A 72,089-nucleotide genomic window follows, 5' to 3' on the forward strand; every position below is an offset into this window, starting at 1 on the left:
AAAATTACTGAATCTTATTATGTTAGTATTTCTATTACGGATGCTTTCTTTACGTTTAGAATAATTTTTTTTTGTTGAGTTGCTATATTTATTACACTACAATTGATTGTGAGAATGATTCATGTTTTGAATTAATTTTTTTATTTCACTTGTAATATTGTACATGGGTATAGGAAGAATTACAAGTTTATTGTCAAATCTTAAGAGCAACCATTTTACTTTGAAACTATTCAGTTGGGGTGCTACTTAATTGTCAAATTGTTTTGTAAGTATTTTGTTTCAATTAAATGAGAGAGTTCTAACCGTTTGATTTATGAACGAAAGTTCTAGAAATTTTGTTTGGGTAACTTTTTGTGTTTGCATGCAAAAAACAAATGGAGGTGTAGTGAGTGAATTAGAGGTATAATGAGTAATTTATAGTTTTGTATGTGAATAATATAACTAAGGTTATTTTAGGAATTCAAAAGGAGGTCTAGTGAGCAAACATTGGGTATTTAAAAGCAAGAAGGAGGTGTAGAGAGTAGAGAGATCAGATGAGCAAATTTGGAGGTCTAAATAGAAACTCTTTTATATGTTAATGAACGGTAATGAGTATCCCTCTATATTTTTCCTTTAGGTAGATGATGAACTTGAGAACTTTAAATACAAAGGTCGAGAACATGATCTATTTACAACTTTGAAACTACCCCAGAAAATTCCAAGTAGTCTGCTGACAAGCATTCAGATTATTGAGATGACTGTGCGTGTGCTTCATGAGAAAGACGATGAAGTATACCAATATATTGTTGAAAATGGTGCAGTTGTAAACAACATGCTGGTTGTTGCCGCATTCAGTGGCAGACACAGGAATAAATATATGTGGGGGCAATAAAAATGAAATGGGACAGAAAATAAAAATATGACAATGAAAACAAATTTCAAATTTTCAGTAACGATAATATTTCTAATTATCTGCTTTGATCTTAAGTCAGCACCTGATAGATGGCAGTTATCTTTGATGTTTGAAGTTATGTGTCACATGTTTGATTGCTCAGGAAGTGAAAAAGTACTTAAACGGCCCGCATCCAAAGTTTATAAGGAAGTCTTGGAGAAGTTTGCAATGTTTAAGGTTGGTGAACATTGTGCAGTTGATGTTGTGGAAATACCCGACAAGGCTAAGAAAGTGACGCAGTTGGAAGTAACCTAAGTTTACAGGGTTATTATCACAAATGGTACCTGAACTTATCCTCTATTTTATCAATGGTACCTGAACTTCAATTTTGATCACAACCAGTACCTTAACTTTTCGATTTCATTTTAAATGGTACCTAAGGCCACCTTCGGTCACTATTCCGGCCAAAAAAACCAAATCTAAGAAAACCAAAAACAAAAAAACAAGTTCAAGACAAGTCTATTACCAAAAAATCATCACTATATATGATCGCAACCCTTGAAATCATCAAAAATCATCTCAATGATGGCCTCTCATGCCGTTTTTAGTCGGAATAGTGACCGGATGTGGCTCTAGGTACCATTTAAAATGAAATCGAAAAGTTTGGGTACTGGTTGTGATCAAAATTAAAGTTCAGGTACCATCGATAAGATTGATGTATAGTTCAGGTACCATTTGTGATAATAACCCAAGTTTACAAGCTATAAGTCTAAAAAGATAAATCTGGAGTCCACCAGAGAATTAGAGAAAAACTCTCATTTTTATTAACTTTGATATGATAAAACTGATCTTCATACATAGCATGATGGTGCTTATATAGGCATCCAAGTCATGATTATTAGATTATGCTTATAATCTAACAAGGAATCCTAGAGAATTCAAATTAAAAAGGAAACTAACAACCTAAAAATAAAAGAATCTTAACAAGAATGTAAAACTAGCCAAAAAAAATATTAAATCCCAAATCGGATAACTAAAACGATATATTTTGGCCTAAATCTGTTAGGGCTCACTAAAGTGACTCTTGAAGATCTCGTCATTCCCATTATGAAAATATATCATGCGTTTCAAACGAACATTTTGACCAAAAGTTGATCCCAATCTAATTCACAATTAAGACCTGACTTTTTGCACGAGTAACCCGAAAAGTCCAAAACCAAATCTTGAATATTCCACCAGCTAGTAACCTCATTACGCGTGAGTTATCTATTTTCCAATTACTCTTTTTCATTCTAGGCCACTTCTTTACTTTTATGGTTTTCAGGCTAAACTGGGCCCATTTTCATCCTACATAAGAAAGTACCAGAAGCTAAGGCTAAGAAAACACCAGACGACTTCTTTACTTTTATGGTTTTCCGGCTAAACTGGGTCCATTTTCATCCTACATAAGGAAGTACTAGAAGCTAAGGCTAAGAAAACACCAGACGACTTCTTTACTTTTATGGTTTTCCGGCTAAACTGGGTCCATTTTCATCCTACATAAGGAAGTACTAGAAGCTAAGGCTAAGAAAACACCAGACGACAAGGTTGGTTGAGTGCTATTGCGGTGAAGTATTTGTTCGCTGATATGTTTAAGCATTTTTTGAAGATTGTGATATTACCAATTTGTGAGTGCTGATTGGTGCTGGTGGAGAATTTCAGGAAGATTATAGAGGTTGTAAACGTTTAGAAGCTATCAGAGTTATGTAATTTTTTTTACATTGGAAGGCTTAACTGAGTAGATATATATGGGAATTATACATAACATCCATCTTGGGCTTGTTATAAAGACGGTGGATGTTTAGTTGAAGGTGTTTAACAAGCAAATGCATGTGGATTCAGTATCTTAAGTAGTTGTTGTGATTTTAACAGTTCGTATTGGTTTGATTTAGAATCTGATATTGCATCTTTTGATATAGTGGATGCTGCAGGCACTACTAGCAGGCCACCAAAATTTGATGTCTGGTCCTGTTTGAAATGCAAGCTGTCGTGGCCGGCTCCACCATCGGAAATCACCACGTTCTCGTCTAATAGCTTTGTGTATTTCAATTTTCAGGTGTGGGAGAACTTTGCAACTTGGTTTAAATTCTACAAAAGAAGAAATATCACTTTGGTCATCAAACTATGTTTCGTTCGACACTTTGGTCATCTAACTCTTAAAAACTTCACTTTGGTCACTAAACTATATCACCGTATATCACTTTGGTCTCTTCGTCTGTTTTCTCCGTTAACTCTAAGGGTATTTTGGAGATGAAAAGTTCTGCCAGCCATTTTAATAACTTAAACATAAAACTTCATCCACTTTTGCCAATTCATCCACTTTGGAGTAAAACAACATACCACTTTTAAGTGAAAAAAAGCCTTGATCAAAATCAGAAACCAATAAAATTTCAGTGAAAGAGTACAAGAATTCGCATACTTAGTTATGTATGTTGACTACTCGTTTGCAGTGGAACATTATGACCCTTTGGAACAACAAGTACTTTATTATCAAGAGGAATATCAACCATGGATACTCGGACCAAATGAAACTACCGGTCATTCCTGCCTTCCCATTTCTCAAACAGGGCAACAAGACCAAACAACTGAGAAAAAAATAAGCTCTGCAGATAAACAACAAGATAAATCATCAAACTTTATCCAAACAAATAGAGTCTGTGCAGATTATAATCCAAAGATATCAACTTTAATAGAAGAACAAACTGAAACGATACACAAAATTTAATTTGGGAACAAATTTTTGGTGGTGAATTATGAAGTGAGAACAAGTTGAGCTGGAAAGAAGAACAATCTTTCATCAAAATCGAATTGATTTATGTACCTGAAGATTGATTATAACTTTATGAGAGAGAGAGAGAGAGAGAGCCTTTTGGCTTGAAATCTGGTACACAGAGAAATTATACCCCTGCTTATTAGGCGCGTGAGATTCAATTGCTACATTTAAACTAAGAAAATAGACGGAGAGATTAAAGTGACATACGGTTTATAATTGAGTGACCAAAGTGAAGTTTTTAAAAGTAGGATAACCAAAGTGTCGAACGAAACATAGTTCGATGACCAGAGTGATATTTCTTCCTTCTATAAGATCAAATTTCCATAGAATGTTCCAACTTTTTCTTGTACAACAACGATTGTCAATAACTCTAGGAAACATAAAACTTTAAGCTTAAAAAAGTTTTAAAAATTGTTTAGAAAGAGTAAACACCATCAAGAAAAACATAAACAAACATATATAGGCCGGTGCCAACATTAAAGCAAAACCAAATTCAGCATACTGTCATAAATTACATCCAAAACTCAAGAGTCTTAAGATTTAGTTCAAGAAAGAAGTCAGCGGTTAAAACTTGGGGAAAACTTATGCCAAGAGCGAAGCCGAGTATCGAACTCTATTCCCAAGTGGTCTATCTCTCTCAAGGATTCTCTAATTCCTTTCCATCCAAACCACCCAAAAAATTAACTGCCAACACGCCCTCTTAATACTTTTCCTTTCTTCTTTCCTCCAAACAATTTACCTCTCACACAATAAGGCCCTACAAGAAGCTGGAGCAACCCATTTGACATTAGCCCTCACGTGAAAGATATTCCCTCCCACTTGATTTTGGTTCAATCAATTTGCCAAGACTTTTCAGAGAAATCAGGCCTCCAGTTACCTACTTCTGCTACTAATGCATTGCCATAATCTTTTAATGAAATCAAACTCCCAGGATAGCTAAAGATCCTCGTATACTCTGAACCTCCAAGTGATGCACGTTTCACAGAATCACATCTTGTATCCACAAAGAATGCGTTAGTAGCAACATAAAATTCTACGAAAAATATTCCAGGCTCCCACTCACCAATGCAAGTACCACACTGGTAAAGATGCCAAGGACGCTCTACATCAGGCAGTTCGAAATTCACGCTGTAATCTCGCACCCACTCTTTCTTCTCATAACTCTTCAAAACCCATATGTCAATATGTGTATGTGATGAAGTATCAACAATTGCCATAGATCCTCTCAAATTAACAAAGCGAAGGGACAAGAAAGAATATTATGGCTTTCTTAATGCGGGATGAGGCGTCAAATAGAACTCCTCCTTCTTGAAGTCAAAAGAAACTATGCAGATTTGTCCTCCAGTACTTGAGCGATTAATTAACCAATGCAGGTCTCCATATACATATATTTTTTCTGTGCTTAAATTACATGGAGCAACTGAGCTTATCCGTTTCCATGAGCTGGTGCCTAATACATAAACTTGGGCCACCAAACAGCATTGTGCCTTTCCAGAAACACGAAATCTTGTAGGTGCTGGTTATATCATCAAAACCCATGTCGTACCAACCTATGAATATCTTATTTCTACAAGAGGGTGGAACTTGGACCTTACTCGTTGGGAGCATGAGAACTTCTCCCCTGAGAGGGTTGAAAATGAAGCATGAACCTCGATCATACTTTTTGTCCTTAAAGAAGAACAAGTTGCAGAAAACAAAACCAACATTGTAATCATATCGGCAGGATGCAATCTTTGAGACAGTGGCATGTCTGGCTTTGGTCAAGACATTGCCATCATATATCTGTGATGGAGATATTGTTATTAAGCTTCCATTGTCACCATCTTGAGCAACATTAAGAAGCAAAGGTTGAGGCACTTCAACGGCTGCATCAGAAGCAATAGTAAGCAAGCGCAGCTGCGTAGATGCACTAGTGTTGCAACAGAACGAGCTTCAACTATGTGAAGCAGGGTTTTACAGACGCATTGTGTGCAGCAAAGTGATTTTACTGCAGTCTCAAAAGGATGTTGATGAGGATATCAATGGGTAGGTCCATCAACTTTACATTGTTGCTGCATCGGTTCATTCGTTTCGTTCTCAGCATCTCCAAATCCTAATGATATCACAAACAAAGAATTCAATAACAACTCTTGATTAAATCAAATATGAGTCCGGGAAAGTTACGAATGTATATATGCATATACAATCATACAACTCATCTAAAACCAATAATAAAAGGAGCAACTTAACAATTCACTGAATTGAACAGAGACTTCGTCTGAAATTAACATCACTAATCAAAGAGTGAAAGAAGAATACAATTGAATGTGTTCTAGCACAACCCTTAGCCTTTTGTATACGCAATCTGTTGTGCGGAAGCGGCAAATGAGTCCCACACACACCGATCCAATAATGCCGATACTCCCCTCCACTTTAGTCACTCGGTGCAGAACGGGGGGTTTTGATACAAAAGGCCTCGACAACAGTGTGTGTGGTACCATTCCTTATAACCCAAGGATGACTCTTCACCTTTTTTTTGTGGGATTCCAAAGGGCTCTAATCTAAGCCATACTTTTCCAACAATCTCCACCTTGGCGTGATTCGAGCCACCACAAATTGTCTCACGATCCGAATTCTAATAGCTCCACCTCAACCAAGAGCAACTAATTCCAAATCTTGTGATCCCAATCCAAAATTGTCTCACGATCCGAATTCTAATAGCTCCACCTCAACCAAGAGCAACTAATTCCAAATCTTGTGATCCCAATCCAAACGGGAGCTCCTCCAAATTGCAACTTGACCATATGAGACACCAAGTCCCAAGTGTAACTTGGACTCTGATACCAGTTTGTTGTGCGGAAGCGGCAAATGAGTCCCACACACACGGATCCAATAATGCCGATACTCCCCCCACTTTAGCCACCCGGTGCAGAACGGGTATGGAGTTTTAATACAAAAGGCCTCGGCAATAGTGTGTGTGGTACCATTCCTTATAACTCAAGGATGACTCTTCACCTTTCTGATGTGAGATTTCAAAGGGCTCTAATCTAAGCCACACTTTTCCACCACAATCCAATCCAAAACAATATCAAACTTGAATAAAGCTAAAAAGTCACAACAAATCAATGATACTTACTTTAATTACAGGCTGAAAGGTAAGAGCCGATGTTTGAAAATTTTTTCCGACCCAGAAACTATAAATTATTTCCTTTCTTTCAGTTTCAGTTTCAGTTTCAGTTTCAGTTTCAGTTTCGGTGCAAAGGCTTCTCCTTTTTCTTCATAGTCTTAAGGCTTTACAAGGAAAGAAATCCTACATATGCCGATTTCGGTTAGGGAATTCGGAACTTCTGTACTTCTGTTCCAAATAATTCTCCCAAAGAAAAAGAAAAAAAGAAGAAGGAGGAACTGGTTTTGGTGTGCAATACAAATCATGTTGTTTTGGCCTCTATTCATATATTTTGGCACTTACGGGCACTATGGTGAATATAATATCTAACTTTAGAAAGGACAAAATAAACTACAAGACCGATTGTTCAAATTTTTGTACTATAAACTAAACTCATGTAACACCCTGAACCCAAATTGAACTCACCACTACCCAGAATTCTTACCAAGTTTACCTTTGATCAGGAGAATTCAACAGAGTCACTTCTCTTGCATGTCGCCCTCGAGTTGAAAAGGAGGGAGTGTGTACCTCGATGGTTAACCCATGGCTTCGCTGACGAGTTCTTTACGAGAATCCGAGATGGTGATGCTAGTCTTAGCGTGATCTGTGTCAGCGACGAGAGAGAGAGAGAGCAAGTAAAGGAGAAAATCGCGTGGCTTCGCGAAATTAACGTGAAGCTTCCCTTCACAAAATTGGGATCAGAGTGATATTTGATATCGAATCCTATGCATTGCTATGTTATTTACTGGTGATGTAAAGAAAAGTAGAAAGCTCAAAGCTTCGTGCATTCGTGCAAGAGAAGAGAGAGATCTCGAGAGGGTTCCAGAGAAACCCACAGAGATGGGGACGAGGCTCCCCCCAAAGCTTCATGAGTCACCCATACATTTGTACTAATTTTCACAAAATGACAATTATAACCTCAACCGACCTAAATATTATAACCGTTGCCATACATATCTTTTGCTGACCCAATTGCTTTCCCCAAGCTCCAAAATATGAGCCCATGTTAAAAATGAAAACAAGCCCAACGAACAAAAAAAACATTAGTATATGAACTTTTAGTCCACACAAAAAAAAAAAAATATATATATATACACCATCCCAAATAAAGAGAATGTTTACAAAATTAAGGGTATTACAAACTCACCCCCTTAAAAAATTTCGTCCTCGAAATTTAAAGTAGGTCGATGATAATAACGGTCAAATAGGTACATAATATCTCATGTAGTTGTTCTTTGCAATAATCAAGAATTAACGCGCAATGTATTCGCATTTGTTTGGTATACTTCATTCGTTTTGGTATTTTATACACCTTTGTGTCAAAATTTCTTAATATTCTTTTGTTAAACTCTGCTTACTGATAATCACCTTGGTATCACATTTAAAGGGGATGAAATCTGTTTGAACAACTCAAAATCCTTTTGTTGATCTCACTAAGGTGGAAAAGTTTTCTCCCACAACAATCTTTATTTACTAAATTCCTATCCAAATAATGTCTATTAACTATTTCAAGGCAATCAAACTTGTCGTATTAGGCTACTTTTCGGAATGATCATGTTTATATATTTAATCGCTTCATCTATGAGTCTAATATTGATCCCTCTTGTACTCCACCTTTGGACCATTAGTTATTAGACATATTGTGGGTTCAATCCTAGTACAAATGAATATATGGTTACCCCAGCAACCCAAAAACATGTTGCAAATTTAGTATTTCACACCGGGTTCCATTCCACACACCCCAATTACCGTCTAGAAAAGTTTACATTCAAAGAGCAAGCCAGTTCCTTCTGGCGTCTTGCCAACATGAACCATCCTAAATGGGTCTATGCATTAGTTGGTTCAATTGGTTCCCTTTTTTTTATTTTTCTTTTTTATTTTAAAAGAGGATCAAAGGATTTCACTCCTACCGCCATGGTGATTCGAACCCATGACTTCGTCATTAGGTAGTGGGTGTTCAATTGGTTCCCTTGTTTATGGTTCTCATAATGCTTTGTAGGTACAAGTTTTGATCAACTTGGTGTGTTGCCATTCCATACAAAACGGGAAAGTATCTTTGGGGTTTAATGGGTTTAATATCTTTTATTCATTTAAAGATATTTTTCTGTGTGCCAAATTGTATTATTGATTTCCTAAGTATTTTAGGATTTGGTGTCCTTAATTGTTTATATTTTGTTAACACAAAAGGATTTGTTTTTCCTTGTAGAAGGGGATTAGGGTAAAAAGGTTATTTTGATTGTTTGGTTGGTGCGGCAGCTATTCTTAGAGCTTGGAAAAACATACGGCATATAAAGAGGACCTGGAACGCAAGAATGTTTGGTGATTCTTTCTTGCTTGCTTAAGATTGAGTCTTCACAAAAGTCAAAACACTTGGTCCATGTTTAAGTGTTCTTGATCATTGTTTCATATACATAACTTATCTTGAGATCAGTAGAGGAGCTGTGAAGGAAGAAGAGCGATATTTGGTGATCGTTCAAGTGAAGGAGTTCAAGACGGAAGACAAACTTTGTATTAGTTTTTGTCTAATCATTGTAGCCCTAGTGCTATTCAAGTTTGTAAAGATCATATCCTTCATCATAAGTTAATTCTGGGTCTCAAGAGTAAGAGCCCCTAGTGTTTTTAATCTCATATTTGAGGTTTTCACTGCATAACCAAAATCTAGTGTTCTGTTTGTTAATTTTGGTTTCTGCTGCCCAGTAAGGATTGATCCATAGCTTGCAATCCCCATTTTCCAAAAAACACATTATGTCCTTGTATTTTCACTTGGTATCAGAGCAGGTTCTAAAACTTTTTAGTTGATCCGTGGTCAAGGATGGAACGTGAATATAACAGAGCCTCCAGTTCGATAAATTGCCCCCCTTTGTTTGATGGTGAAGATTACTCATGATGGAAGATTATGATGAGGGCATTCATTTACTCTCAGAATGAAAATATGTGGAATATAGTTGAGACTGGATGGGAACACCCCACCAAGGCTGAAGACTCAAAGAAAGTAGAAGGGACATCTGCAAGAGTTCTTAAGCCTAGGAAGGAATGGACAGAAGAGGAGGTTCCGAATAGAAGTTGTGATTTCAAGGTACGGAATACCTTATACACAGGTTTATCCAAGAAGGAGAGGGTGAGAATCAGCCATTGTGACACGGCTAAACAAGCATGGGATCTTCTTCAGGTCACTTATTAAGGAAATCAAAAGGTTAGAGGTCAGAGGCTTCAAAGTCTTGTTTTGGAGTTTGAGAACATGCAAATGGGGGAGGATGAATCAATAGATGACTTTCATGCTCGTCTTATGAATGTGACAAGTCAGTGTCACAGTCTTGGCGATCCTTTTGAAGAGCATCGGATTGTCAAGAAAATTCTTAGGTCTCTTTCATCAAAGTTTCAATCCAAATAGACAGCTATAGAGGAGACTCAAGACCTAGACACCTATTCTCTTGACGAACTTATAGGTAATCTCAAAACTTTGAGATGAGGATCAAGCCCGAGAAAAAGGTAAAAAAATATTGTTTTCTCTTCTGTTAAAAAGAAAGATGATGTTGATGATGCTTATGTGGATTTATCGTTATTGACAAAAGAGTTAAAAAAATTCTTAAAAAAAAAAAAAAAAAATTCTTTTGGAAACTCTTCGAAAATTTTTCCTAACAAACCTAAATGCTTTAAGTGTGGTGGAATTGGACATCTTACTGCCAATTATGGCAACAAGAAGTATAATTCACGTGGTAACAAGGCTTTAAAGACCACATGGAGTGATAGTAATGAAGGGTCTCAATCAGATGGTGAAGAGGTAAATCTTGCTCTTACTTCCTCTCTTAATATTGATTTATCCGATGATTATGAAGATGATACTCTTGATGAAGAAACAAATGAAAAGTGTAAGCAATTGTATAATGCTTCAAAAAAATTTCTTCGAAAAAATTACAAACTTGAAAAAGAAGTTGAATCATTAAGAGTAAAAAGAAAAGATTGAGCAAAAATTTGAAACTTCTTTAAAAGAATGGGATGAAGAACGTTATGACCTTGTTTGTAAGATTAAAGTTTTGTAGGGTGATGTCAAGTCTAAGGATTGGGACAAGGAACATGGTGATCTTATTAACAAAATTAAAGTTTTGCAGGTTGAAGTCAAGGCTCAGTCCACTCTAAATGTTTCACTAACCCTTGAAAATGAGAAATTGCAGGATGAGCTACTCAAAGTCAAGGAAAGCTTCAACAAGTTTTCTATAGGGTCTGAAAAGGTCTCCAAGATGATGGGCTTTGGTAAGACTCATGTCAACAAAGAAGGGTTAGGTTATAAAGGTGAGTCTTGGAAGCCTTTAACCTTTGTTAAAGGTGTGGAATGTGAAAGTTCATTGGATCAGCCACAAGCTTCAAACAACAATGCTTCTGGTCCTAAGTTGCCCAAAAGATTAGAGGCAAATTTAGCCCTTCAAACCCATCAAAAAATGCTCAGGTAAGTTCTGACAGTCACAAGTCTGTGCGTCATCTCAGGTACATTCATAACACTAAAAGCTTCATTCCCACTTGTCATTATTGCGGAAAATTGGGACACATACGTCCTAGGTGTAATATACTTCACAGGGTCACTCAAAATCAGAGAAAAGCATCAAAAATTAGCCCAACTGCATCGCTGCAAGCTAAGCTGAAAGAGCATCTGGAGTTGATTAGTAGGATTGCAGAGCGTCACTACAACAAATTTGGGCTTATGCAACGAATCAAATGCAAAGATTGATATATTCCTTGCAATTGGTTGAATTATGCAAAGAATTATGTGAATCCTTGCATTTGGCTCTCTGTGTTTGCAAGGAATGCAACATGTCCTTGTACTTGGTCTTCCAAAATCTAAAAAATGATAAATTCCTTGTATATAGATTTGGAGTCCTTGCAATTATTGTTGGGCGGGATTTTTTAGCGCTCTACAAAATTACAAGAGCAAGGATTTGACTCGATTCCTTGTTTTTATTCGTGGACTCCACTGAGAGCCTTTATCATTCCACTGACTCTAGTTAGAAAACGAAGACCAATTCTCTCTGGTATGGGCACCTAGATGAAGAACACACCCAAAATACCAAAAACCCCAAATCCAATTGTGACTGGCGAATCTGCAACTCATGAACATTCGTACTCAAACCCAACCCCAAAAGTCAGCAACGCAAGGTTCTCCATCTCTCCTATCGTCATCGCCACCCATCTCTGCTTTCTCACTCGCACGCACTTAATTAGTTTGGTTATGCTTTCTTGCTCGCAAGGTTCTCCATCTCTGCCTCATATTCTGGTTCGTTAATAGATCTGGTTGTTTTACCTTGGTTTATGGACATAATTTGGTTTGTTTTCAATTTAGTTTGCTTTGGGTTTATATGATTCCATATGGGTTTCAAGACTAGGCTTTTTATCTAGGCATTGCCCTCTCTGTCGACCTCTCAAGCTTGTTAAAGCTTCAATTTTTTTGGGTTGTATGTTTCACTGCTCTGATATATGTTTTGGATTGTTTTTCTTTTCGTTTTTGCTTGGTTGTAGGTTGAATTGTTCCGGTGACGCCGATTGAAAGTACCGGTGAATATGTATTTGAGGTATTGTAACATTTTTAGATTCCCCCATTTAATTTGTTGCATTTTGAATTCTTTCGTATGTTTAGAATGTTAATAGTTATCAGTCTCTTAGTTGGGTTTGAAGTGCAGATGAGGTCAGATTATATAGTTTTGATCTGGACTGAGCAGAGCAATAGCCATTTGCCATTCAAAAGACAGACAAGTAGTAACTCCAGCAGGTATGCTCGTTTTGTGTCTGCCACCCTATTTTTATTGCTTATATTTTTGTGCATTTCATTGTTCCTTTAGCTGATCATGAAAGTTCAATTGTAGAGATAAAAACAACATTATGAAAAAATGTGCAGATGCCTCTTCTTTGAGTTGACCTAGTGAGCAGACAATTTAAAAAGTTTGGGGTTTCTGACTTTGTGGATATCAGTATTGATTTGTTTATTCATATGTAGAAAGCAATACTGATATCCCCATTTTGAGATTGCTTTGTTTTACCAGAATTTTGAGTTGTGCTTATACAGTTTAATAGTGTAGGCCTACTTAATTTATCATCCACCTTACTGAATTTCCTTAAAAATATGGCCAATTTAAATTCAAGGACAACCTGTCAATTGTAGTCACCTTATTGCTGAAGCTCTTGATCCTGATAGGAAAATTTGATCAACTCAAATTTCCAACAAGCTTAAACAGCTTGGACTCAAAGTTGCGCGAAGGAAAGGATTGCGCCATGCACAGGAAGCTGTTTCTGCTGAGTCTAGTTAAACTGATGGAGATGGAGAAGTACAGGAAATGGTTATTACTCATCATGAATCAAAATCTCACCCTTCGTAAGTACATTTTAAATTCTGAGTATTACAGTTTGATTACTTTTTACTCTAAAGTTTTAGATGCAGTAGTGAACTCACTGATGCCATATTTTAGTGTAAATTTTGTTATTCATTTACTCTTTCATTTGGGAACAAGTCTTCATGCTTGCTGTTGGTTAATTTTAACTTCATATTTTCATAGGCACACAAGAAAAAGAGTCAGTGGCTTAAGCGAAGAACAGGAAGCTCAAATTAGATCTCTTTATGGTTGTTGCTTTCTTGACATTTTTTAACTTCATCCCCATTCACTTGACAGGTGTTTAAAAAAAAAAAAAAAAAACCAATGTTGTAGTCTGTTATATACTAGTTTTTAGTTCTAAAGAAAAGAATTGTTCTTTGATCTACCCAGGTTTAAAGACCATAAAAGTTGCAACCACATGATTGCCACTGCAATGGATGGGGATGATACATTGATAGCTCCTCAAGTTTCTCTAAACTTAAGCAGCTTGGGTTATATATTCCTCGGAAGAAGAGGTCTGGAGCTAACATGCTGATGAGGGATCATGACCTAAATGATTCCAACAAAAACAATGTGAATCCCTCTGATGATGAAACATTGTTATCATTAATGAACAGGTTATTTCTGTTCCTGTCTGAATGCCAATCTTGTTTTCAACTATTAAGATTTTATTTCACTGCTACTAGTTTCTCTAGCTTATTTTGTCACTGTTGGGGCACTTGGACATCACCAGTACATGTCAAACTATAATTACTGTTCTTCTAAGTTAATTTTCCAACATAAGGGAAAACTCATCTGATCAGTTTGGTCTTTAGATCACCTCAGATTAGCCTTCAGCCATTCATTGCTGCTGACCTACCATATGGATATCAGTATTGCTTTCTAGACAAGACCCTTGTTGTTTCTTACACAGAGAACTGGTAAGATGGCTATTGCACTTAGAGTAGAATATTACATTCAAGTACATTTGTTGTTATTTGGTTGCTCGAATTATGGTTTAGGTGACTAAATTGCTAAGAGCCTATCAAATTGTTGTGGTTGCTTTTATCGATTTTGTGCTTATCTGTTTGGGCTTATTGTATGTCTTGGTTCTGTTGCCACAGAACACAACTTCATTACTATTATTAACCCAGTTGTGGAGTAAATATAGCTTGGAAAGACAAACTCCCAGACCGGTGTCTTGCAAAAGATGAACTTAATACGACTTTGAATAATGGACTGTGGAATAATTGCTGCTACAATAGTCAAGTTTCTGTTTTCAGATTACATGGTCTTTATTTTTATTTTTTTTTCTGAAATAGACTTGTAGAATTGGCATGCATTGGATTCCTCCTTTGGTTTTTGTTTATACCATTTTCATTTTGCAGTTTAGATATGTCAAATTGACAGCATGAAACAAAAGTTAGGCTCACATAAAATAGGCATCTGCACATTTTTTTATAAGAATGTTAGGCTCAAAAAATTTTCATTTGAGTTGATTGAGCAAGATTAGTTTAGTTTCTTAAAATTTTCTTACTTTTACTTCTATAATGCATAGTACATTAGAAGAGTAATAGCTACAAATGGTCTGCAAAATGTCATATTTCTTGAAGAACAAAGTTGCCACTGTCAAGAAGCCTTGCTATATATTCTACTTAAATTCTTGAACAAATACCTGCTGCAGGACAGTTACTAGGAAGTTGAGGCAGAGGATATGGAACCTAATTAGTACATTTGATTGACTGGTATGTGATTTTCGCTTTGCAGGTTTTCCTGTTTTTCCATTTGGTTTTGGAGCTCAAAAGTATATTTGTTTCTTTTTTTGCTGGGTTGTGATTTTCTTTACTGTGAGTGACATATTATGGGTTTTGCATCACTCCAACAAAAAGACTTCTAGAATACCCATACATGTCCAGTGGCTTCTGATCTCAAAGGTACTAAATCAAAGGAGAGAACCAACTCAATTAATCATTTAGAATGTTTGTTATGTTTGGCTAAATTTAAATCTTATCAATGCTTTTAACAGGGAAACCAGTATTAGATTGGGGAACTAGGGAAACGGATTGCCTTTTGGAGCTGCAAGAGGACTGTTATACCTTCATGAGTAGTGTGACATGTCAAAGTTATCCACAGGGATGTGAGGGCATCAAATGTACTTGATGACTACTGTGAAGCCGTAGTCGGAGATTTTGATTTGGCAAAGCTTTTGGATCAGCAAGATTCACATGTCACCACTGCAGTGAGGGGTACCATAGGGCACATAGCTCCAGTCCTCTGATAAGATGTCTTTGGATTCGGTATTCTTCTCCTTGAACTAATCAGAGGCCAGGCAGCTCTAGAATTTGCCTAGTCAACTAACCAAAAAGTAGCCATACTTGATTGGGTGAGCAAACAACACAAATCATGTATATTTATTACGAAAATAGTACTAAATAGTAACTGATTAGTCCAATTTTATATGATTTACATTGGAGATTTATTTGATCACAGGTTAAAAAGCTGCATCAGGAAAAGAAGCTTGAAATGCTAGTGGACAAGGATATTAATACTAATTGTGATCGCATTGAGCTCGAAGAAATGATTCAAGTTGCACTCGTGTACTCAATACCTTCCTGGTCATAGGCCCATAATGTCTAAAGTACGTGGTCAGAATGCTAGAAGGTGATGGACTTGTCTCAAGTTTCTGTTTCAAACGCCTCTAAGTGTTGTTTGTCTGCATCTGAAAGTAAAGTGTTCTGTGGTTAAGTGAAAGACTACTAAATCGCAATTTTTGATATACAAATGAACCAATTGTTTTTAATTCAAGCAATAAAAGAAAAGTTTGGAATGAAATTGGGGTATTTTATTTTATTCAGTTTTGTTTGTTTTTTAATTGTTTTTTTTTAAATAAATGCAAGGAATGATATGCAAGGAATTCTCCTTGTATATCAGTTAACCATAGTTAACCCCAAGTGTTTAATTCCTTGCATTTGAGATGAACAATTCCTTGCATTTGTGAACTCAAATGCAAGGAATTTTCAAGTCGTTGTATTTGCTCTTTTGCAAGGGCCTCTTTGCAAGGACCCAAATGCAAGGAATATTCCTTGCATTTGGGTTAATGAAAGGAATTTCCAGTTTTTTACAAGGAAAAAATTCCTTGCAAAAAGCCATTTTTCTTGTAGTGGGTATTGCAATCCCCAAAGAGCAGAAGTTGAAGCAGAAGCAAATCTGGATTTAAAAAGGTTCAAATAATCATTTTTCTGCTTATATGGATAATCTTGATAATATGCTTGAGCTTGCTTTCATTCCTACTGAACACAAATTGGCTAATTCATTTACTAGGCCTTTAAACCGAACTCAATTTGAATCACTTAGAAGCACTGTTGGTGGATGCTCTAAGTATTGATACTCTCATTTCGCTTGATCCATTTTTCATGCATTCATGTTGTATGTCTTCATGATAGTATAAGTGCATTTTCTTTATGTTTCTGCATTGTTAGGTTCAGTTTCTGGAAATTCAGGATTGAAATGGTGGTTTGTATCCCCGAGTGTCTGACATATTATTTTGAACTTAGATTGACAAGGGGCTATACTCCTTTCCTTAAATTTGTGTGCAATGAGGTGCCTAGCACGTTTTGATTTTGCCCTTGTATCACTCTGTAATTGTGAGCTTGAACAACATATTCTCTATCACCTTGAATCCTCACATGCACACATACTCTAAGTGATGGTAAGTCATATTTGTTGGTTGGCATGCTCTCAATACTCTTGTACGGAATATTTCCTTATTTTTGCTGCTCCTTGAAAAAAAAATAAAAAATGAATGATTTATGGAGCATGGCCAGGCTATTCCTAAAGTAAACAGGTCTCTATCGTGACGAATGATATGAGGATTGGGAAGAAACGGGAATGGTTTGGTCACCCCGGTGGATTGTGAAACTATTGACTCGAGTAGATGTGTTCTTTGGGATGTCCTTGTTACATCTAGTACCCTAAAGTCATCTGACTTAGGAGCTGCTAGCATAATACTCGTTACATGGGTCGTAGTCTTCTTGAGCAAAAATGTTACTTTGTGTGAAAGGCAAAAAGAAAAAATTCAAAATCATGCCCACACGGTGTTATAAGGGGAATAAAGATTATGTGCTTCAAACTGTTTCGTATGTGAGTTTTGCTCTTCAAGTTTCCACAAATATTACACACCCCATCTTGAGATATGTTCACTCTTACAACAAGAGGTATAGAATACTCGATCACCCTCTATCTTACCTTGTGATTGTCAAAATCAATTCACTCGTGTGAACTTATTTTGTTGCACTCTTGTTTATGGTTAAGTGGTATTGCTCTTGTTGGAAAAGCTATGCGAATTAAATCTGTTCTTAGCATTTGGATACAACCCACTCATTGTGTGTTTGCATTTCATTCTTGCATCTCTCATCACATGGTCACACTTAGGGGGAGTATTAATACTTGGACTATCTTCCTCTAATTGATTCGACTTGGGCTAGTGTCTACTGTGCACCATCTATTTGTGATCCTCCTTCTACATCGCTTCTGCTACGTAAGTTTCCTTTGTCATTCCTATTCAAAAAGGGGAAGAAATTAGCTGTGTGATTGGGGGATGTGTGACTGTGATAATGTTATTCTATCTTATGTATTTTACCAATGTGTGATAAGTGTTTCAGAAATGAATGGATGAAGAGTTGTGATGCTCTTTCTGTACTTGTTGAGGGGGAGAGTTTGTCCTAATTTATGTTTTGTATAGGAATGCCAAAGGGGGAGATTGTAGGTACAAGTTTTGATCAACTTGGTGTGTTGACATTCCATACAAAACGGGAAAGTATCTTTGGGGTTTAATGGGTTTAATATTTTTTATTCATTTAAAGATATTTTTATGTGTGCCAAATTGTATTATTGATTTCCTAAGTATTTTAGGATTTGGTGTCCTTAATTGTTTATATTTTGTTAACACAAAAAGATTTGTTTTTCCTTGTAGAAGGGGATTAGGGTAAAAAGGCTGTTTTGATTGTTTGGTTGTTGCGGCAGCTATTCTTAGAGCTTGGAAAAACAGACAGCATATAAAGAGGACCTGGAACGCAAGAATGTTTGGTGATTCTTGCTTGCTTGCTTAAGATTGAGTCTTCACAAAAGTCAAAACACTTGGTCCATGTTTAAGTGTTCTTGATCATTGTTTCATATATATAACTTCTCTTGAGATCAGTAGAGGAGCTGTGAAGGAAGAAGAGCGATATTTGGTGATCGTTCAAGTGAAGGAGTTCAAGACGGAAGACAAACTTTGTATTAGTTTTTGTCTAATCATTGTAGCCCTAGTGCTATTCAAGTTTGTAAAGATCATATCCTTCATCATAAGTTAATTCTTATTTTGGGTTCTCAAGAGTAAGAGCCCCGCAGTGTTTTTAATCTCATATTTGAGGTTTTCACTGCATAATCAAAATCTGGTGTTCTGTTTGTTAATTTTGGTTTCTGCTGCCTAGTAAGGATTGATCCATAACTTGCAATCCCCATTTTCCAGAAAACACATTTTGTCCTTGTATTTTCATGCTTGATTTTGCGTATGTTCCAAGTGTAGGCCTTGGTGTCTATTACAATCTGGACCTGATTCGATGTTCAAGCAAATTAATAAGTACCGCTATTTATTAGCACTTTCATCAGCTGCACTACATTCGTTCTGGGATGTTGTGGGGAAAATCTTACAAAACAGGAAAAGCTAAAAAGGAAGAAGAAGAAACTAACTGGATGTTGAGATGCACATCAGTTTGATTTGCGGACTGAATTTGAGTAATGAAGTTTCACTTTTAATGCTTGGATACAGGCTGACGATGGTTTCTTTGAGCTTATGTTGTCTGTTTGTCAGAGTTCACATGAATTTATGATTATTTACCCAACGAACAAAAAAAACATTAGTATATGAACTTTTAGTCCACAAAAAAAAAAAAAAAAAAATATATATATATATATATATATATATATATATATATATATACCATCCCAAATAAAGAGAATGTTTCCTTAATTTTTACAAAATTAAGGGTATTACAACTCATAACATTCAAAATACAGGGTTTCTATGGGTGGTTCATAATGTTTTTAGATTGGTGAATTGCCTCTCCCGATCTAAATATTCATTGCCAAAAAACGTACCAGCCACGTGGTACGTTTGTCCTACGTAATAATCTTTCCATGTCTATTCATATATTTTGACACTTACAGGGCACTATGGTGAATATAATATCTAATTTTAGAAAGGACAAAGTAAACTACAAGACCGATTGTTCAAATTTTTGTACTATAAACTAAACACATAACATTCAAAATTTAGTTTAAAAGTTTGAACTATTAGAAAATGAACAAACAATAACGATTCCTTTTAAAAATTCCAAACTTGGAGCTAGCATAAAAACAGACGGAATGCTTCGAAGGGCACTAATATAAATAGAACCACTAGATAGATCTATCCACTTAACACAAAATTGATCCCATCAGCCAAGAACAACCATGTCAACTTTAGTAGCAAAAAGTTCCATTCTTTTGGTCCTCACATTCATGTTGGTGTTCCCATCTGTTTTGGCAACCAAAAATCCATTCAAAGAGTCGAAACCATGCAAGAGGCTTGTGTTCTATTTCCACGACACCCTATTCAACGGCACGGATACGACCAATGCAACATCTGCTGCTGTAGCCAATATAACAGGGCTTGACAGAAAGCACAAATTTGGTTTGCTGGTTGTCTTCAACGATCCTCTGACCAAAGACCACCATCTTCTGTCTCCTCCCGTCGGAAGAGCTCAAGGCTTCTATTTCTTTGACATGAAGGACGACTACTCTGCTTGGCTTGCCTACACTTTGGTGTTCAACTCGAGCGAGCACAAGGGTACACTCAATATCATGGGGGCGGATTTGATTTATGAAAAAACTAGAGATCTTTCGGTTGTCGGAGGGACGGGAGATTTCTTCATGGCTCGAGGGATATGCACAATTCAAACTGACACTATTCAGGATGACTACTATTTTCGCCTCAAGATGGATATCAAGTTGTATGAATGTTATTAGACTGTAGTGATGTTGATGTTCCCATGCTACTGGTCGAAAACTCTTCCGAGTGTATTTCATAAAAACCACTAATCACTGTAAGTAATATGATTACTTATTGTGAGAAGAAAGTTGTATACACCCTGAGAAGAGTTGTAACACCCGTCGTATGTAGAATTTCTCTTAATAAGATTTCAAGGAGTTTCATTGATGGAAATTCCTATTTACGTTCTCAACGGAGGCCGGCATGCATGTACTGAGGCAGTGAGGTATAACACGATTGATACCCTGCTATTAGGAGCGTCACAAATATAATTATTTAGGGTCAAGCTACCAAACAGAAAAGAAGAATCATTAGAACCAACTAATCTGTAATGCCAAGCAAAGCATATATAGTTATATAATGTATAGGGTAAATTCCTCCTATGGTATTTGAGGTATTGTTACTTGGACAGTTTGATACCCGATGTATTAAAGGGGACAGTTTGGTACCTGAAGTTAGACTATGTTTGACACTTTGGTACTTCTGTTAATTTTTCTGTTAAATGTAAGGATAAAATTGACATTTAGAATATATGTATAAAAACATAATAAAAAAACATGAGTTTGTGGGTTGATTGCCGTTCTTCATAATTTTATAGGTATGAATTAATGTTTATGAGTTATGTTGAAGGTGAAATATTCGAATTTTATGTTAAAGAAATATAATAATTAGATTTTTTTTGATGTACTATTCTCTATGAATCCACTGATTTTTCCTCCTCTTCATAAACACAATGCGATGATATTATTTGGTATTATTTTAGGTCTTCATCATTTTTTGAGTCATTTAGGAGAAAATGAAAATGAATTAATGCTTTTGGGTTATGTTAAAGTTTAAAGTTGACATAATTGAATTTTATGTTTAAAAAAATTTAGTTGTACGAGACTAGTTTCAATGGAGTACTCTCATGGGTGTTCACTATATGATTACTATATTTCTTAAACATAAAATTCTAATATTTCACCTTCAACATAACCCATAAGCATTAATTCATACCTATAAAATTATGAAGAAAATCAACCCACAAACTCATGTTTTTTTATTATGTTTTTATACATATATTCTAAGTGTCAATTTTATCCTTACATTTAACAGAAAAATTAACAGAAGTACTAAAGTGTCAAACGGAGTCTAACTTCAAGTACCAAACTGTCCCCTTTAATACATCATGTATCAAACAGTCCAAGTAGCAATACCTCAGGTACCATAGGAGGAATTTACCCTAATTTATATTTGTTCTACAAGTATATAATTTGTGCTAGTTAATTACTTGGAATTGGCTAGTGATCGACTTGATGAGTCCTTCTCTTGTTTTTTCAGCTGTCGGTTCTACTATATTGTTAGCTTGTCACCTTTGCAAAATAAACAAAGTAATCGATATGAAGTAATTAACCCAGATATACTCTTGAGCTGCTCACAGCAGAGGCTATCAGCATCTTACCTAATCAATCAGCATAAGAAATTAGGAATCAAGATGTATGGGGGTAGATCGGAGCAGATAGGACATAACTCTTTTTTGGAAACTTACTTGGAAAAGTACAACTGTACAACGCAAGAGTTAAACCTATTAACAAAAAACACTGCCGCCACCACAAAAGTCACTAACAAAACCGCCAAATTGAAATTTATTGTCAAATTTACAAACCATTATTTGTAAGCCACGGAACATTCACTAACTTAAGTCACTACAACTCACTTTAGATAGTTCAACTTTCTATTTTGAAATAGAGTAGCTTAATGATCAAATAGGTATCTCTTGAAGTTAAAAACTTTTGTCTCTTTTTCTTTTCTCATTGAAATTATCCTCATTCCTCCATGCACAACTCGCCTAGCACTAAATTGTGATACACTTGTACTTTTTAGAGGCCGATATGAGGAAGTCATAGTTGGTCCAAAGCCTAACCAATACCTTAGAAACCGGGGCATCCAAACTAGTCTAGGCACCTGCTGAAATCGGGGTACCCAACGACCAACGAATTGATTCATGTATTTGATTCAGTCAATCAAGCTGATTTCTTTCTCTTTTTGACATTAATTGCCTAATTGACAGAGCTTATTAGATGTTGACACGTGTTGTCTCTGGTTGATTCCTTGTCTTGATGAGTCATATTTGTTGGTGCTCGTAACTGTTGTAAATTTGATTATGTCAAACATCAAATTAAATGTGTTACGTCGTGTTAGGTCAAGTACTATTTAATTTAGTAGCATGTATCTCTTATGTAATAAAAATATCGTATAGAAACACAAGTACTCAACCAGGCGAAAGCTGAGTAGAGGTCACCAGGAAACACATGACAGGATCTACTACGAATTTCTCCTCGAAATCTGAAATGGCATTGCAAAACTCACCTTAGGAGAAATTATACTGAAAATTTGGCAAAATAACTCCTAAAATGGGCTACCCAATCTTGCAAAACAAACTAAACACTTCTTATAGCACAAATCCAACATGCAATTCTTGGAGCCTTCCTGCTTCCCATAAGTTAATCATAAAGACTCAAATAGTAAAGAGTGTGTGTGTGTGTCAAATCGACAATCGTACAACCACCAATTCATCCCCTCTCTCCTGGTGCCTCATCTTCAACCATAGCCACAATACATCCCCTCTCTTCTGGTGCCACAAGTTGAGACCGCTAGTCCTTCCCCTTTCTTCTAGTGTCACCAATGAGTCCAATCACATAGCATATCAATCTAACACATTTAATAAAATCACAATTATTAACATAAACTCAACTAAGGATCATCAAACCACAATTCATAGCTAAAGTTCATAAATCGCGAAAAGCACAGAATTCGAAATATTCATAGAAAATTATAAATTAAATAAATAAAACACAAATCTGAAATATTCATCAAAATAGTAGATCAAATGTGAAATCAAATCCAAGCAATTGTAAATCATAAATAATGCTCAAATTCGATACTCTTGTCGGAAATAAAATGATAGTTAACTAAAATCAAATTGAAACGAAACCTCGAAACCCTCATTCAGTGATTCATTGAAAATCCCGAAATCCGAAAACACATCAAAATTGGCTTAAACTTCAAAGGTTTCGTCAACTCTATATTTCTAACAACCTAATGAAAAACCAAAACAATCTAACCGTGCAGGCTATGGATCCATAGAAGAGGAAGATGCACTCATTTTCCAACCCGTGCAGCGGTTTGGGGTGGCCGGACAGCGGAGAAATCATAGGATTCCTGTTTCAAGTCAGATCAGGAAAAACTTGCCAAACTCCCTTTCTCTCTATGTGTATGGCCCGAGAAATAAGGTCCCCTCCCTTAAATAGCTAGGGTTCCATATATTTATAGTCATGACAAGAAAAATTAATTTTTCCCTCTATAAAGTCTCCGAAAAACTCTGACATAGAAATTCAACTTCCGTAGACCTTAACTTACTCAAATGAACTCCGATTTTAGCGTGCCATATGTCCATGGACTCAGTTTAACGTGCTCTACATTTTTCATGAAAAATACTTTTCTTGAAAAATAAACAGAAGAAAAAGTCAACTTGGAGTTCCCCCCTAAATATTCGAAATGAAAGTAAAAAGCAAACATTTTGATCATTTACAGTCCAAATGACCAATGAACCGGTAAACTCAAATATGGGTAAGGTTCTAAAAAATGCTAGGTGCTAGTCGGGCAGTAATCCGGGGCCTAGTGCCTAGAGGCCTAGGCGGGGACTAGGCGTTTTTTATTATTACTTTATTTTATTTTTATTTTTATTACATATATATATATATAGTGTGTTAATGTGTGTGTATTTTTTCCGTTTTAAAATTTTTTTTTTCCCGTTTCTTTTGGTTTTAATCTCCACTCTCAGATAAAAGTGTTATGACTGTAATTATATTAATTAGTCTTAGGGTATAATTGTCATTTTCTAGTTGTATGTGCTTAGAAGAAAGTCAAGAAACGAAGTCCAGATGCTTCGTGAACTCTCAACTCTGCCATTTTTCTCTCTGCACTCTCCCAGTTCTTCCTCTCGCCAAAGTTGATCATCAAACACCAAAATCCTCGTTGTCTTCATCAAGGAAAGCTTCATTCATCTACCAATTGATAGTTTTGTTGATCAGAGATTCTGACGTAAGATTCAAATTTCAATCCCCGACTTTCTCTCTTATCAGGTTCATTGCCGAAACTCCACCACCACCGACTCATCCGAGCGCACTGGGTTGTTAGTTTTGATCAAGGGCTCTGTCAAGGATTGGGTTTCAGTTCAGAGAGAAGTCTTTGAAGACTATTAAGTTTGGGAGTTATCAATCTGGCTAGACGAATCGAAAAAAAATGCAGCGCCCAACGCCCAGGAATGTCCACGTAGGTCTCCTAGCCAGCCTAGAAGCCCGCCGCCTAGTGACTTCACCCAGCCCAAAATCAAAACGGTATGCCGACGCCTAGCGTCTAGGCGCTGCCCAGCCCGTTTTTTAGAACCTTGAAAATGGGACGTAACAACCTATGACACAACCCTACAAGGTGGGCCTAGAGCCCAGCGCATACATTGACAGGAACCGCCCCTAGGGACCGGTCTAGTGAAGGTTCTGGTCTCACATTACCAACTTTGGTATGTCACATTTATTCCCACATTGGAAATGAAAATATGAGACAAGTTATAACCCACACTATATATACATGCATTCACTTTCATTTATAGTAAGAAACTACTCTCTGTCTACTCTTATATTGTCAATATTGTTACAGATATCTGACTTAAGTATCGAAGAGTCGTAGGCCGACAACCCCGGTCTACCCTTTGACCTTTTTGACTAGTATCGAAGCTCAATGATAGTCTGCTCCTTCGGTGATTCTCAATTCTCCTCTCAGGATCTCTGCAGAAACACTTCTTCAAAAGGAAGCGAGCAAAACGTGACAACATGACAAAGATCCTTAGACCTCCAAAACAACAGTAAGAAGAAAACCGTGTAAATGCTTTCCCCACATGAAACTCTTCAGAGACACTTCTTAAAAAAGGAAGTGAGCATAACGTGACAACATGACATGATGACAAAGATCCTTTTTTTTTGTTTTTTTGAGAGTATATGACAAAGATCCTTAGACCTCCAAAACAATAGTAAGAAGAAAACCGAGTAAATGCTGTCCACATGAAAAAAAAAACAGAGGCGGCCCAGCGAGAGAAAATGATTTCTATACTACTATAGGTTTTTTTTTCGGTCGAGTTCTACGCTGCTATAGTTGGAAAATAAATGTTTTCTTTTTTTGGCCTTGGTGCCTTGAAAGAAAACAACTGAATACGAGAATAAATTTTAGTACAGGAAGGAATCAAAGAGGCCAGGGAAGATAATATTTGTCTCTCACATTCATGAATGAATATTTCACGAATCTAGGTATATATACAAACACTGGAAAATGGAAACAAACACCAACAGAGAACGGGTAACAATAGCAACAAACTCCTAAAAAACCAAGTAACAATAGTATCAATTTAACTCCTAAAAACCAAGTAACCATAGTAACAAATTAACTACACTAATACACTATCCTACTGCCATCCATACACCTGATGAGATATGCTTACATGGTGCAGTCAATCCTGATCTATATAGGCTAATAGTCATACATAGCTGAGGTAGAAATTAACCGTAGCTAGAATGAGAGATCGATGATGAATCCATTGGCTCCACCACCGGCGAGTTCCTCATCATCAACGATTTTGCTTTGTGATCCATGACCACCATTGGCATAGAAGTAAATGGTGGCACAGGTGTAACACATCAATAAGTTAACAAGACTTAAGATTGTTAAGAATCTGTAATACTTGTCGAGACGGCTTGTCTTCATGTCACCTTGAAACCAACTTTGTCTGCAGGCCAAAAGAATAAGGGCTGTAATTAGCTTTCCAATACCCAAGACGAAGTCAATAATGTGAGGTCGGTACCTAGTCAGTAGCTTATTACCTCAGCTACTCGATCAAGAACAAGTCCATTATTCAATCCCCCGACAGCTAGCCCTTCCATGAGGCCTGCTAGGCAGAACTGTGGAAGTAACCAAAAGACGCTAATACTATTGGAACCGTGTTTTACTGAACTCATCCTGTGGATCTCAACCTGCCAAGCAGCAATATACAACAAAACACACAACAAGTCAACCCACAGCCAATTTGCATCACTGTATCATCTCTGCACTTCTTTGGAACAAGTAACTGAAAAAGATATGGAATGATGAAATTTGAGAACGATTTGCTATTCATGATGAGAATAATTCCGGCAGCAGGAACTTTCCAGTTATCTGTTTGTTCTATATAAAACGTGTTGACTGATGCCTCTACCGCACTGTATACCAAAAAGGCTGGGCACCAAGGCAATAGCTTCATGAAAAACAGTTTTTCCTCCTTAAGTTTACTGAGTGTCCAAAACTTTTTTGCTCTTAATCTTTCTGCCGGACGGAGACACTCTTTGGGTTCTGTGAGATTCTCCCCTTCTTGTGCCTGTTCTGCTCGCCGATACGGGATCATCTCTGTGGCTGTGTAAAGCTCCAGTCTTGGTTCTTGCAATTGTTCTACTGGACAGAGGGTGGATATGTTTTCAAGAGAGTCAAGATGCAGTATCCTTATGTCTTCTTTATTTCTGGCTAGGTCTTTATTGCTTATGAAGTAAGAGGCACGGCCGAGCCTGAATATGAACGAGAAAAACCCGATCGCAGATGCTGAGATCATGAAGATTAAATACCATTCAAAACGAGACAAAAACAATGCCAGTACTGCACCCAAAAACCACCATTGGTGCCAGAGTGCTTCTGCAGTCCGGGTTTTCTCATCATCACTTATGTATGGTTTTTGTGTCCGCTCACTTATACATTGATCCTCATGAAATTCTTCCAAACTCCCAGATCGTCCAGCTTCGCCTAAGGCTATAAGTACAGCAGCTCCATAGAATACTCTAGCAGCTATATCCTGACTCAGAAACCGCCAATAGAACTAGTCCCTGAAAAACATGAATGTGATATATCAAAACGGTCAAAACGGAGATACAGGTCTTATTAATTAACTAAGATTTGAGAGCAAATTATTCAGTTAAGGATGTAACATCAAGTTTTATTTATATATAGCAAGTATGATGGAAATTAAATGCATGCAAGTAGCTTTCACTTTTTGGACAGATTAATGACTTATTCAATATGACTACAAGAATACTTACAAGAAAATATGCAATATTTGTGAAGACAATCATCCTAAAATGACCCCTGGATGTATCTGAGATATGAGCAAGCACAATTACAAGGATGTCTGATACACCATCTTGCACGTTTGTCACCACAGCAGCTAATCCAAAATGCGGGTGCCTCCAGTTTGTGGTGAGGTATGTTATCATGAGACCCGACCACTACCACACGGCTTACAGTGCTGTGGCTGACCACCAAACCTGTAATAAATGCATAATCCATATTATTAATTTCCAACATAGAAACAAAGAAAGGAAACTAAATAGAAGATGGATAGCTAGCCACCAAAGAAAAATCTGCTATTGTAATTAATTGTTTCTCTGAGAGAGACTGGAGATCATTCAGAAAATAAGTGCATATATAATTAATTACCCCCGATGAGCCGAGTAGCCCTTGAAGCTGGCGATGGAACCACTGCCTCACGGAATGATAGCATGTGCACAGAATGATGTTGTAGCGTCCCCATTTGATTCCCACCGGAATGAGCTTCGAGTAATATTGGAGGTCCATTCTCTTAACAAGGCCTTCCACTGTGTAAATTTTTCAGTAAAAGGGAGAGAAATTCAAAAAGACTCCAAGAAAGAGTAAATTTCGATATGAACCAAATCTGATCCACTGTACTGGTACTGTGAAACTGTGAGTTTGTTTGAGAAAGAGAAGACGAGGAAGAAGAAGAAGACGATGAGCTTAGGGCGGAGGCTAGAGAATTACATATATATTGTACTATAAAGAGACATGTTAACGTAGAAAGTTGCAATCAATTTCCTTCGTCTTTCTTCTCTTCTTCCTAGTAATATGGTCAAAATGCTGCACTTTTGTACCAAAAAGCATCTGCTCAACTCCTAGTCTCCAACTCACCCAAAACTCGCGACTTACACATACAATTTACACGCTCTCAACTTGAGAAAGTGAGTTTTCGCATAATTAGCATAAATTATGATTTTGAGGTGATCCTTTTGGAGTACGCGGTTGAATTTTTAAAAAATTATGCTGTTAAAATATGATGTTCAATTTGTTTCCTAACTTTAGTAAAATCTTTAGATAATAACATTTTGGGTTTTTGTCCATTTACCCCATTTTTAGAGATTCTTTTCCCACTTACCCCATTAACTTTTTTTAATTCCCCTTTACTCAAAACACTCTAAGGAAGTCTTCCATAATATCTCATTAAGTTTTTTTGTTTTTTTAAGACTTTTTTACCCTCACCCCTTTGTTACTTAGAGAGAGAGAGAAACCATCGGAAACTTCGCCGGAGTCCCATCACCAGCTGCTGGATTTCGGTCAACTTTCGTCGGAATCCGGTGACCGAATTTCGGCTAACTTTTGCCGGAATCTGGTCACCGGTCACCAGATTTTGGTTACCGGCCGCCGCTCACCAGACTTTTCTGAAAACCTCGCCGGAGGTCCCCAAAGAGGTCGTTGGAGATTTCATAGGTCGTCGGAAAGGTTTATTGCCCCCAATACACGACTATTGCCCCCCAATAGACGTTTATTGCCTCCCAATAGAGGAGCAATAAACCTCTATTGCCCCCTAATAGGCATTTATTGCCCCCCAATAGAACTTTCGGTTACTGGAATGGAAACTAATCTTCCTAAAATTAGACAAATAAAACTTTGATTAAAGAAAAAAAAACGAAGAGATTATATCAATTCGAAACATCTATTGCCCCCAATAGACATTCAAAACTTTTTTTTTCCTTTCCTTCTGTCCTGTTACTTAAACAAAAAAACAAAAACAAAAACAAACTGATTTGGGCACCCAGAAAATGCTCTAGGCACCCACATCAAGAGTGGTTTTCTCGCCAATGCTTTGGAGCTCCGACTCCGAATCGTCTACCATGGACTCCGGCGAGGTAGGTCCGACCAGAAGCTCGGGGCTGTAAACAGAGGCATTTGCGGCACGTGCCAAGGCCTGAGGAAGTTGGTAGCGGTCGCCTCCTGCCTGAGTCGACTCAGTGCTCCGTGCTCGTCGCCGTCTGATCTCAACAGGGTCCTCGATCTGCAGCGTCATCTCCAGCCTCTGCGACGCTCTCAACCTCCAAGGCACTATCGTCTCATGATTCGAAGCAACAAGTTGGCCGACGCGTCTGGTTCTGCAGCATCCGATTCGGATCCTCTCGGTTCGATTCCGATCAATGCCGGAGGTTGAACTTCTCTGAAAGTCACTAAACTATGCGGCCTCACCGCTTCGTCATCACAGCCACATTGTGCTGTCACCGCCGCCGGAGGAAGTCGAAACCAGAGTGGAATTTGAGAGAGAGAGAGAGAGAGAGAGAGAGAGAGTTTCGCAGATCGTAGTGGGATGAGAGAGAGAAAAGAAGGCATGAGGTAGTTTATTAATTAACCCGAGGGCAAAATTGTCATTTAGCTGTTAAATGAGTTAGTGGGAACAAAAAACTATTGTTGGGGTAACTGGGATAATTTTGGCTCATTTTGGTGCTTTGGGTCAAAGACGCTAACATTTTTACTGGGTTAAATTTAAAACATCATTAACTGAAATTCTCTTTCACAAATAATAATAATAATAATAATAATAATAATAATAATAATAATAATAATAATAATAATAATAATAAAACTATGTTTCTTGTGCATTGGTAATATTCAATATCGATCCTCAATAGGTCAAGAAAAAAGAAAACGCTCTGCTAGGGTTTTCTCCCCAACGCGGTAGCGCCGTCAAAGGCACGCAGCGGTGCCTAGACACCGAGACCAATGTCGAGCAAGAGCGCGGGCGGCGAGGAAGCCAAGGCTGATTGGTGTTGTGTGAGGAGGCTGGTGGAATCGGATCTGGCCTGAAGGGTAGCAAATCCAGTGGTGGGTCATCGTAGTGAGCGGCTATTTGCTTCTGCTAGAGCTGCGACCTCTGATGGAGGCGAAGCGTCTAACAGCAGCGACGTCTTTGATGGCGGCAACGTTTCTGATGATGGCTATTTGGTCGACGTCGAAGATGATGATGGCGGTAACTCATGTCTGGGTGCCTAGCGTTTGGGTGTCCAGATCAGAAAACTGGGTGATATGACTAGGCTACCTCTGGGTCTATTGTGGAGTCCATTTGGGCTTGAGTTCTCCAAGGATTTGGGACCCAGGAGGTATTTTGGGTATCTACTTGATCAATTGTGTTATCCGTATTAGTTCGGGTGTACCGTATTTATGGGTAGGTGGATTGTTCATCTCTACATTCTATAAGAAATCTCAGTATAATATTGCTGTGAGTACCACAATTGCGTGCCTGGCGAACAGTGCTACTTGTGCTGGGACGAATATAGTTTTGATTGGTCTATCAATCTCTTGTATACCTGGATTGCAGATTCTGATGGTTTCGTCTCTAAATCTCAAGGTCGTGGCAATGGTCTCATTGTTGGTAATTATCTTGAGGAGGCTGGGAATTTACCCTCAGTTGTTTGCTAGTTTCTCTATAAGTGATTCAAAGCAGTATTTTATTGTACATGAACAACATGTTGGTGTAGTACACCTTCTGGTTTGTTCTAGCTTAGCTCTAGCTTTAAGTCATTTGTGGCTTGTGTCTGCTCCCAAGATTTTTCAGGATGTCATTCTAAACGATTGTAATCGTTAAAGTTTCAATGAATTCACTTTTCAAAAAAAATATCGATCCTCAATCTTTAAATCTATCAATGTGATAGTTTCACATATATTACACAACCGACTACTAAACATTCAATGTAATATATATCCGCAACCGACTACTAATTCAATGTGATAATCACACACATGGAATTATCACACTATGTCAACCTACTACTAATTCAATGTGATAATCACATTGATAATTTGACATATATCATATATATGATAATCCCTCAATGTACTATATATCCTCAACCAAACCTGTAATATATGTCAAACTATCACAACCGACTACTAAACATTTCCTACGCTTGCATGTGTATTTTGACTATTTTCCAAGATACAGAGGACGGTTCTTTTCCCCTCCAGAGGAAGACAAATATTGAAGAGTCTATTCTCAGTCTTTTCAGGTCTTCGTCATTGCTTTCTCTCTCCCTTTACAGGAATCCAGGGTTCAAACATTGTTTCCCTTTACACGGTTTTTTCTCATCTTTTTCTCGGTCTCTCCCTCCCTCCCTCCAGGTACTTTCGATCTTTAATTAAATTGCTATAAAATATCCTGCAAACGCAGGTCGTGTAAATTGGATCAAACTGTCTATCCCTTTTGATTTACGAACCGCGGCCTAAAAGTAGTAATAAAGGCATTAAGGCAGAAGTGGATCTACTCACACGGCACCCAAATTTTTAGAATAATATAGATAGTATATATATACATTCGACTCAAATTTTATCTTTTGATATAAGGAGCAGACTTTTGAATAGGGCCAAAATGGCCGAAGAGTTTTTCTATAGGAACCTCCAAATTTACTCACTTGACCTCTATGCTTTTCACACCTCCTATTAAATTTTCAAATACTAAATTTACTCATTAAACCTCACTAAAGTTCCTCAAATAACCTCACTCATATAATTAATTTACAAACAAACTAAGATCTTTATAATAAAAAAAATTTAGTCATTTCAATGATTTAATTACTCTATAAATCTTAATTACATCTCCATTCCTTAATCAGATAACATAAATCTCTTATCCAATAAAAAAAAATCAAACACAAGGTATTGAGTTTTAAAAATTAACAAAAATAAAATAACATGAACTATTATGTGATTTTTTTTATTTACTTTTTCTTTTTTAGCTTTTAAAAAAAAACAAGATTATTCATTTTTTCTTAATGTTCTCTATTTTCTGTACCTCATGATTAATTATTTAAATATTTTTTTATTTATTTTTATTTGCTAGCTCTTTTTTTTTTCTTTTTCTTTTTACAAATATAATAGATAGATTTAGATTTAGGGCATAATACAATTTATTTTGTTCTCCCTGACCAATATGCGTTCAATATGAATATCATACATTTTTATCTTAATCATAGTTTTATTTCTTAATATATATATATATATATATATATATGAATGCTTTAATGAGTACGTAGTGAAATTGGAAAATGAAAATAGATAGGGAAAATAATAAAGAATGCAATCTAATATTATTGAATTGGAAAGTCTAGAGAAAATAAATATAACCATTTTTTTGGTATAATTATTGTCCCTAATAGTCATTTTATAGTAGGTTATATATGTCATTTAATAATTCATAACAGAGTGAGGTCAAGTGAGCAGATTTGGAGGTCCCAATAGAAACTCTCATGGCCGAAAATGGCCTTGTTTTGTTTAACAAAAAAAATTACATTATTTTTATCTTTTTTCTCTCAAAATGTGGCTCAATAGTTTTATAGGTAATACAAGACTCATTGTCTCATTGTTTTTTATTGATCATATTTAATATATATATATATATATATGAGTTTTTCTATTGGAACCTCTAAATTTACTCACTTGACCTCTTATGCTTTTTACACCTCTTGTCAAATTTTCATATACTAAATTTACTCACTAAACTTCACTAAAGTTCCTCAAATAACCTCACTCATATAATTTGCAAACTTTTCTCAAAAAAAAAATAATAATAAAAAAATAATTTGCAAACAAACTATTATCTTTAAAATAAAAAAACTTAGATATTTCCATGATTCAATTACTCTATAAATCTTAATTATATATCCATTTCTTAATTAGACAACATAATCTATTTTTCAATAAAATAGATCAAACACAAGGTTTGAGTTTTATAAATTAATTTCTAATCAACAAGAAAATAACATGAATTATCTAGTGGTTTTTTTTTTTAACTTTTTCTTCCTGTTTTAGTTGTGTAAAAAAATGAAAATTAATCATTTTTTCTTAATGTTTATTTTATTTTCTCTATTTTCTATACCTCATGATTAATTATTTAAATATTTTTTTAGTTTTTTTTTTAATTTGTTTTTTGCAAATATAGTGGATAGACTGTTAGTTAATAATATGATTTAATTTGTTTTCCCTCACCAATATATGTTCAACATGTAAATCATACATTTTTATGTCACATGATCTTAATTATAGTTTTGATTCTTAATATATATATATATATATATATATAACTTTGCTCAGGTGCGGATATCCGCACCTAAGAAAAAAGGTACAGATTTCCAGTTTTGACCCACTTTTCGATCATATTTTCACATCTTAACCGTTCAGTTTTTAGGTCATAATGTATAGATCATGTCTGCAAAATTTTAGCCAAATTGGTGATCGTTAAGGCATCAAAAATTGTAATTTACACGAACGAACCGAATCTGTCGAACCGGAACCATTCGTGTACATTGTTGTAAATTGCAGTTTTGGATGCCTTAACGATCACCAATTTGGCTGAAATTTTGCAGAGGTGATCTATACGTTAGGACCTAAAAACTGAACGGTTAAGATGTGAAAATATGATCGAAAAGTGGGTCAAAACCTAAAATCCGTATCTAAGAAAAACTGCGGACGTCCGCAGTGGAGATGTGTTGTATAAATATATATATATATATATATATATATATATATATGTGTGTGTGTGTGTGTGTGTGTGTCAGTGTGTGTGTGTGTGTGCGCGCGCCTTTAATGAGTGTGTAGTGATATTCGAAAATAAAAATAGATAAGGAAAATACTAAAGAATGCGATCTAATATTATTGAATTGGAAAGTGTAAAGAAAATCAATATAATATTTTTTGGGTATAATTATTGTCCTTAATAGTCATTTTTTAGTAGGTTATATATGTTATTTAATAATTCATAATAAAGTGAGGTCGAGTGAGCAAATTTGGAGGTCCCAATAAAAACACGATATTGGAATGGAAACTTCTATTCATACCTCCTAAATTGGTATTTTGACCTCCCGTTTTAAAATTTGCACAAAACTTCCAATCTTGACCCTTTTTTGTATCCTTACAATTTTTTGCAATACAAATCTAACTTACAACTCAGTTCATAGCCATGACTTGACGCCAATCACCTTGTAAGCTTGGATACTCTTATGAACCTCCTTATGTTTCTTAATAAATCATGCAATTTACAATACCGCAGGAGGACTATTATCAAAATCAATTTCTCTAAACCCAAATCAGCCTAGCAACATAGTCTACTCCAACAAAAAAAAAACATGAAAAGAGACCAAGATAACAATTAACGTCAACTCCATGAAGTGAAGCAATTAAGCCAAACTAGAAAGAACAAAAAGAATAGGCAATAGAAATTGCTTTTCGATTATTTTCTCAATTCTTCTTCTCTATATTTTTTGTCCTTTATTCCATTTTGCAATCTTTAACATTCTCCCTTAATCAAAGTTGCCCAATAATCCTCATGTATGGCTGTAAGAGAATAAGGGAGGGGGAAGGAGGCTAGGGAGAAATGAAGGTGCAAATTTTATTTAATTTTTTTTATCTTTCATTTTGTTCATTTTTCAGAAGGGCAAAGTTGGATTTAAAAACTTCCAAAAATTGTTGGAGGTCCAAATACCATTTTAGGAGGTATGAATAGAACTTCCCTATTGGAATTAACTTATAACATTTATAAATATTAGTTAAGGTTGTTATATTTAAGGATTAAATACTTGTTACTCCCTGTACTTTACTTCGAAAAACAGTTCAGTCCCTCACCTTTTGAATTAAACAATTTAGTTCTTATTCTCTCTAAATCTCACACAACATGTCCCAGAATGACTATTATACCCCTCACTTCCTTTATTATTATTTTTTTCTCTTTTTTTTCTTTTCCTGCTTCTCTCTCTCTCTCCCCCTCCCCCCCCCCAAAAAAAAACAAAACCCCTAATTCGTATTTTGGGTATTCAATTCATCATCTCAATTCAATTAGTACAATTCAAAGAAAGAAAAACAAATTATGTGTTGTACCATGGAAGAAGACAAGAGTGTGGCACATTCGGCATGCCAGAGGAGGCAGTTCTCACCTACTATGGCGCCGTTAGGTCTCTCCGTGGCAACAAGGCCAAGACTAACTTCCTGACGTCGTTGACCAGAGGAGATCTCTCCCTCGACCTTAACATCTCCTCCGCACAGTGGGCCTCCCACTTCTACCATCTAGTTGAGTACGTTTCTCCACACTAGCATCCTGAACGATGTCGTGAAGAGCAAGGAGGATGCAAGGACGTCGTTTGTTGTGTCCAGTGTTGTCTGAACCCGCTTGGATATTGAATTGCTCAAATCTAACACTCTGTGGTTGTTAAAATTAAATGGGTCGACAATGGCGGAGCGGCGATCAGAGTGGAGGTCGGAGAGGTTGATGGTGGGGATTGGTTGGGCGTCGGTTCGGGTCGTGGGCTAGAATTGGTGTGATGTTACAATTGGCTGGATAAAGATTCGAGGGATAGAGGAGAGACCCGAGTCGACGAGGCCTTTGACTTCGAGCATGGAGTCATCGAATTACTTTACTTCTTCAGCTCGATCATAACCATGTTCGTCGATCAAGGTACAATTTGCCGCCATTTCCTTTGTGACAGTTTTGAGTTCTCTTTTATCATTGTTTAATTAAGTACGTTTTATGTCAATGTTTTTTAGCTCTACCATTGGAGATTTTGGGTCAGAAAGGTTGGGGGTCCGATCAACCCTAAACCCTGACCAGAAAATGGGTCGCTGTCAATGTGGATGAAGTGGAGGTCAGAGACGAATTTGGGGAGGAAGGGAGTGGGTGGTCGCTGTCAAATGTGGATGAAGTCGAGGTCAAAGACAAATTTGGGGAGGGAGGGAGGGAGGGAGGGAGAGAGAGAGAGAGAGAGAGAGAGAGAGAGAGAGAGAGAGAGAGAGAGAGAGAGAGAGAGAGAATATTAAAAAAGAAGAAGTGAGGGGTATAATGGTCATTTTGGGACCTGTTGTGTAAGAATTAGAGAGAATAAGGACTAAATTATTTAATTTAAAATGTGAGGGACTCAACTGTTTTCCGGAACAAAGTACAGGGAGTAACAAGTATTTAATCCTATATTTAATTACTATCTCTCTAAATCTCTCAAAATTAATTGTTGTTTAACAAAGGAAACAAAAATTAAAGAAAATAAAGCTTATTATGAAATCAATTAAAAAGAAAGAGATAAGTTGTAATGTTGTATGTTACAGAAAAAAGAGAAACATATTTAAAAAATAGAAGAAAAAAAATAGGATTAAATTTTGCTTGCTACCTTGTACTTTCAAGGGTTTATCAGTTCAGTCCCTACACTTCTAATTTAATCAGAAAAGTCCTTGTACTCTCCAATTTCATGAAATCGATCCAATCCGTCACTATTCCGTCAATTTTCACTGTTAAAATCCTGACGTGGGACCTTCTCACAAGGAAAATTCTCAAACTACCCATCGTTAGGCAGCCCGCTGACTCATCAATGTTGTGAATGCAGATGGGTAATTTGGAAATTTTCCCCGAAAATTGATGGAATGGTGATGGATTGGATTGATTTGATGAAATTGGAGAGTGCAAGGACTTTTTTGATTAAACTAGAAGTGCAGGGACTGAACTGATGAACCCTTGAAAGTACAGGGTAGTAAGCAGAATTTAGTCCAAAAAAATATTATGGCTTAATTGGGCAATCTTAAAGGGTCAGGCCAGGCTTGGCCCTAACTTGATCAAATGGGTTGGGCCGAAGGCTAGGTTGGGTTTCATTTGCATGGCCCATACCCTACCTTATTTGAGAAAGGGTGGAGCCGGCTCGCTGTAATGCAAGGGCCAGGTCGAGCTTCGACCCTACCGGCAAGGCAGACTTAGGGTCGAAGGACCAAATGATGACCCCTACCTTTTGGCATGTTACTCCTTGAAACTTTACCTGTTGGGTTCCTGTTTTCTTTTACTTTTTATGTTTTCTTCCACAAACTCTATTTCCACTGTAATAATATTTTCAACCACTTTTTTCTTTTACAAGATTTTTTTTCTTCTCATACTGGAAAATCTCACAGCAAAAATACCTATTAGAGAGCTCCGCAAAAACAGGTACTAGAGTCTGGCAGTTAACACTATGGGTTCATTGCTTGTCTGGTGGTGCCTCTACGCCGGCGTTGGCTTCCGGCCCGTTGGTGTGGCTTGGGTGCTGCCAGACGGGATGGTTTCTTTTCTCGGTCAATGTATATGTAGGTTGGTGCATATGGTGGTTGCTTTCTTCTTATTCTCGAATCAGACTAGGTAGCGGTTGTGTTTTCGCAATCCGGTTCTCCGACAGAGTGCAAATGGATCAAGTTGCTTGAGATCTTCGACGGAGTTCTTCGAAATCTAGTTTTCTCTTGTCTTTGGCCGAAGATTATTTCTTTCCATCTGATGATCTAGAGTGGATTCCTCAGTGGCTAGGCTTAGGGTTTTGAAGGGATGAATATTCTATTTTTGGCAAGTGAAGGTCAAGGGCAGTGTTTCAAAGTGGATCGATGGATTTCTCATGTGGTAGTGGAATGGGGCTGCATATGGTCTCGGTGTGTTTATAGGAATGGTGGTGTCAAAAACAAATTCTTGATGTCCTTAAGGCACTGGCACTGGCACTGACTCTAGTTTCTAGTGATCGTTGTTCACCATCCAACGTCACTCTTCCGGCAAGCGAGCTGGTTCGTGGCGACTTGTTTTTCATTTTTATTAGGGTTTCTAGGAGCATGGATTTTTCCATGTGTATACACTCAATTGATGGGACAGGATACTTGTAGAAGGTTACCTAAGACCATATAGGGTCGTAAACCATCCAAGACTCGGGAAAGGCCCACACCAAAGAATACCCCCTTAATAGGTCTTAATGGAGGCCCTTACTGATAAATATCCTTTCATTAATAAGCCCATAAGGAGGCCCACGGCCAAGATACTGTGATTAATATAATATCTCTTATAGTATCCACATAAGGAAGGTAATCATTACAGGATACACGACCCCAGCGGAGTATCTAGCATGATATAATCAGTTATACCTTAATTACTACATATTAATACCCCAAAGGGCATCTCCTAAATAAGGATGGGTTGGAACTACATATGGCCAATATCACGGCCTGTGGTATTTGAGTTAACCTCGAATAGCCGAAATAAGGAAACATAATCCTTCTCTGATTCGTCTACCTGAAAGACAAGTAACCACCTTAAGGTAATGTTACAATTAGACCATTATATCTTGACTCTTGTTCTCTTATAAAAAGAGGCACTATCAATCATCTCTGATCACAAATTTTACCTAGCTTATGCCTACTGCTTGAGCTTTGATCACTGACTTGAGAGTCGGAGGTATAAATCTGGTACCATACCAAGCTTGGCGTCTATATTGCAGGTTGCAGCTGACAGGATACTGTAAAGCGAGTTACGATCTCCTACAAGTTGGTGCTTTCATTGAGAGCTGAACTCAAAGGCTAACTCTCATTGTGGAGGCTACCAACAATAATCAAACGCTTTCAATTGAGTCTCAAGGAAACAATCAGGTGGCAGGGACTCCCGAAGTAGTGCAGTCTGGGTTGGAGCCAAACCTGGATCTTCCCATCGTACCCCCAACTCATCAAACTGAATGCTGTACCAATCCGGCAACGGGCATAGCTCTGAACCTTAACCTAAAACTTGATTTGGAGGACTTAGGTGCGGAAGTTGACTAGAATCAACTTCAGCAACTGAAGAAGAATCGAGACCGACTCCAAGATTGCACTTTGTCTCTGAGTCACGACGTGGAAGGGCTGAAGAAGTCTATCGACCATATTCAAACTGTCTTGGAAGCACCAGTAGCCCACGCCACTATCAAAGTACCCAGAATATTAGGAGGTAGGACGAGATCCATTGTAACCCAGGATACCCAAAATCAGGACGATGCACCTACGAAATGCAGAAGGTCCCCTACCCTAGAGTATTCTAAAGAGCATGATCACTAAGTGTGGGGCAAGCGCGAATAGATGTCTCTAATGTAGATTGATGACTAACCCAATGACTAGAAGAAGGAGCATGTAGCCTTGGTGAAGGAGATGCAGAAGCTGAAGGAAACCCAATAGGATCCCGAGAAAAGGAAAATCAATAAGCGGGTTACTAAGATGTCAAGGAATCCTCTTTATAAGAGGATACTAGCGACGAACCCTCCAGAGACGTTCAGTATGTGAAGGTTTGCAAGATACAATGAGGGATCTTGTCCTTATGCACACGTTCGAAGCGACAAAGGATCCACAATGGCATGGATCAAGGATGGTGATTGGTTGTATCGCATGTTCCATGTGAGCCTCTCTGGTCAAGCTCTTAAATGGTACGAAGACCTTCCAAAGGAATTCATTGATGATTGGACATTCCTGTGTCTTTGATAGGTACGCCAACAGTGGAATGTCCATGAAGGACATGGATTACCTAAGCACGTTATGGCTTAGGAAGGGAGAATCCATCAGGGACTATGTGGCGAGATTCAAGGACGAAGCAGCGGATGTGGACTTGTGGAGGACTTAGACAATGGTGCAGCGGCAACGGCATTCTGGAACGGGATACCCAAGAATCATGGCCTTTATCACAACTATATTTGAAGGATAAGCCTAACTATAGGAGTCGTATACTGTGGCCATGAAATTTTCCAAGTATGATGACATGCTATGAGCACACAAGGATAAGGCTTGCTCTAAAGAAGCAAGGCTGGGAACAGATTGGGAAAACTTTAACATGATAATTGACGAGGATGGCGGAGGATCCTACACTCTAAAAATGTCGGAAAGATCCCAAGAGGACGAGAGGTGGAATGATCTTCACCTCAACTATATCCCTGAATAAAGGTAACCGTGGTAGGAGTGTAACATGCATTCCCCTGAATAAGGGCTACTTTTGTAATCTGAAGTGGGTAGGCATTCTTCCTAACTAAACTAGTTTTCCCAAATGATTTACAGCCTAGCAGGTTTAACGAGGCCACCATATACACTTTCATGCTAGTTATAACTTTCCCAAATTATAATGAAAATACTCTTGATCTGGTACATGAGTTTTGTTTTGCTTTCATTTGCAAACACTAAACCCTATTTAATGGAGGCATAGGACTATACATGAGTCACTACATGCCTTACCTTAAAAAAAATTAAAAAAATAAAAAAATAGTTGACTCTGAAGAAGCATGCACAACATTATTATATCATCTATTTTAGAAGGACTGAAAAAGAATTAACCTTCATTGACAATAGACGCTTGCGGATATCCTAGATAATCCTCAAGCAAAAACCATAACAAAAAATCAGCATAACAAGCAAAGCCTAGCTTCGCCCTTCCCGCTCATGAATACCTCCAAGATACGAAGCATAAACAGGCCTGCATTCTTGCGTTTACAAAGTCCTTAACAATGGACATTGTAGGACTGATCATCTAGAATCAACTAAGGCAGAAGTCGCAGTATGCCAGTATACTGTGTGCTACATTGGCTGATTCGACGCCAAAGGCTACTGCGCCTAAGTCCAAACTTACTCCGGCACATGGAACGTGGTACCATGACAAGTGTTATACATTAGTCTGTGAGCTTTGAAATTCATAGCACGTTTGGATGTAACGTACTCCAAGTGTGACATTCTGAAGTTACTCAAATTTTACCCCTAAGAGCCCTTAAGTTATGTTTTTATTTTGTTTGGTTGAAGTGTTTTTTACCTTTCTTTATGGTTTAAATTACGTGGAATTGTTTAAGCTATAACTCTCCAAAGAAAAGGGTGTGCATGAAGCCAAATGCTAGAAATTATAAATTTTGCTATTTCTGAGAAAAAAACCCTAGGCGGCCTCTCTTGCCGCACTAAAACCCTAGCCTAACGCCGACCCTTTTGTCGCCATTATCCATCATTTTTCCGATCCCTTCCTACACAGTTTTGATCCCGTATCACAATTTCAAGATCTCCCCTCCAACTTTGTCATGTCAAATATTCTGTTACCAAAAGCTTTGCTACCTCACTAGTTATTGCTACTAATGAGGTTGTGGACATCTCTTCCATGTTAGATGGGGGAGCACAAGGAAACTCCTAGTCGTATCTTCTAGCAAGGCCTCTGACACCAAAGCCAACAAATGCTACAGACTTGAAAAAAGGCATTTTCGTCAAATTTGGGTGCTGAATAAAGGGCTTTAATGTTTAGCAACGAACTCCTGATCAATTTCTTTTCTCTTTTGATCTTCGAGGAGATAGAAACAAGGTATTAATGGGTGGCTCGTGGAGTTTCAATCGTTTGGTTGTTATACAGCCATATGATAGAGTATCGTCTCTGCGATCTGTAGAGATGGAGGATTTATTTTTTTGGGTTCGCATCACAAATATGCTGTCGACATATGAGCAAAGGAACACTATTGCAAACGTTGCTTCTGTTGCAGGTAAATTCTTTGATCTAGATCAAAAGCTTTTTGATGCAATTGGAGAGATTAGGGTTAACGTTTCACATGCAATTTCGAAACCTTTCTTCCTGCAAAAACCCTAAAGTTTGCCAAAGGGGTTGAGCAAGAGGTTCACTTCTTCTTTGAAAATCTCATGGGCAAATGCAAGACATGCCATCGTGTGTATCATGATGGGGATGCATGTAATGTTGAAGCTGCAGTGGCGACGGTCATTGCTGCTCCATCATCGACTGCAAGAAAGCTAGAGCTTAATGGCTCCTTTTTAGGGTTTCAGGGAAATCAGTTCAAGGATGGAATGTTTCACTTACAAGGTCTTAAGACCCCCATTCTTCCGCCTGTTGGAAGGTCTCTATTTGGAGGAGCTGAGACAAGTAAGGTACGCAAACCTATTGTTATTCGTAGTGCAGAAAAAAGACAAGGTAGTGAAGACAATGTGTTGGCTTTGGTACCTATGGACACCGAGCAACAAGCAAAGAGGGACCAGCCCTTCCCTTCTCCAACAAAGCTTCAATTTTTTATGTGGGATTTACTGGAGGGCAAGACAAGCGCTATTGCTCCCTCCAAGAAGGTAAAAATGCATGAGTTCCCTATCAAGTTTAGTGCAAAATCTCTGGGATTAGTAGAGACACCAGGTGGTATGTTAGTGCTTGCTGAGGTAATGATGCCTAAACCTGTACAAGTAGAGCTTCCTGGTGGAAAGAAGAAGAGAGAGGCCGGCCGTTGGGAGCCAAGAACAAAAATCCTCCTAAAGTAAAGAAAGTTCATGCTGAAGATGTCCTGAGTGTTCTATATTCAGCTAAGCCTCCGAGCCCTAGTTTAAAGGGCAAGGAGAATATATAGGTTTTTCTTTTATGTTTAGCCTATAAACTATGTAAATCTCTGGCATAAATAAGTTCAAATATAGTTGGTTTATCCTATGTACCACCACTGTGGCTCCTCCATGAATTCTAGTTCTGGCCATTATTATGTGTCAGCGTGTGGGTATGTAATGGTTTTTTTAGCTTGCTCTTTTTATTAATGAAATTTTCATTAGTTACTAAAAAAAAAAAATGTGTTCATGGTTGTGATTTTGCAAGTTCAAGTCATTTGGCCCAAACAAAACACAATGGACTAGCCACGTGAGATCCACAGGAAGCCAATCCTATCCCTTCGAAATGGCAGATGCTGCAATCCTAGAATATTACACGTGGCCGAAACCCATTGCCCTTCCCAAATTTCTTGGGCCATTTCTTGGTTGATTTTTGTTCCAGACTTGGAGAACTCACAATGAAGCTATGAACAAGAAAAGAGACAGAGAGACAAAGTTGTAGCTTATAGAAACTACTACGATGGCAGGGATTGCGTTTGGTAGTTGCTGTTCAACTATCTCTTCCACCAGGTAACTAAAAACTATTTCCTGCCTGGTTTAACTTGGCAAAATTCTTCAACTCCTCAACATTTCCAGTAAGACTTCATGAATCTTCATCTGTCTCAAAAAACCCTTGCTGGATATCTTGTTTGGTTGCTGACAATGTAGAGAAAATTAATTACAACTCTAACTATAGAGTCAACAATCCCATTTAAACTCAACTTTGTTTTAGTTCATAAACATTGGATATTGGTAGAGACATTGTTTGCATATACTATATTTGTGCTCTCAATATATTCTACTGTTACATGAAATGGAAGTAAGCAGGGGTAGGAATTTGTTTACAGCAATTTCCGCACTTCTTGGTTGAAACTTGAGACTCGTACTCTTCGTGGAGGAACCATCTTAGGGAAGCCAAACAGTGTTAGAACTCTGGCAATTAGAGCAGAAGTGAACTTTGTAAGTGCAGACGAAGCTAAAGAACTAATTGCAGAAGGATATACGGTTATTGATGTTCGGGACAAATCTCAATATGATAGAGCTCATATCAAATCATGTTATCATGTGCCTCTTTTCATCGAAAATCAAGACAATGACATCGGTAAGTTCATTCCTTTGTATCAAATAGACTCCACTGATTTTGAAATCCAGAACAATAGGATTTTTATTCTTGTTAATGATTAATGATCTACAGGCACAATTGTAAAGAGGACTCTGCACAACAATTTCTCGGGTCTGTTCTTCGGGTTACCTTTCACTAAACCCAACCCTGAGTTTGTACAATCTGTTAAAGGCCAGTTTTCACCTCAGAGTAAACTGTTACTGGTGTGCCAGGAAGGATTGAGGTTAGTTTTTGCTATGCTGCATTGCTGTTAATTTTTTGACAGTAATCCTAAACACCACATTAACATGTTGTGAGAGGAAGGTCGCATAGTATATGATGAGCTGATACAAAATGTCCTCGATGGGAGTCACAGGTTCTGGTCAATCAAAATGATATAGATTTTGACATGATTACACTTCCTTATAATGTGAAGGTCTGCTGCTGCTGCTAGTAAGTTGGAGCAGGCTGGTTTCCAAGACATAGCATGTATAACATCAGGGCTGCAAAAAGTAAAACCAGGTTAGAATATACAATTTCAATTCCAATGTTATTTTTTGGCTTTCTCTTGATCATTTTATATGCAAAATCAGTAGGTGCCATTGCTAATTTTTCCTAATTCAGGAGCATTTGATGCTGTTGGATCCACTGAGTTGCAAGATGCTGGCAAAGCAGGTTTGATCACAGTACAAGGAAAGATCTCAGCTGTACTTGGAACTGTACTAGTCTGTAAGTTCTCTTGTCCAACGTTAGACAACTCAAGCTGTAGTAGTTCTTATATCTGTGAACTTACTCATGCTTGAACAAATTCCAGGTGCATATTTGTTCATCACCTTCTTCCCTGATCAAGCAGAGAAGCTACTTCAATTGGCTCCTACAGGCTAGCTGGCTTTCAGAAGTTAAATCTTACAATACAGTTTTGCAGCTCTATCCTAACCCCACGAAGTGATTTGGGTAAATTGAGGTTTTTGAGGCGTCTGCTACATGACATCAAAGGCAAAAGAGGAAGGAAAGCTAGCTTGTATTTGCGTGCATAGAGCTGTACATTTTTTCAGTGTAAAATGCCATCTCTGAACCGGGACGTGTTTGTTTATGATTTGAATCTTTCTTTCCTTAAACCATAAGCATTATGAGCAAGCTATACATGGAATGATGGAAAGAAGACAGGAAAAATTACATTTAAATCAGGCTGCAATTATGCTTCTTCAAACGAAACATAATCAGCATTTTTTTCCATAGATCTTTCCAACTCAAAGATGCTGAAAATTTTTGTTGGATATGAACAGATAGATCCTTTAATCCTTTATCTACGCCAAAAGTTTACTTACTAATAATTCCAAACAATAGTTCACTAGTCTAATTGAAATGTAAATAAAATTACTGCACAAGTGGCCAGTGAGGGATGCATGGAAGATCTTGACGAAACTCAGTGTATATAAGAAAGGTTTATTAATTATTCAACAAGCCCTGCTACCTTAAAACAGTATCACAGGACCATTTCAGAGGACAGGAAGGATCATATTCCAAGTAAATTTTAATAAAATAACTAAATCACTCTAAAGACAAGCTATGAATACCTCGCAGCGAAAACAAAAACTCAACGGTTAGAGATCCAGTATTTTAGACCCACAAGAAAATAAAAAGGAAAATTCACAAGGCTGTGAACCTAGGTTAACAAAATATTACAGTAAGATTATTTTTTCCCAAAAAAATATTACAATGAGATTAGCAAATGTAATTCTAATTCCATCCTGTGCACCGTATCACTGCATAATTCTGCCATGTATCACTCCAACGTACAGAGGGTTGATTCTGAGCTGCCTGTAGCACCATCACAGATGGCAAGATGATTATGATAAAGGGATCTTAGTAGTTCCACAGCATATGAAGCAAATATTACTCTCCTTGTAGGCAGTAAAGCTGTCGTATGTTTCCAGAAGCTGTCACATGTATGAACAAATGGTTTGTTAAACCAAATCACACACATCTTTTCAACAAGAAAAGCTCATGGAATTGCATTAAAATAACCTGCTTTCACAAATTTATAACTCTACAAAGGTGATGGTGATGTGAGGATCTAACTAAGTGTGAATGTGAAAGTCTGTAGATCCCCTTCTTTTGCAAATGAATCTAACAACTGAGAATATCGAAATCCATTGCATGAATAAACTTCCCAAGACATTTTTCTTTCAAGAAAATCTCCACAACCGTCTCAATTTGCATTATCATGTTTCCCAAAATATAGAAAATTTAGCACATTCATCCAGAAAAGATGGTCTCACAGTTATACAGTAAAACTCACATAAACAAACCAGGGATTTGATAAAATGTAATATGATCCAAGACGTTAAATAGAAAACTTCCACAAGGCGCAGGCGTCATTTGAAAATGTAGGCAGAAAACAGTTCTTGCTATATATCCAAAGTATAGAGACTTGGAAAGTGCATTCAAAATAGTGTCCAAGATGCTCCAAATAAATATGATTTTCTAGAATGTCTGAAGAAACTATTATATAGCAAAGATCATTACCATACAACCAGTCTTTAAAATATACGTGAAGAGCAGTTGATAATTCCCGTTTTCTATTGTCCTCAAGGGGTGCTTCTCTCAATAATTGCTTTACCTCCCCTAAATTCTTCTGCTGGAGAAAATAACAAAAAAGACAAAAACACTTTATTACATCATCAATGATCAGGAAAATTTCAGTATAACCACAAGAAAATTATGTAATGGCTGAACATAGAAACAAATTAAAATAAATCTCACTATTGATTGACATACATTTCTGTCTTGAGATTCCACATAAGCCTCTGGTAATGGAAATGGGTTGACCTTTGTGGAGCCATGTGGTTCACCTCCACACCAGTTTGGAATCTGCCATCAACAAAATATAGGTTTGGACTATTGATACTTCAGAAAGAAACCAAGCAACATACTTCCAATTAGAAAACCCTCTTAATTCCCAGAACTGAGGTCAACATTCTGAAAACTTTTTAAACTAAAATATCAAGAAAAAATTACCAAAAAGGTTGTGAACTGGTCAGGGTCTACGCGAGTAGCAGACTCAGCCTGAGCATCAGAGACACCTGCTGGATGAGATAGTGAATCATGTGGATCAACCGCTCCGAGAGGCAGGGGTTCATTCCATCTATTGATAGTAGCATCAATGCCAACTTCACTCAAGTGCTCCTCCAACTGACTGTAAAATGTATTATATGGTGCCACCTGATAAAGTTTGGAAGAACAAAGGAAAGTTTCAAAAACATTAAAACATTTATTATTAAAAAATGAAGAATGAAATACAGAAAACTTAATATTGCTACGTTTCTGTAAAAACTATCCAACTTTTCATAAGCACATGCCTGCGCACACTTTTCAGAATTAAACTGTAGCTAAATGTAATAAGAAATCCAGTTGCTGCCAAGGATAATAAATTGATCTACTGGCAAGGAGTAAACTATCAAATAAATTAAAAGAAATCCTACCATGCATTGTTGATGATATAAACCTCAACAAAACAAGCAGTGACTAATAACAAGTCAACTGAAACATCATTAAATAAGTTGGATGCAACAGGACATGAAGAATACTTTGCACACCTAGATCCAACAATATATACAAAAGAAAAGACACAAGAAGAAAAATGCATGCAGATGCCAGTGTTTTATATACAATAACACAGTCAAATAAGAGAATGAAATTTAAACTTCCTAATTTGCAATCCACTCCTTTCCTTTTTTTGGTTGAAATTCTTAAAAAGACAAAATTTAAGTTGCTGAAAAAAGAAACATGGACCGTGGATTGTGGATTGTAATATGGGGAGTGTAAATTTCACTCCCTACAATAAATAGACCAAAAAATTTCCAGCTTACATAAGTTCCAAGGGACCCAAAAAAAAAAGGACAGGCACACATTACAATGGTGCAATTAACTATATGGTGAAACTCACCTGCAGCTTATGGTTATCCCCAACAATAAGTGGTCGTTGGTTTACCCCGAGAAAAAACATGCATTCGCGGCAGTTAGCAATGCAGATTCGATTTGCTGCTGTGATCACATGAACTCGCTCACAGTGTTCAATTCTTACGGCCTGTAGAAGAGATTAGATTATCGAAGAAATACTTCACCACCAAAAAATTAAAAATTAAAAATTAAAAAACAAATAAAATATCTAAGAGATAAGAATATAAGATGTGCTCAAGTCAACAACAACCCACACTCATTATATTTAAAACAGTAATTACCAGGTTCATTAGATAAGGGCTTACAGAACTAAGATCATCTTCTAGAATGATCAAACAGAACAAGAAAATGTTCAAAGAGAAGGAGGGAGAGTGGATGCATTTTGTGATAGATATAGGCTGCATGCTTCTTAGTTAGGCTAAGCAACCTGATCACAACCAAAATTAAAGATGCTTCAACCCGTATTGTTACATTTTCATTTTACTGACTTCAATACCTATGACGATAAGGCCAGCAGGTCATCTTGGCATACTACTACTACAATTTACAGTTAAATAAGATAAGGAAGTTGATAATAAACTTGGTATCCTCAATATAAAAGAGAGAAATATGTGTACCAAGCGAGTAGTAGATCAAGCAGCCATAAGCTTAGGGGGAACAAAAATGCAACATGTCAATAGCACTTAAGGTATCAAATATGAACATTATCCAATAAGCTTTGGACGATCATTTTTTTTTATTTAAGGTAGGAACCTTTGGTCTTAAATCTGGTAACGAAAGAGGAACCACTTCTACAACGATGATGTCATAGCTTTGATACCAAGGCAACGAGACGCAGCAGTTAGCTAAACTCGATTGGGCCGTAACTTCTCCACTTGAGATTAAGGATCCAAGATGATTATTTTATAACCGGCGATGATGTTATTGATACATATACATGTAGTTAACACTAAAAGTAATTTAAGATAAGGAAGCCAATCTAGACCAATTCTTTATGCCTTAGAAATCCACAGATTCTCCACAATAAGTCATACTGAAACAATGTCTATAACTTACTTAGAGATAACTATTTTCTAAACTTCAGTACCTCTAAAACTATGTTTTAGTATCCATCTGTTTATCAGGTAGTGCATAAAGCACATAGCTGCTAATTAGCACTAAATACAACACAAATTCCTTCACCATTACCTTTCCAACAGCTCCAAGGACAATTGTAGCATCAGAGCATCCATAGACTGTGGCATATCTCAGAGGTGCTAATATATAGATCACTGAATCATGGCAGTTTAAAACCTGAAATTGCAAACAAGTTAAGAGCAATATAACATACCTCTGGCATAGCACAATCCAATTTCACTCAAATGTTATATGCATGAAGGAGAGCATATTGAGATAATAACAGCAAGAATGCTGATACTGTATTTCTAATTCAGACTATAAAAAGATGCATTATCTGCCTGCTGATAAAACTCATGAGACTCAACATCATTTCACGGAGCTGTATAACTAAAATTATGATCAACTTGCATGCAAACCTACCTCATATCCCATAAAGCACAGAAGACTTGCTGAAGGACTCCCAAAAATGAATAAATGAAGTAAAATATAGAAACCGAGCGTATCTAAACTAGGATAATAGTAGTTCAGAAATATTCAGAATATGCAATTGCACAGCACCCAACCATGGCAGCTTGCTTAACTAAAGACAACTCAGCTTGGTAATCCTTTGGTGTCTATAAGATGTAATTAATATATTACTCACATTGAAGCAGACAAAATTTATGATTAAATTATGAGTTATTTTTATCATTTTGTTCATTCTGATTCTATAGCTCTTTTGAGCTCCTATAAATGTTTGAATTAAAAGATGCAAGTCGGACAAACAAAAGGAAACACATTTACACATTAGTAACAAGCGAAAGTAAAAGGGGTTTACAAACATACCTTTACAGAAGGACCTTTAAGATCAGATGCATGCCTTACAAGTGATGATTTAGAGATTCCTTCGATAAAACTTGAACCTCTAACACATGTCGAGCCCTTGGTAGAACTCGTGCAGGCATCAGCCATGGGAACATCTTGATCTGAGGAACTGGGCAGGCCATTTTCTTTAGGAGAAATTCTTTCAGAAATATTTTCCAGAGCAGAAGCTATATTATTTAAAATCCACTCGTGAACTTGTGCGGCAGGAACAGGAACAGCAGGCATATCAGGATCTGAATTTGCAAAGAAAGGAGCATATTGGCTCAAGTGACCACTTTCAGATCCTTTATCGCCAAATTGAATCAGAAACCCAAGGTGCTCTAACCTTTCCATGGTTAAAACCTAAGACAATATGTTCAAATTAATAAAATTACAAATAGGCCCAGTAGATATTGACAAGAATGAAAAATTACAAATGCCATAATAATAGCAACAGGAACTCGTTACTGAAATTAGCTGAAAATGATTACGGTGCCTCCAAAGGTTTCCTCATTCTAACTAAAATACTAACAATGCTTGGTCGATCGGTACAAAAAGTCGTCCTGCCATGACTCACGACACAAACAAAAGGTTGGTCTGTCCTAAAATACTGATTCATTCCAATGTTATGAACTCACATCAGTAGTGCCAGATAGGAGAGTAGTGCTTATGGCCCAACTTATTCTACCACAGTTCACTGTTCTGATGGTAACAACTCAACCAGGTGCAAATGAGAAAAAATGGAGCACCACAGCATGGAATAGGAGTGTTGGACTAACTTAATTACATTCCATTTCCAATAAATTTGTCATGCCCTTTAGTTAGACGAATGATAAGCAATATTCATGCATAGCGTGGAATAGGAATCTAAGTGGGACATTCATTCTCCAAGATATAGCATGGACAAATCACCTTCCCATATACAGTGCATAAGTGACAATAATTACGGAGGCACCCATGGCACAACCAAAACATGAATTAAGGGATGGGTAGATGCTCATGGGTTAATAAATTTTTCCTACCAAATTGGAGAAAAGGACCGATGGGGTAAAATAAGAAACTTTACCATTAATGTCTAATATATACAACTACCAAAGTGATAGCTAGAATAAAACATGGTAAAGAATGCATTAAAAATAAGAAGAGCAAGTAGTGATTTCACAAACCAGAGATTCTTCGCCTTCCCCCTCCACAGGTTCAGCTAACAGTGAGACCAGGTTACCCAAATGCTTTTGCAGATATGATAACTGATGGGCCTCTTCATCAGCCTGTGATGGCACAAACCGACGGCTATTGCTCCGCACAAGCTGCAATGTGTGTTGGATTCCAAGATTAATGTAAGTTTAGTTCAACAAAAACAAAATGTCTCAATCAAAGTTTCAAGTAACTATGAAGTATGAACAAAACAGAAAACCTTCAACTCCAAAAGCCCCGGATACCAAAATAGCTAATCCTCTGTACTACAGAGATTCATCCAATTGAAACCGATTAAACAAAACCTCCTCCCAACAATTATAATAACCTTTTAAGTCCAATTTTTCAACAGTGTGAGCACAATAAACCAATAAATCCTACATGACTAAACAAGGAGGACCCTACACAGCAGGTGACATTTACTTAAAGTGCAGTCCAGGCCAACACAATGATGTTGGTAGTTAAGGCAACTAATTGTTATAACTCCTATCATTACTTTTATTTTAAGACCCTATGCACACAATAGATCATAAACTCCACAAACCAGAACAAAAGGGAAAGTTAGAAAAACAAACAGATCAAACCCGATTCAACTTCAACACTCCCACATTGCATTCCAACCTCAACAAAATTTCCAAACCTACTAATCAAATAATCCAAATAAATCCACTTCAAATGCAATAACCCGAAACTACTACCTTTGGGCCCTAATTAACAAAATTTCACCCTACATTCCAAGCCAACCGCCAAAAAAAAAAAAACTACTAATCTCAGCAAACGCAATTCAATTTGCCTAAAACCTATCTTCCCAAAATTTCACCAGTCCAATTAAACACAGCAACATTGCACAATCCACCACCCCACACAAAAAAGCAATCAATTCCGGCACAAATCATCACCTGCAACGGCGACAAAGCCGACAAGTATCCGTCGAAAGCCGACGTCGACGGCCAAACATCGGCAACGGCGGCGGAATCCTTGTGCGTTCTGGGCAGCAATTTCTTGTAGGACTGAATATAGAGGAACAAAACCAGATCATGCACATCGGCTCCGACCTCATCCACCCCGTCGGGCTTGGCCTGGACGAGCGGGTCCGACTCCAAATGAAGCACCGAGGCTAGGGTATCGAGCACGAGCCTGGCGAGATCAATGGAGATCTGCAGGGACTCGGAGATCGCTGCGGCGTTGACCCGGTGGCTCGGCGATTGCTCGATTAGCTTGTGCTTGAGAGGGACTAGGGTTTGCGTGGGGTCGGCGAAGATGAGCTTGGGGATGGAGAGCAAGCCATGCTCGAATGGCTCGCGCCGAGGGTGAATCAGAAAGGCGGGGTCTTTGGTCGAAGACGACGACGACGTTGAGGGCTCAATTGGCTCGCTCATCGCGCTTTTTTTGCTTTTCTAAAGACTCAGATTTGTGGGAGTTGCAGATCTTCCAGAAATGAATAATGAGAGAGAGAGGTTGGGGAAAGAGTGAGGGGGAGAGATCCGGTGTGAATGGGCGCTTGGGCGTTACACTTCGTGGAGGGGTTTGATTGGGTTAGGTTGGAGTATGTTTTGGTCACATGTTGCTTTGTGTCCAACTATAAAGGGGGTAAAGGTCCTGTGAATATATAGTTAGGACAAGGCTGACTAACTTGGACCATTTTTATTTTTAGTTCAATATACTCATGTACTAAAGATTATAGAATTTGCACAAATTTAAAATTAAATTAGATCACGACAATACATATGTTAACTCTCTAAAGTTATATGAAAATCTGAGATGAGCACTGATTCTAAACAAACTTACTGTTAGACAGCCCAGTACCATTTGTCAAGTGGCATATGTCTCCCCTTTGTAAGTGGGGGGTTGTGAGATCGACTCGCAATAGACTAGTTGTTGTATATGAGTTGTTTATTTGATCACAAAAAAAAAAAACTTACAGTTAGCCAAATAGCCAACTTCAGTAAAGTGTACAAGTGATGATATAAAAATGTAAGAAACGTTGTCCAATCCATGAGGATTGGATTTTCTTCACTAGTTAAGATGTAAAATTAAGGAGAGCTAGAATATGCAAATGATAATTACAAATCTAATTCAGAAGGAAATTTAGGCTTATGATTAGGAGAGCTAGAATATGCAAATGATAATCACAAACCTAATTCACAAGGAAATTTAGGCTCATGATGAGTATGCATACCTAATTCACAAGGAAATTTAGGCTCATGATGAGTATGTCCATTGTGGTGGTAGTGAAATAGTTTGTTTGATTGAGTGGTGAATTTAATTAAACTAAATGCTTCAAACGCAAACTAACATAAACTAAACTAAACTACTGATCAAATGGACGAAAGTTAAGGTTTGAATTGGCTACCACTAACCTCCCTTACAAGTATTGATATATTCCAACATAGATATAAAGTGTGTGTGTGTGTGTGTGTCAATACTAACACATAATTAATCAATTTCTCTCATTGCATCGCTATTGGGTATGACAAGAGACATGTTCCTTTTGTGGTATCAAGCAACTTTTCTTGGGTGTAGTACTTAACTACTTAAGTCATGTATTTCAATATGATTAGGTATCTATTATATTACCCTAAGTGTATAAATCTTGGAGATGAAGAAATCATGCAAACCAACTAGGCTTATATCTAAGTGATTGCAATTCACTACCCTACATGCACACATCTTTTGCTTTCATGCTTTAACATTTAAATGTTACCAATTTCTAAACATTATAGTATGACATAGTAATACACATACTCAAAGTAGTAAAGTCTAAGCATATGCATTCAATTCTTGAATTAGCATGTAGGCATGTTAAATAAAATTGTATCACATCATATTACTAGATCGATGGATAAAAGATTAGCTAGGGTTTTTAACCATAACCCCAACAAAGTAACTATCACTCATAATCATACCAATAAGCATCAAATTTATATGTGCATCAAGGTAAATTAAAGAGTTTGAGGAAAGAATGAACTAATCGAAACTTGACAAATTGATGATTGACTTCTCCTTGATCTTCCTCTTTCAATGTTCATTGGATCCTCCTTGATGGTGTAATGGGTGGATTATAAACTTCTTGAAGATGATGAATGAAATAGTGATGAAGATATAATACTCCTTTGGCTAACTTTTGAGTGGTAGATGATGAAGTAGTGGTGGTGGTGATGGAGTTTATGGCATCAGAGATTTATTGAGCAAAAATAAATTTTTCAAACCAAGTCTTCCCTTAAGGATGGGCAAGCAACATTGATTCCATGTTTTTAACAGACTGCCCTTTTTCAAGGGATCTCTATATCAAAATAAATTCTTTGTCTAGGCTTGGACTTTCTTTAACAATGAACTAGGCCATTCATCACTTGGAAGCCATAAATGAGCAAGCTTTAAACAACTAAAGATATTAATTTAAGCTTGGCCGCCTAAGACAACTGAAGTCCTTTTCAAGATGAGAGTTTGTAATGCACCTTATTAGCTAGAGCCCAAAAATAATATGGTTTTGGGCATTCTTGAAAGATCGACACTCCCAAATAATTAGTAAAAATGAGCGAATTTCTTGAATACCAAATATACAGTTGCTCCTACGAACAACACATCTTCCCAAAAATAAGGAGAACTTGCATTTGTTGATCACTTGATCCAAGTTACAAGCATACTCATTCATGAACTTCATAAAGCCTTCAAACCTCGGGTATTACTTTGCACAAATACCATTATGTCATCTGCAAATAATACATGAGATATGTAGATAGCTTCTTAGGAGCTGCAATGCACGAGATCTTAATTTTTTAGAGAAAATGAGCAGACCTTGACTTAGCGCTTCTTCAGCCAAACAAGAATAACAACAGTGACAATAGGTTGCCCTATTTGACACTATGCGAGCATTCAAAGAAGCAACATGATTGATTATTTACTAATACTGAGAGCTTAGCTTATCTAAGCACCATATGAATCCAATTGATATAAGTCTCACTCAATCTGAAAGAGTGAAGTACTCTTAACAGAAAGTTCCAATCTTCTAACTTAAGGATGAGAATGATAGTGCTAACATTGAAATTTAAAAGTATAAATCTCGTTGTAAAGAAACTGACTACTGCAGCAAGCACATCAAGGGCCACCTTATTTAGCAAATATGAAAAAAACGAACAACCAAACCTATCAAGGCCAGGAGCACTAAACTCGTCCAAGCTCATAACTACGTTGCTAATCTCTTTAGGGGATGGTATTGCCGTAAGGGCCAGGTTTTCTTCCTCAGTCACCAAGACAAGTATAATTTTTCTACGAGTCCTGTGTCAACAATTTTTGAACCTTTAGTAAATAGAAATTTAAAATGATCAACCACATCTTTCACAATTTGTTCATGAGTATTGATAACATGTGAGTCTGCCTTTAGAGATACCATTGAGTTATGAATCCGTCAAATTTTCACCATGTTATGCAATAAAGAAGTATTTCTATGGCCTTCTACGAGACAACATATTCTAGAATTATCTCAAAGAAAAGTGTCTTGTATTGCGATTGCACATTGATATTAAGTGTGAGCAGCATCTTCATGCTTAAAACGTTCATCAGAGTGCTCCAAAAGAGTTATTTCCTGCTGAATATTGTCACAATATGCCTTCGCAACACTAAAATGAATATTAATATCTCCAAAGTGCACTGCATTCCATTGCCTCAACATAATCTTGATAGCCTTGAGCTTGGCAAAAAGAACATACGCCGGACAGCAGTAGTAATTCAAATTGTTCCAAAAATTATGCACCATTAGGAAGAAGCCTAGATGCTGCAACCACATGTTTTAGAATGTTTTAGAATCTGAAAGGAGGACAGATTGAGTGGGTGACTCTGTGGTAGGAAACCATAATTAATGGGGTGATGGTCTGAAGTTGCTAAAGTACGACACTCGAAATTCGCCCAGCCATCAAACCATTCCTCATTACCAAGTGCTCTATCCAACCATACTAATGTTCGACAGTTGGACCAAGTGAAGAAAGCACCATTTGTATCAATGTTTAAAAGCTCACAACTAGTGCACATCTGTTGGAATTCATGATAAGAATTTGCATTAGAAATGTTGCATCCCCTTTTTTCATAAGCTCTAAGTACACAACTAAAGCCACCAAACACAAACCAAGGCTTGGGTTCATAAGCAAGGTGAATGTCATCAAGTTCATGGCAAAGGTGTCTACAACCTACCATTAAAAATTTTGCATAGACTGCTGTGATCAAACAAAGAATACCATCAAAGCTGCAGAAGACTATGATTTACTTATCAGTACGTGGATGAAACAACTAGATGCTTGAGATTCCTATTACACAGAAATCACATATTGGGGCCCTGGACACCCCTATTATTTGTAGTAGATAAAGAAAGATTCGTAGAATGCCAATAGAAAATTGGAATAACATAATGAGTTACAAAAGGCTCCGAAATACATACTAGTAAAGGTTTATTACTCAGTACCAAATTTGGTAAAGCACGTTCGGTGTCCTCATTGCCAAGGCCACAGGTATTCTAGGAGATCGAGTATATCCATCAAAACAATTTGTTATTGGCTCCTTTATGTAAGGTGGCTCAGACGGGTATCTTACGAAGAAAATACTTAATCTTGACATTTGTTGCCTACTATTGGAGCTTCTTAGTCTTTTTGAAAACGTTCGGAGTGAACTCTCTCTCTCTCCCCTCTCTTTTAGTCTTTAAAAGAGACACAAAGGCCAAATGACTTGCAGCTTGGTTATTACTTATATCAGAGGCAATTGAGCTACTAGCGACATGACTCGGTATGAACTCTGTTTTCTAGCCACCATTTGCAACTATACAAGTTAGATTTTAGAGCTCTCCCAACGTACTTTAAACCCTTCAAATGGCATAGCTCGAATTGATCGGAGGTGGATGAATCGAGAATTTAAAGTTTTTGGTACCCTAAGCTTTGAGGTAAAATTCCAGCATATTTACTTGTTTTCAACTGATGTGGTACTTAGGAAAATGGTTGGGGATGTTGAGAGGAAGAATTTGGTATAGGTCTTACTGCCCAATTCAGGTCGAAGGTGCAGCGCGTGGGGCCTACCGTGTAGCCACATATAGCTGCACATGGGGGCCTGTCTAGCCACTTTAGGTCTTCTGTTATGGAGAGCTCATTGTTACGAGCATGTGGATATACTGTGGTAGCCATATGATAAACTTTGGGATCGATAGGAATTTCCTAAAGTTTCAGAAATTGGGTTTCAATTCGGAAAAATCCGACCGTTGGATCAACCCCATTTTTCAATAGGTTGTTATAGTTTTTGAATTAACATAACCTATGAAATATGAGCTCGTTCCGATATGACTTGGAGCTTTTGACAAATTATCGTTTACGGATTTTGGTTTTGTCACCGCTAATTTATCTTCGATTCTCGAAATCAATTGTTCATGATTATCAATTTATTTAGGACGACGTGGAGATCGAACTCGAGGAAGAATTCGTCGGACGACCGTCATAGCCGTAATTCAGTGAGTGGACAGTTGTTTTTTAATTAATATGCATGCAGTACTATATTTTAGATATTGATTTATATTATGACATTTGAGTATTGCTGATTTATAGGAATTGCTTTAGTTATGTTTTCGATGACTTGGATGAGATTGGAGTATTGATTTGATAATAGTCGAGATTTGATATCGATTTTACGATTTACTTATGATTTATCGAAAATTATGCTTTCGATGAAATGGAAATTTAAATATTATGAGTTGGTGAGTTAAATGTGAAACGAGAAAATAATGAGTTTGAGTTCAGAGTTATGTAATTGAGGAGGTAAATTATGAAAGATGATAATGTTCGTGCATGCATGCATTACCTGGTCGGCAATACCCTCTTAGTAATAGTCTGGTCAGGAATACCCTCTAGACAATATTCTGGTCGGCAGTACCCTTCGATGCGTCATCTGGCATGAGATAGTTAGTCGGTAGTACCTTCTAGGACTAAATTCAGTTTAGTCCCTCGAACTTTAGGGCTAAAATAACTTTGGTCCCTGACTTTTTTTTTTAATCACGATGGTCCTTAATCTTCCAAATTGCATCAATCGCGTCCAAAATTTGAAATTGGCTTGAAAGATGACGTCACTTGCTGAGTTGGAACCAACATCGGGCCCCATTTTTCAGCCTTTGACCCTCTGAGAAGGGTAAAATGGACATTTCCCTTTCCATTCCCAATTCTGATCACACTCCCACCCTTCCATCTCAACAAGCTCCAATTCCAACCGACCACCCAATGTCGAGCACCGCCACTGCCGCCCCACTCCAAACCCCCCCCCCCTCTCTCTCTCTCCCCCCCTAGCACCTTCTCCGGTGCAAAACGACCACAACATCTCCCTTCAATCTGGACTGGAGCTTCACTAGCAGCAAGCTCAAACTGAAATGGTCAGCCCCAAATCTTCTCTCTACACCCAGAACCTCTTCGACTTCGCAATAAACCAAGAAGCCCAGAAAAGCCGCCGAGGATGGCGATTCCGATGGTACCCATAAACACCCAAAAACACAATACGTCAAAACTCGATCGAATTCAAAAACCAGTGATACCATCATGTAGAGCTTGGAGAGGAGATCGATTTTCATACCTTACACAACCCCAAAGATCGCCGAAAATTGCAGATACACCTCCGCAATCAGAATTCCAGAACCTCAGTCGCGGTGGTAGAATCCTCAGGCATGGCAAAATCCGACGGCTGAGATTAATTGCTGGAAGTACTTTCTAGCAACCTCCTCTTTGAGCTAGCCCTTGGCGACCTTGTTGAAGAGCTCGCCGCCACAGACGTACTCCATGACGAAGTAGATCTTGGCCTTGGTGGCGATTACTTCGAAGAGCTGGACGATATTGGGGTGGCAGATGCGGCGGAAGATGGAGATCTCGGGTTTGATTTGGGCGATCAAACCGCCCTTGAGGATCTTCTCTTTGTCGATGATCTTAATGGTGCAGGTTGGAAGCTCTGATGCTTCTGGGTTTCTGTATGAAAGAGAGAGTTTAAGGAGAGAAAGTTCGAGAGAGAGAGAGAGAGAGAGAGAGAGAGAGAGAGAGAGAGATTTTTTTATTTTTATGAATTTAACTTCAAAGGTTATTCTAGGAATTTACCCTTCTTAGGGGGTCAATGGCTGAAAAATGGGCCCCAATGTCGGCTCCAACTCAACAAGTGACGTCATCTTTCGAGCCAAATTTAAATTTTGGACGAAATTGATGTAATTTAGAAGATCAAGGACCATTGTGATTATAAAAAAAAGTCAGGGACCAAAGTGATTTTAGCCCTAAAGTTCGAGGGACTAAACTGAATTTAGTCCTACCTTCTAACTATCGCCTTATAGTATTCTGTTCGGCAATACCCTCTGATGCGTCATTTGGTCGACAGTACGCTCCAGATGGTATGAGATGGTTAGTCGGCAATACCCTCTAACCATTGCCTCTTCATATTCTGATCAACAGGACCATCTGATGCTTCACCTGGTCGGCAGTACCTTCTAGGTAGCATAAGATGACTAGTTGGCAGTTCCCTCTAGTCATCACCTATTTTATTAAGAGATGTTTTGAAATAGAGTTTGAGATATCAATATATTTTGAGATTTCTGAAATGATTTTGAGATACTCATATTTTAAATAAGATAATTTGCAGTATATTTTGAGATATCTTTATCAGAGGATTTGGAACAGATTATGAGTTGATTTCCAGTATATTTTGAGATTTCAGTTTCAGAAAATGATTTGAAAGTATAGTCATCGAATACTTTATGTGACTTTGAGAATGATAATTTTATATTTGATGACGGATTTAAATATTTTATCAAATTATATTGCATGCCGGAGTTTATGAGATTAAAATTGGATGCCCTTTTTTCTGATCATATTCTGATCATAAATAAATATTCTGATCATAAATAAATTGAATGCCCTTTTTTCTTTTAAATATTCATTTATTTATTGTTCACTCACTCTAACAATTTTCAAATGTTTTTCCCTGGCTTTTCAGTTTTTTGTGCCCAGATCTGCAGATTAGTTGGGGTTGGGTGTGCGTAGGAGTAGAGGCATAGTGTCCATCACCTTCATTCTTATTGTAAGTTATACGTTTAACCTACTTGTACTTTATTTTAGTTCTGATTTAGATTGCTCTGATTACCATAAGAAATTGATATTTGAGATTTGAGTTTAGTTTATTATATATCACTTGTGGCAATTGAAATTTTGAGGTGAGCTTGTAGGCTCATGGGGATAGAGATTTTGTTGGCTATTAGAAGTGTTCAGTTGTTTATCACAAGTTTGGGTAGTCCATTTTTATGGTAGATTCCACCAAAATTTTGGTAGAATTTCTCATAAGGTGGGCCCCGCATGACCATTTCGGAATTTAGGGTAAAATCCTGGGTGAGTCTTGTCAGAAGTGGGAATATGCACTCCATTAATAGCACCAATGCAATCCTGGAAATGATGATGCTATTTGTTAATGAATATAAATAATTAAATTAAGGATTAATTTCAGTTTATCTCTATGAGGTTTGGGGGTGTTATCATTTCACCCGCTTTACTCTCAATTTTAAATTTTTACCCCCCCAAGCTTTCCAATTTTAGTCTTCCGTGTCCAATCTCTCATGCTCTGTCAAAATTAGACGTTAACTCCGATAATGGGGCCCACTTTGAGGGCCAAAATGGTCATTTCAAGACAAAAAAAAACAACAAAAAACCCCTCTTTAGGGCTAATCTGACGTCGTTTTGGCCTCTTACCCTCTGCTTCGCTATCTCCATTATCCTTGTCTCAGTCCCTGTAGCAGAAGCTGCCTTGCCCGACTCCTCTTCCTCTTGGCCTTTGCCACCTTGCCCCTACAACAAAAAAAAACTCGATCTTCTTCTTCTTCCATCAGTCCTCTCCCCACCAATAATGTTTTGAGACCCAATTTTGACCACAGTGAGGGCTCTGTTCATCACCCATTAGTGTCTCAAGGCTTTAGGTCTGGAACAACACCGCCTTCGACGATAGTGAGGGCTCTAAAGTCTCTGGCGTCGTCGTTAAACCTTCATGGTCTTTCGAATCCAATTGCAACAAAAGTGAATCTGAGCCCGGTCTTCGCTGCCCTTTAAGCCACTGAATGGAAACACACGACTGTTATCGTTGGCCCCAAAGAAGATGGGTTTTGAAATTGAAGAAGAGAAAGGTCGAGACTTGGGGAAGATCAATTCGGATATTGAGGAAATCAAGAAGGAGATAACTCTATTGGTAATTTTGGTTCTGAAATTTAGCATTAGGGATTTTCTATTGGTGGATTTTGCGTTTGGGTAAAACTTGATTGTAAGTTTGGTTTTTGTTTCTGTTGATGGATTTTGTGTTTGGGAAATCGTTCCCTTCATACAGTTGTTTAGCTAAGTGTGTACAGAACCACTTATTTGCAGGAACTCGTGGAACGAAGGACCTTGAAACAAGGGACAGAGGAAGCTTGTGGACCGAAGGAGCTTGAAACTGCAAGAATCGTCAAGCTAATGATGATGAAGCATTGTCTCTGGAGGCGAAGAAGCGGTGGGGATTTTCCTTCTCTCGGCCTTTTTAGAGAGAGAGAGAGAGAGAGGGTCAAATTTGGATTTGGTTTTTTTTTGTCTTGAAATGACCATTTTCGCCCTCAAAGTTGGCCCCATTATCGGAGTTAACGTCTAATTTTGACGAAGCATGAGAGATTGGATATGGAAGACTAAAATTGGAAAGCTTGGGGGTAAAAATTTAATATTGAGAGTAGAGGAGGTGAAATGATGACATCCTTAAATTAATTAATAATTTATAAATAAGTAATACATGACTAAGGTACACTACTACAGAAAATGAATCACACGACACCTCTCAGACGACGCCATACTGTTTTCCGTGGTGTGAATCATTTCTTATTATTGAGACGACGGTTGTAAAATTTCCGTCTTCTAATATGAATTCAACCAACGGGTGTTTTTCATGCTGAAATTATGCATTGCTTCAGAAGACGTTTATAAATGGAAGCGTGGTGTGAGGTTAAATTGTCATAGAGGCGGCAAGTTTCGCACCAATTGGCACCAGTTAAATTTCCTCAGCATGTAGTGTTTATACGACGGTTACTTTAAAACTGTGGTGTGAATTGATAGATTTGCAAGCCAAAACATGTTCACTGGCATTCCCTCTCACATTTCCCTCCATTGTCTTCCCCCCAAATTTATTTCCCTCTCAGCAGGCAATATGAGGAGGCAAAATTGAAAATTTTGAAGTGGCATTCAGACAACATATATGTGAAAAACCGTGATCTGATGTCTTATATGGCAAGTTTCCCACAATTTGGCAGCACTTAAATATAGCGGTGATACGACAGTTAGTTTAAAACTGTGGTATGTATCCATAGTTTTAGAAGCAGAAAGAACGTGTCTACCAACATTCCTCCTAACATTTCCCTCCATTCTCCCATTTCCCTCCCATGCGCAACAAGAGGAGGCAAATTGAAAATTTAAAAAATGGCATTCAGACAACGTGTATGTGAAAAACCATGGTCTGATGCCTTGTACATGCATGCATTAACTAATGACTTATCTAGCCATGTGTCCTAAACCACTACACGTTTAGACCAAGTTAGAGGAAAAAAATTTAAAAAAAAAGCCCCCAATAACACACGCACTCCATCACTACCAGCCCTAGATACAGGCACACGGCGACATTCACTCCAAATCTTCACCACCCCAAGATGAGTGCTCTAATTTCGACTTCCCCAGAGCCTCCGGTAGCACAGCAGTATCTTTCCAAAACTCCACCGAGCCCGACTCTCTCCGACACCAAAGCCGTCAACCCTAAATCCACCGCCTCTGAATCCCTCAATCCCAAGTCGCTGGTACCAATCCTTGACTCTCTGGTACCAATCCCCAACTCTCGTGGTAGCATTTACTCTCTTTCCAGAATTCCACTGCTACTCCGACACTCCCTTTCCCAATCCCCGACTCCAAAGCCATTGGCCACGAATCCGCTGCCTCCTAGATCTCTCAGGTACCAATCCCCAACTCCGAGCCCTTGACCACGACTCCACCACCTCTGAGATCTCTCTGGTACCAATCCCTGAAGCCCTTGACCATGACTCCACCGCCTCCGAAACCTCTTTGGTACCAATCCATGATTTGTCTTCGAATATGATAAATTCTCGTCCTCTCGAATCTGGTAACTTCAATTGGGTGTTTGATTTCGTGTCAAAGTTTGGGCATTTGATTTTGGGTAAAAATTTGGGGGTTTTGAGCTTGGTTTCGGGTTGTCAATGATTTTGGGTATATGATATTATGATTAACATTTTTTGGTATGCAGGAATTGGGTAAGAGTTCAGCAGACTTTGTGCAATTTTGGCTTTTGGGCTTGATTGCAGAAGTGCTTACTGACATCAAATAGTAAGCCTCCTTGTCCCCCATTGCGATTGTTCCTTTGAACTTAATCAAGTATTGTTTTCAAAGGTCTCCAGTTATTGCTATGGCGAGTTCACACAAGAAGTTCACACAAGAAGATTACTACTTCTAGAGTGTAGTTTACAGAAGAAGACATAAACTTACCCAAGGTTGTTCTGAGTTCTGCCCGGTTCAAATGGCAGGTACATTCTAATGATTTGTGGGTTCTTACGTTTTAGATGAATTTAGAAAAGGCTGATGAAATTTTGACTTTTTTATTCTAATGGGTCATTGAATTTGTAGCTAAATTTGCATATGCAATTGAAAAGTTGAGATTTTTGTACTAATAGGTTATTGAATGTGTAGCTGAATTTGCATATGGGAATGAAAAGTTGATATTTTTATGCTGATGGTAATTGAATTTGTTGGGTTGCAGTGAGGGAGATGTGTATCTATTCAGTGGTTGCATTACATCATGGAAACTACCAAACGGGAAAAACCTCTTTTTTGTGACCTGATGTTGTGTTTAATGGGAAGAAACCGATCAGGTTGTTTCAAATTTGTGTGTGCTTGAATGCTTATATGGTAAAAATAGAGAACATTTGTAATGATCAATTCACAAATCTCTTTTGGGTTAGTTATGCAATTAATATAGGGAGTTTGTGGTATATGATTTTCATTTTGTATTCCTGCACTCGAAGCCACTAGTTTGTGGTTTTTATCTTGTTCATTTGTTCAATAAAACCTCTTCCTTCAATGTGGAACATGACCACTGCACTCTTTTATTTATTTATTTATTTTTTGGTAACTTTGTGCTATGTCAACTTGTGGAATTTGTTCCCACACTGAGGACATTTGCTTAAACATGAAAGATAAATTTAGAATCCCACCACTAAGGGTTTTCTTCTTTAGCTTTTAATGACGGCACCTCGTTTAAGCTTTTTGCATTGAAATTGGTCCAAAGATGCCGCAACGTTAGGATGAATTTGCAGCTTGCTTATTGCACTCGACCAATTTGTCATATATACTTATTTGTATCTTGATAGATTGCACCCCAAAATCCTATACTTGTCATCTTTTGGTATTAAGCCTTGGATCGTGTTTTGGTTATTTTGGCCTTCTGCAAATGTAAAGACATGTGCATCAAGTTTGTCTTGGAATTGGTTGCTTCAAAGTTTGTATTTAACAAAATTGTTTGTTGTGCAGGTATAAGTAGGAGTAGTTAATTGTAGTCATTTAAGGGTGAGATTCTTCTCCAAGTGCCAGTTATGGTTTCATCTTGTTTCCAGACGTAATTAAGGTGTACAGTCTGCTGCATAATTTTTCTATATACCTTGATTTTGTTCTTAAATCATTTGAGTTATGATTGTGCAGGTTTGACGAGACTACAGTCTCTCAATGTTGGATATTGTAAATGCATCACAGATTCAGACTTAAAAAGGCCATCTCAGGTGCATTTTGGTGTAGGTCATTGTCTTTTTGTGTAATAACCATGGTCATGTTGTTGAGGTTTGGAACTCCTTTTGTTTGCACAGTTTTCTTCTATCTAATTTTATAGATCTGTTTTTGACTCTTTTGCATTTTTCTTTCTTCTCTTATCCCTGTCTTTGGCTACTAGTTTTTGTTGTAAATTGTGAATCATATGAATATGTATCACAAATCAAATAAATAAAATAAATTAGGATTTCTTCTATACTTGTGCAATATATATAGTTTGTTGTAAGTTCCATACTTCTACATCTGTTTTCACCTATCTTCTGTATTTTTAGTTTTGTATCCGTTTTGGTCTAGTTACATTCATATATCTCAGCTCTCAAATTTTTTGATTGCAGACATGGTGGTTGTGGCACACATTATGAATGCGACCTTGGTCATTCCTCAATTGGATAAACGTTCATTCTGGCATGACTCAAGGTTGTTACAATTGCTCCATTTCCTTCTAAAGGTGTTTTGAGTGCTTTAGTTTATTGAGCATTAACATGAGAAATCTCCCGTGGCTCATAAGTATACCAATCTCTATATCCATTATAGGAAAAATAAATATCGATTTGCTTGCTACTGAAAATATGCTCTCTTGAAAATCTATAATTAATTTTTTTCGTGTAGTGAATATCTAATACAACCTTCACCAGCTAGACACTATTGCTAGACTCTTTTTCATCTGCTCATGCCTTCAAAGAACTGCTGATGCTTCTTAGTTGCAGTAGTGTTGATTTTTGTCAAACAAGAGAGCTTGATTGGTTTCTTGCATAACTGATTGTTGTGATTAATTTTCTGTGCAGATATCTATCTGAGTTACTTGGGAAGTTTACACTCTCAGGTTGTTGAACCAAGGTCAGTTTCAAACTTTCGATTCAAGCTTGTGAACATTATCTAAAGTTCTTTTATGTGATCCATCGTCCCGTGCACCTTATAATTTAGCATGCCTATAGTTAGAGCCAGCATATCCTGATTTCTACAAGATAGGATTTGTTAGAAGTATGAGAGCTTATGGAATTGCGTTTAAAGAAGACCAAAATGAGTTTGAAGTTTTTTAACCTTGTTTATGCAATATCATTGTTAAAATTTGGATATTGTTTGATCGATTTGTTTGGAAAATGAGTCATTTATTGTGTATATTGCTAACAATGGTCACAAATTTATTTGCAGGAAAGTGTACACAAATATAAAGGAAGAGGATATGGCATATTGAAGTAATGCTCGGGGTATTCCTTTCTGAACTGTGAATTTTGTTTCTCATTTGTTCTTGGTATCAAGTTTTCTTGAGGTGGTAGACCTTGACAACAATATTATCTTTCATTGTTTTGTTTTTGTTCAAGCAAATAGCATTAAATTATATAAGAATGCAAACACTTACATATGAAATCTTCCTTCTTCTTCTTTTTTTTGGGTTTTACATTTCCCACCATGGCACGTAACGTTATCTTTGTTCCCTTTGTATGTGGTAGGAAGAGACGGATAGTGGGCTCGAGATTGCTGTCTATTTTGTACCTTTATGCAGTCTGCATATCTAGAGGAGTTTGAAGAAGAATTTAAGGGTATTAACCAAGAGCAGATCTGCAGACTTCACAAAATGCTCGCTCCTTATCTTCTTTCAAGTATAAATGCAAAACTCTATTAAGCATATGTAAATGTGCACCGTTTCAGAGTATGTAAATGTTCAACGTTTCTTAAGATTGAATGTGAAATTTAGCAAGCAAACAAAACCGCAGCATTGCTCGGGGTACCTCGCTAGTAATAGCTATTTATTATGAGAAAATTACTGTTTATTTGGTCAATTTTTGGTTTCAGCTTAATTTGAATCTTACCATTACAGAATCAAACAACAGTAGGAAAAATGAAAAATATGTCGTCTGATGAGGATTATAGGGTGGAATCAAACAAAATTTCTACAATTCAGACGACGGTTCTTACTGATATCATTGTTGGATACACACACAGACAACAAGTAAGCAAAAACCATCGTCTCAAATGTCACAAGACAACGGTTAGAGTTATATTTGTCGTGTGAAAGCGCACGCACTGAATTTTTAAGTCATCACACCACATTTTATGCTGGAAGAACTGTCGTGTGTATACAATTTACACAACGTCTTAAAAATAAAAACCGTGGTATGAGTAGAAGTCACACAACACTAGAATCCTACAAACCGTGGTATGAGTAGAAGTCACACCACGCTGGAATCCTAAAAACTGTGGTATGAGTAGAAGTCACACCACGACATATTTCTGTCGACAACTTGTCGACAGCATGTCGGCAGATCTGCCGGTCTATCAGACGACGAATTTAGCTGCAAACCGTCGACCCAATGATCGGTATACCACGGTTGAAAACCGTCGTCTGACAGCGTTTCATCAGACGACGCCTCGATAGACCACGGAAATGCAAAACGTGAGACGACAGTTTTAAACCGTCGTGTGAAGCCTTTTGTGTAGTAGTGGTATGCGGCATGTATCTCTTGTCTCTCACTATCTCTTGTGCAACACCCATTAAATTCAGGATCCAAGGGCCTGATAATTTCTTTACCTAGTTCACATAAAACATCTAGTGCTTCTCCAAAGTATTTACTAATGATTTGACCGGAATGTTGAAATCGTTCTTGTGCCGACCTATTTCCATATCCATGTCCTAGCATATGCAATAGTATTTTCACTACTTCAATAGGACTTGTTCTACATCTACTAAACCTTCATTCCAAATGGCCAATTCTTTTCCCATCTAGCACAAAGAAAAAGCAAAAATATATGATCAAGATGTCATCGCATTTCATTACCTTGCACTTGTCATGATACTAGTACCATTATATGCATTTTAGGACATTCAATAATCAATATGGCCTGAACAAAAGCTTAAAATCTGGACAAAACATTCAATAAAATCTTGACAGAAGCATAAAAGTTGGAATGCACATTTAATAAAATATGGAAACAAAAGGAAAATAAAGGTTCATACGTATATGCATACTTCCAATCAATATAAATAGGCCTGGCAATGTGCGGGTGTAGTGCGGGTTCTTAACAGGCTGACCAGGTAAGAACCCATTAGCTTAACGGGTTTCGCGAGCTAAACCCGACGTGTTTGTGGGTTATCTGTTGGAACCCGTTAAGACCCGTAAGCAGTTTTTTTTTTATTTACTTTTTTTCATAGCAACTAGAACCAGTTAAGACTTATGTATGTAATTTTTTTTTTCTCAAATTCATTAAAATCTGTTAGACTTATGTATTTTCTAAATCGTGATAAACCATGAATAAGAACCATTGACTAGTAGTGAATAAGAAAATAATAGCCTAGTTTTTACTGTTTTGTATTGAACCAAGTCTCGATCTTCCATAACGGAACTGTCACAACCGAGCCAACCCCATCATACTCGCCGACCACCAGCATTGTATTTCTATAAAACCATGGTCCTCCGTGCAACGCCCGATTGCGATCCGCCTCATGGTCAAACTGAAATAGAAAGCAGTCACTGGCGTCATGAACAGAGAGTCCTGACTTTAGCCGCCAGATCTAGGGAATGGTCCCTTTGAAACTAGGAAATTGAGCTTTTGGCCCAAGCAGCCTTCCAACCATATACCAATGGTTGTCCTGCAAAGCAGCCTTACCCACCGCGCCTAAAGACACCCTTGCTGAATCTGATTGAACACGAGCAGTCATAGCACCCAGATTCCCCTGCGCCATTGTAGCCAAAAGTGAGTTTTGGAAGTTTTGATCGAAGAAAGTTTTCAACGAAAACCCTAGCAGAGCGAGCGGCTAGGTCATAAGAATTTCAATAAAATCATTAGTTATGCGATTACAATAAGATTGGAGTTGCCTTTTACCCTTTTCATTAGTTTGATTCATGGAAATATCAGACATAAATGTGCCAAACTGCCCATAGCAAGAACAATTACAAAATGAAGTTGGAAAAGGATATTCATGTTAAAGATGAAAATTAATGCTGAAAATATCAAAATAGACATCATTTTCCATCAAATATCAAAGCTGAGAATTAAACATAAACCTACTGTCAACACTTCATCAAGCCATTGTCAATACTTCAAAATACTATTGTCACCAGTAAATTTTTCATCAGATATCAAAGCTGGAAATAAAACAATCATAAAGCTACGATCAACACATGAAAATGCTACTGACTAAAAAATCTACTGTCACCATTACATGAAGCTACTGGTCTAATTATCATCTAATGCATCTTGCCGCTCCTTGTTCTTTTACTGGCATAAATGAACTCCTTGTCTTCAGTAGGCTTGCTTTTTTATGCTTGATTCGATCGATAAAGAAATTCAGTCTTCTAGCTTGCTTCCTCCCTTTCCTCTTCTCTTTAACTGGTTCCTCTTCAAGGTCTTCTTCTTCAAGGAATTGGAAAACTACTGCCAATTAATATAAAAGCAATTGTTAATGAGTACAAAAGCTACTGACATATTCAACATTAATTAGGAATGCTGCTCCTATGAAACATAAAAGCTACTCCCATATATTAAGAACGCTACTCTCAAAGGCTCAGAAAAGTACTACCAAACTAATCATATCAACTATTAGAAAAGCATAACAACAATTAAATGTCATGCAACTAAAGTACTAAGAAGTATGAATGCTGCAAGAATAACAATTATGTAGTACTCATCATAAGCATTTGTATCCAACAGTATCTTCCCAAGCATTTGTGCTACAATAATAGCAAACAATGAAAAGCACGAGGACCGAAGCTTTTGCTGCAACCAAGGAACACAAGCTACTCCCTGGGATTAACAAAGCTATTCCAATGATTGAGAAAGCTGCTACTAAGAAACAGAAGTTGAAAGCTACTCCTAGAGACTGACAAACCTAGTACAAAACAACATGAAAGCTACTCCCAAACTGAGAATGCTAGTCCATATGAGTAAGGAAGCTACTGCCCAACAACACAAAAGCTACTGCCCAACAACACAAAAGCTACTCCTAGAGACATGGAAGACTACTACGAAAGACTAAAAAAGATACTAACAACAAGCATGAAAGCTACTGCTGATATGAAAGTGAAAAACCTGAAAGCTCTACCAAACATAAAGATATTGTAGATGAAGCATAAATCTATTGTTAGAGAACACTAAAGATACTAATACAAAACTATAAAGCTCTTGCTAAACACAAAAGCTGGTAATCATTTTAGAAGGTCTAAAAACTACTGTACACATATGAAAGCTATTACCAAGCAATCTTAAAGCTACTACTAAGCATGAATGAAAAGCTATTACCAAAATCAACTGCCACATATGTAAATGCTATTGCAATACTATTTAGAACTTTCTTAGACAAATATATAGCAATAGAATTGCATATTTCAGTGTCAAGGACACTTACGAAGCCGAGTTAATAGAAGAGAGGAGTTGATTCAAAAATGCTCAACTAATTCTTCGACTGATTTCTTTGATTCTTCATTCCTGCTTCTTCGCAGCCAAGACACTGGCCGACCGTCTATGAGTCTTCGGAATTGTTGTCGGAGACTCGCCGCTTCTGAGAGGCTCAGTAGTGACTCGATTGTCGGCAGCGCCGGGATCCTATCAAATTTCCATTCTAGAGAGAGAGAAAATGACCTAGAATGTGAAATTGGGTTTGTTTAGAGACCAGTGGCATAGCTATAATTTCTTTTATTTTTAATGTTTAAAATTTAACCCTATTCTGTATCTAGTGGCCTTATGAAGGAAGAAAATAGGGATGTTGACCGTTTACACAATTTGAGTCTAAAAATTGCCCACTTACTCCAGTAAGAGATTAGTGTGCCCATTTACCCAATTTAAAAGGAAAAAGACTATTTTAGACAAAGCATGACATACAATTACAAATCTATCCAGTCTCTCTTCTCAGACTTAGACGATGTCTCTCTCTCTCTCTCTCTCTCTCTCTCTCTCTCTCTCTCTCTCTCTCTCTCTCTCTCTCTCTCTCTCTCTCACACAGACGCTCAACCAAGGCCTCCAGCAACCCAGGCTTCCGGTGAATCAGTTCGCTAGTCTCCCAGTGCCACTGGAGCATCTTCCACTGGTTGTACATGCCTGGGTCGATCAGGTTGTCAGAGACCCGAATAGTCCGGACAAACTCTTTTTGGGCTGCCCCGAAGCAGCAGACCAAGGGCGGGTAGTCGTACGAGAAATCGATGTCGTCGTCGTAATCTTCGAGCTCCGGGTTCTAGTTCTACCGGGCCATTTTCAACTTGGGGTTTTTTGGAACGCTAGGTTTTCTTCAGTGGTGAAGTTGAAGCAGAATTTGGGGTCTTTTTCCGGCCACGGTGACCAGGCTTCTTGGGTTCTTCAATGCTCCCATTATCTTCACCGGAAGCTCTGAGTGGGTTCAGCTTGTGAGGTTTGAAAGGTTTAAGCTTGAAGAAATGGGGGTTCGCGGTTATACTCTAAGATGCTCTCAGCACGAATCCCGATGAACGTAAAGTCGCCAAGCACAACCTCAATCAGCTTCTTGCAATTTCAATCTTTTCAGATGTTTTGATTATCTATTCAGGTTAATTGGATATGTAAACTTGACTCGTATTGATCGGAATTATGTTTATTGGGGGGGGGGGGCAAAAATATATTTATTGGGGGCCAATAATATGATTATTGGGGCAGTAATATGTTTATTGGGGGCAGTAATATGATTATTGGGGGCAATAATATGATTATTGGGTATTATTAAGGAGCAATAAAATCAGATGCCGAAATCCGGTCACAGATCGCCTGATTCGGAATTCCCATCACCGGTTGCCGGATTCCGAATTCTTGTCACAGATTGCCGGATTCCGAATTTCGGTCACCAGAGTCCGCAGCCGGTCACAGGTCACTGGAGTCCGGCGAGTTCTCTGATGACTTCTCTCTCTAAGCGACAAAGAAGGAGAGGGCAAAATTGTCCTAAAAATAAATAAAAAGCAATAAAAAATACTTAATTGGGTAATAGGGCAAAATATATATAAATTATTAGGTAAGTGAGCAATCTCATAAGATGTTTGGGTAACTGGGGTTAGTGTAGCTCAAATTTGGGTAAATGATCGAACATTTTCCCAAGAAAATATTTGGTGCCTCTTAGGCTAAAATAACTCCTCAAAATATACTTATATGTAATTAACCCTTGTATTAACATGATTTTTCCCGAATAAATATAATGTTTCTAAGAAGTAATTACTTTCAGGCTCTTAAAAGCAAGGAGATTCGATGCTGAAAAAGCAAAGCATATGTGCGCTGATATGCTTTGGAGAAAGGAGTTCGGTTCCAACACTATTGTGGAGGTAGCAGCTGCTTAACTATTTATTTATTTTTTTGTTATTCATTGCCTATTTACTGTGTTTCCACTTTTTATTTACCATGTTAATTCTTCTTTCAGGATTTTGAGTTCAGAGAATTGGATAAAGTTCTTAACTATTACCCTCATGGGCATCATGGTGTGGGTAAGGAGGGAAGACCAATATATTTTTTTTTTGAAAGGGAAGACCAGTTTATATTAA

General features: G+C 37.5%; 4 protein-coding genes across 5 annotated transcripts; 2 read left to right on the forward strand and 2 right to left on the reverse strand.

The window, feature by feature from the left end:
• The first annotated feature begins 19,655 nt into the window (after positions 1–19,655).
• LOC112195233 (dirigent protein 5) lies at positions 19,656–20,210 on the forward strand. The gene has a single exon (XM_024335609.2). The coding sequence runs from the start codon at positions 19,656–19,658 to the stop codon at positions 20,208–20,210; it is 555 nt and encodes a 184-aa protein (XP_024191377.1).
• Positions 20,211–25,559: 5,349 nt separating this feature from the next.
• LOC121052296 (protein NRT1/ PTR FAMILY 5.8-like) lies at positions 25,560–27,915 on the reverse strand. Its single transcript, XM_040517014.1, has 4 exons — positions 27,778–27,915; positions 26,354–27,136; positions 26,142–26,291; positions 25,560–25,640 (listed from the first exon to the last, which is right to left on the reverse strand). The coding sequence occupies exons 1-4, from the start codon at positions 27,913–27,915 to the stop codon at positions 25,560–25,562; spliced, it is 1,152 nt and encodes a 383-aa protein (XP_040372948.1).
• Positions 27,916–42,898: 14,983 nt separating this feature from the next.
• LOC112192311 (rhodanese-like domain-containing protein 9, chloroplastic) lies at positions 42,899–44,780 on the forward strand. Its single transcript, XM_024331971.2, has 6 exons — positions 42,899–43,059; positions 43,377–43,630; positions 43,724–43,874; positions 44,067–44,152; positions 44,255–44,359; positions 44,445–44,780. The coding sequence occupies exons 1-6, from the start codon at positions 43,010–43,012 to the stop codon at positions 44,513–44,515; spliced, it is 717 nt and encodes a 238-aa protein (XP_024187739.1). The 5' UTR covers positions 42,899–43,009; the 3' UTR covers positions 44,516–44,780.
• Positions 44,781–45,149: 369 nt separating this feature from the next.
• On the reverse strand, positions 45,150–52,313 carry LOC112192309 (TBCC domain-containing protein 1). Of its 2 annotated transcripts, none has more exons than XM_024331970.2 (9): positions 51,649–52,313; positions 50,722–50,862; positions 49,538–49,918; positions 48,782–48,886; positions 47,580–47,720; positions 46,652–46,855; positions 46,412–46,504; positions 46,160–46,268; positions 45,150–45,570 (listed from the first exon to the last, which is right to left on the reverse strand). In XM_024331970.2, the coding sequence occupies exons 1-9, from the start codon at positions 52,126–52,128 to the stop codon at positions 45,527–45,529; spliced, it is 1,698 nt and encodes a 565-aa protein (XP_024187738.1). In that variant the 5' UTR covers positions 52,129–52,313; the 3' UTR covers positions 45,150–45,526. The 2 variants fall into 2 exon arrangements, with proteins under 2 accessions (XP_024187738.1, XP_024187737.1); XM_024331969.2 differs by having other exon boundaries at positions 46,160–46,271; positions 51,649–52,312.
• Between the last annotated feature and the right edge of the window lie 19,776 nt (positions 52,314–72,089).

The sequence above is a fragment of the Rosa chinensis genome, chromosome 3, assembly GCF_002994745.2.
Source record: "Rosa chinensis cultivar Old Blush chromosome 3, RchiOBHm-V2, whole genome shotgun sequence".
Taxonomy (NCBI): domain Eukaryota; kingdom Viridiplantae; phylum Streptophyta; class Magnoliopsida; order Rosales; family Rosaceae; genus Rosa; species Rosa chinensis.

Excerpts from the sequence above, each read along its gene's own strand:
- LOC112192309 (XM_024331969.2), bottom strand. The coding sequence starts at position 52,128 with ATGAGCGAGCCAATTGAGCCCTCAACGTCGTCGTCGTCTTCGACCAAA. Across the intron at positions 49,919-50,721 it reads GGGAAGGCGAAGAATCTCTG|GTTTTAACCATGGAAAGGTT; the intron begins GTTTGTGAAATC and ends ATATTGTCTTAG. Across the intron at positions 48,887-49,537 it reads TTAAAGGTCCTTCTGTAAAG|GTTTTAAACTGCCATGATTC; the intron begins GTATGTTTGTAA and ends TTGCAATTTCAG.
- LOC121052296 (XM_040517014.1), bottom strand. The coding sequence starts at position 27,915 with ATGGACCTCCAATATTACTCGAAGCTCATTCCGGTGGGAATCAAATGG. Across the intron at positions 26,292-26,353 it reads AGAAGTGCAGAGATGATACA|GTTGAGATCCACAGGATGAG; the intron begins GTGATGCAAATT and ends GCTGCTTGGCAG. Across the intron at positions 25,641-26,141 it reads TTCTTGATCGAGTAGCTGAG|GAGTTTGTTGCTATTGTTAC; the intron begins GTAATAAGCTAC and ends TTGGTTTTTTAG.
- LOC112192311 (XM_024331971.2), top strand. The coding sequence starts at position 43,010 with ATGGCAGGGATTGCGTTTGGTAGTTGCTGTTCAACTATCTCTTCCACC. Across the intron at positions 43,631-43,723 it reads AAATCAAGACAATGACATCG|GCACAATTGTAAAGAGGACT; the intron begins GTAAGTTCATTC and ends AATGATCTACAG. Across the intron at positions 44,153-44,254 it reads GCTGCAAAAAGTAAAACCAG|GAGCATTTGATGCTGTTGGA; the intron begins GTTAGAATATAC and ends TTCCTAATTCAG.
- LOC112195233 (XM_024335609.2), top strand. The coding sequence starts at position 19,656 with ATGTCAACTTTAGTAGCAAAAAGTTCCATTCTTTTGGTCCTCACATTC.